Source organism: Perognathus longimembris, chromosome 28 (assembly GCF_023159225.1).
Source record: "Perognathus longimembris pacificus isolate PPM17 chromosome 28, ASM2315922v1, whole genome shotgun sequence".
Taxonomy (NCBI): Eukaryota; Metazoa; Chordata; class Mammalia; order Rodentia; family Heteromyidae; genus Perognathus; species Perognathus longimembris.
The window spans coordinates 9,084,807-9,156,895 of record NC_063188.1 but is presented as its reverse complement, the minus strand read 5'-3'; the positions used below and the strand labels follow the sequence as shown (position 1 = coordinate 9,156,895).

The 72,089-nt window shown below is 37.5% G+C and overlaps 1 protein-coding gene across 1 annotated transcript; it reads left to right on the top strand.

The window, feature by feature from the left end:
* Window positions 1–43,244: 43,244 nt before the first annotated feature.
* Window positions 43,245–44,531, top strand: LOC125344110 (melanoma-associated antigen 9-like). The gene is made up of 2 exons (XM_048336710.1): window positions 43,245–43,454; window positions 43,671–44,531. The coding sequence occupies exons 1-2, from the start codon at window positions 43,245–43,247 to the stop codon at window positions 44,529–44,531; spliced, it is 1,071 nt and encodes a 356-aa protein (XP_048192667.1).
* Window positions 44,532–72,089: the final 27,558 nt, after the last annotated feature.

Sequence of the window (72,089 nt, the reverse complement as noted above, 5' to 3'; positions counted from 1 at the left end):
ATATAAAATGATGTTTACTGAACTCCACAAAATGGAAACCAGAAGTTTTTTATTGTACTTGTTTTTGGTCTCTATTTTACTTTTTTCTGTATTTCTCCCCTTTGTTGCTGTTTTTTGTTTACATTTTGTCTTGTATATGAGTTTATCTGATTTGGGGAGGGGAAGGAGAAGCACCGAAATAGTGAGACAGTGGGATAAAAGATGAACTAATTCAACAGTGATATTCACTAGACAATGTGTCGGAAATGAACTATAGAAATTTAGGGAAGGAGTAAAACGGGGAGAATGAGAGAAGGGGGACACTATTAAAATATATATATACTTATTACCTGACTTGTGTAATGATAACCCCTCTGTACATCACCTATACAATAAAGAAAAAAAAGCTAGAATGGGACAGAGGTGCATTCAACTGAGTTGAACTTTTAATTCATCTTCTTCTTCTTTTTTTTTTTGCCAATCCTGGGCACTGTCCCTGGTTTCTATTTGCTCAAGGCTAGCACTCTACCACTTGAGCCACAGCGCCACTTCTGGCCATTTTCTGTATATGTGTTGCTGAGGAATCGAACCCAGGGCTTCCTGTATACAAGGCAAGCACTCTTGCCACTAGGCCATATTCCCAGCCCCAAACTTTTAATTCTTCTTAAGATATCCAATCATCTGTGTGAGACAGTAATGTGCTACACATCCTAAAATACTGGAAGAAAGGATTTTACTTTTTACCATGAAAAAATGATAAACATAAATATATTAAACAAGATTTAAACATTATATAACATACATATGAATGGAACATTATATAGCATTTCATTAATATCCAGTCCTTTGTATCTCAGTTAAAGTTTAAAAATAAAAGATAATTAATGATCTTCATGTTTGAAAATTATGTGAACCCTTCTCTGTTCTTGTCTCATGCACCAATAATTTCAAGCACTGAAGTCTCTTCCTAAGGTTTTCCTTTTGAGTCACTATATTCTTACAGAAATAAATAATAGTATACTGAATTTTGTACTTGTTTTATGCTAGTTCTAATTCTCCTTACTATAACATCAAATGCAGTATGGCATTCCCTTGGTCAGTGGGTCTGTTTGTGCAATAGGGCCTCACATTTTGCAACAGGACTTTATTTTGATTAGCAGTGTAGTGAGTGTTAGGAAAATGGAGGAGAAAGGAAAAGGAAACAGGTCAGGCTAGATCTTTTATAGGCAAGGACTGTTTATTAAATAACAGCAAGGGGCAGCAACCTTCCCCTGGGATCGGCGGTTATGTGAGGGGGTAGATTTGGGGGTCACACTTATATGGGTCTTAACAAGGAAGCAGGAAAAAAACCCAAAACAAAAAAACAGGCTATGGTCTCTTGGGGGCCAAGAACGACCTTGGCCAGGCCCTGAATGGAATGCTCCACCTGGGGTGAGGGAATTTTAGCTAAGCCAAGGTCAGAATGACTGCACACTTGGTGTTTTGCTTGACTTGGCGGAATAAAGCAAGGATCAACTCTTCAGTGGACCTGCTGTGTGATTCGAGGCTGCTTCACATGCATGTGTGTGTGTGTGTGTGTGTGTGTGTGTGTGTGTGTGTGTGTGTTTTCTGTACTGGGGCTTACACCCAGGGCCCCATGCTCTCAGACTTTTTTGCTCATGGCTATCATGCTACACCTTAAGCAATACTTCCAGTTCCAGCTTTTTGTTGGCTGATTGAAGATAAAAGTCTTGAATTTATCTGCTGATGCTATCTTTGAACTTTGACCCTCAGATCTCAGCCTCCAGAGTAGCTAGGATTATAGGTGTGAGCTACATACAGTTGGCTTGATTTGGGGCTTCTTAAAGTAACCAGACTGTGAGCAAACTTCTTAGAGCTTATCTTTCAGCCATATTAAATAAGAGTGAGAAATGGCTCTTCTCTATTCCTTTTACCTACTGGGAACCTAGATGAGTGGACAATTGAAGCTCCCGCTAGGATCTCATAAGATCGAGAGGAAATCTGGTGTAATTCTTGCACCATTCAATTCTAACTCAAAGTCAATATTTCTTAATCTAAATGGAGTCAATCATGGAACCTATAAAATAAGCTAAATTTCTTTTGCAACACTTGGGAAGCAAGAGAATACTTCATGTGGGGGGGTTGTCTTACTACAAGAATTGTTCTGGATTTTACAATCTGGTTAAAAATGTTATAGTAGCTAATTTCAACAGTTTATTTTCTTTATATTGTCATGGTGAAGAACAGCTTATTTTCTTGGAATATATTGTAAGTGATATGCTTATGGGAACAGGTCTTCCTTTATTTTTACTGGGAATAGAAATTGCATTTTCATTTTTAACATTTTCCACACTCTTGAATTTACAACAATATTTTTCAATTGGTTCCAAGGTTATTTGCCTTCTCACAACCATCCACAATAACATGGTCCCCTTTCATCTTCTCGGGTTTCTTTTGTATTTCCCTCTATCTCCTACTGTTCTCCCTCTTGATCACTTTGCTCCTCCCTAAATTTACCAGATCTCATCCAGTCTGAAGTGTTTGTGCTTCTTAATCCCTGTGCATGTGACTCTTCTTCAAGATAACACATGGCTCAGACTCTTCCTTCTTTAGTCTACATTTGTCACTTCTATGAAACCTTCCTATTTTGTCCTACTATATTAGTCCTTTGCTTATTTTATACATTTTGGTTTTCCTTTTTATGACTTTCTGATTAATTTCTGATTGATTAATAATTGACTAATTGGTAAACACTTCCATATGGTAGTTTTTGCATGGTCCCTATTGTATTGTATTCATTTTAAGTATTTCTGTATACATATAATAATTGTTGTTAATGAGTTTGTACAGTCAGCCAAAGTGAATGGAATATGATAGGTAGAAACCACATTGTGCTATAATTAGTTACTATTTCCTGTTTTCTATGTCTACCCATGCTATGTCAGTCCGCAATAGGCATTTGTTATTTAGCTCATTTGATAGAGAGTAAGTTTTGAACATGCTTTTCTTGGGTTGTGGACACAGTTGTAAAAATATCCTGAGTCTTTGTTCTCATGGGTTTTATAGCTACATAGGTAAAATGAACCGTAAATAGACATGTGTAATGGCTAATTTTATAAGTCAAGTTAGCTTGGCTATGCTGCCCAGGTTTGTTAAACATCAGTCAATTTCATAGGTATAACTAATGTTTAACTTAATAAACGTTTAATAACATGGATTTCCCGTCATCATTTGAAGGCCTTAGAGAGTAGAGCTGATGTTTGTCTAAGGAGACATGCTCAAGATTTCCCCAGATAATCTGCCTTCATTTCCACTCTGTAGGATTCCGACTTAAGTTCTCATCATTAACTCTTACCTGCATTTTCTTCTTGACAGCTGGAAGAAGTCTGAACAATGCACCATGTGTGCAGCTGTTTAGATATAAACTATAAAAAGTGCAACGAACAATATGTGCATAACTGGGTCTAAGCAGGAAACCAATCTAGATTTAGCAGTGAGAGAATAGGTCTTTGCAGAAATAACTTGAAAAAACCTGGTAGATGCACAAAATTTTATACATAATGGGCAGATATATATGCAAAGGTAATCTACAATCTGAACACTCTGCAATGAGGAGTTGGTTCCTTCATAGAGTGCACTGATTAGGTGAGTGAGCATTGTGTGATGAGGTGGAAGAGACAAACCCAGGCAAGCTATGCAAGACCTTGTAAGTGTGACTCCACCATTCTCCTGAAGCTACTTCCTAGCAGTCTAGCCATCGACACAATCTTTCAAAGCCTGCTTGATGGTTTATGATGTTTGTGGGGGTAATAAAACATTCCTGGTATACAAAAATTATGAGACACCTAGTATAGTGCCTTACATAGGCAATGTGTTCATGCATTGAACACTGTTATTCTCCAGTTTCATCTTTAATAGACAGCTCAGTCTCTATATACTCCTTGCAGACATTCAGAACAAGTTTGGAATCCCCTAAACTTTCTTTTCTCTGAAACTCAGTTATGGTAAAAGTCATTTGGAGATTACATTCTTCTTATCTGAAATCTAAGGTAGCTCCTCCAGTTTATTTCTAATATATCCAAGGACATAATTTAAGGATGCTAACTGGTGGTAGTCTATGACTCATCATAATAATTTGCTTAAAAGAATGGAAGTGTTTGCTTCTGATTGCTTTTCTCATTCTGGATTTTCTTTAATAGTCTCAGTGTCTCCGGATACTAGCCTACCTTTCAACAGTGTCATCTGTGTTTAGAGGCAGAGTTAGATGTTAGGAGGCAAGCATCTCCTGATGTCAGAACTGAACATAAAACTTTACTCTGACCAAAAGGTAATATTTGAATGACTCTCAGGGATATAGCACGAGCATTTTGGGGGCATTTGTCATACATTTGTAATTATACCACAAGGTATCACTCAGGTTTACTATTTTTTTTCCTTTTCCCCCCAGACCAGATAAACTTCATTTATCTGATAATGGCTCATTTATCTGAGGTATCTTTTGTGGAGTTGTTTTGTATGAGTATCAAGGAAGTGGTGATCATTCTGATTTGGCATTGTAAATATTTAATTTATTACCTCAGGCCCGATGCCTGTGGCTCGTGCCTATATTCCTAACTAATCTGGATGCAGAGATCAAGAGAATGTCAATTCAAGGCTATCCAGGGCAATAAGTTCATAAGACCTCATGTCAAACAATAGCTGGGTAGAGGGCATACACTTATCCGATGTATATGAGTGACTGACATTGGAAGTTCATAGTTCTAAGCTTACTTAGACAAAAAGCATGTGAGACTCTATTTCAACAGAATAAGATAAGCATGATGGTGTCCATCTACCATAAATAGGAGAATCAATGTCTGAGCAATCTGAGGAAAAGATGAGACCCTATCTTCAAAAGCAACCTGAACAAAAAAGGCTGGAGGTATGGCTTAAGCAATAGAGCTTCTAAAAAGCATGAAGCCCTCTCATGAAGTTAATTTCCTAAATGAGAAGTAAACTTTTAATAGGTTCCATTTTCTGTATTTCAGTGGAGGCAGAGAAAGGCTTTTGTCTTTCAACCTACTTGTCAAGATTATCCCCAGGCCATTACTGAATGCCAAAATCAGCCTGTGGAAATACTGAAGGTTTTTCTGGCTCTGATTTGTCTTATAAGGGTAAGAAAATTTATTTCTTTATTTCATTTACTAGGGGATTTTCTTGTGTTAATCACATTTCCAAATTTATTGACACACTAAAAGCCTTGAAATAATCATTTCTCTTCTGATTGGCGGGGAGCAAAATATTTCATACAAAGTTGAACATGAATAAGTTGGACAAGGAATGTGAAAACCAAAAAAAAAAAAAAGAAGAACAAAACCCCAAATCACATCATAGCACAAATTTAAGATGCACCTAAATTACTTAAAGCAATGATCTGATTAGCAGTTATTGCTAAAGCTACAGTTCTATCTAATATGGCACATGTTCAATAAATCAAGTTCCGGTTTTTAGCACTATTTATTTTCATTGGTTTCTACCTTGAGCAGCTTTGCGTCCTCACAGAAAGAGCCATTAAAAAGTATGCATTGCCTCATAAGTCAACGAATTTCTGTTTTCTTTATTGGCTGAAATGATACCAGATTTTCAAGCCAGAAACGTAATCAATGCTATTGAGCAACTGTTTTTTTTTTGGGGGGGGAAAGAATAAAAAATTGTTTGGTCTGATTGGAATATGGTCAAAAAAGCAATTAAATGAGGCAGAATGCCTGGCTAGAAGAAAAATAGTGCCTCTGTGTATACTATGTATAGAGTGGTAACACAGGGTGGCCTTCATGTTGAACAAATGGAGTATGTTTTAGTGCGAAGAGAGATGAATTGATCAAGAACCACATGAACCTCTCATAGTTAACATTCTGAATTAAGAATCATGGCACCTGAGCTTGGCTCTCAGTTTTACTGGCTTGCTCCCTTGCCAAAACAGATTGATATCACTTCTACTCTTGGAATCTGTTTCTCCTTGGAATGATTATTATTTTGCCTATTAAAACAAGTAGGAGATATGTGAAAAAGACTTGATTCAAATGAATGTAAGAATCTGAAAACACATGGAAGGTTACAATGTTGTATCACAATCAAAACTCTTTTTCCTACAGCTGTTTATTAGCTATGAAGCATTTTGAGATTACTTCCTTTCATCTTTTAAAATTAGCTTATTGCCATATTTTCACATTTTGTCCCTCATGGATTTCTAAAGGAATATGTAAGAAAAAGAATTATTTGGCTGTCATTTAAAACCCCAGGATTTCGTGTTTGTTTGTTTGTACTTGACATAAATATGGACTTTTGTTTGTGGCAATAATGGAGGCATCAACTTAGTCACTAATTTATATGGTTTTTAATTTCCATTTTGTGCCAACTATATCTTTTTAAAAAAACAAAACCAAATCCTCATAGCCGTAGGTTTTATCCGTCTTTAGGGACATTCTGATATTTCCTTTTTAGATCTGAGAGAAGCTCTTGGCCTTTTTATATATCCAGTATCATACTTGCTACCCTCGAGGTATTCAATAACGTGTATATCATCATTTCCATTTTTATTAGTTAAAGTCTTCTGTGTGTCATTAAGTCTTCTCTCAGGTCATGAATAATCTACACTATACATCCTCTCCCTAGAATGACTTTCTTACCTTGTCACAGCACAGATATATTTTATACTTTATCTGGCCTTTCTAAATCCTCACAGGTTTTCTCACACTCATATTACCAGAATTATTTCCACACTAAAATGCTAACACCATGTCCATATCTAATCCATGACAGAATTATATCATTTTTGTGAATGTGCTTGGCAGTTGCAATTTGTGATGTGGTTTGAAAAGTATGAATATTATTTTGCTCCCAGTAACAATCTTAGATCGTCTTCAAGGCACATATCTTCCCTCTCTCTCCATACTAATTATTTAATAAATCGATTTATTTTATCCTAAAGTACTTCACTGAACTACATATCATATCTCCATATAAAGTGCTTACAAAAATAAGATGGAAAAAAAGTGTTTCCAGAGAAGAATAATTATAGGCTTAAGCTTTTCATAGCTATAGTATTAATTTACAAAATCATTTCAATATATTTCAAATTGTTAACATTGCTTTGAAAATGTTGCCAGCTTCTGGATGCAACCTGACATAAAATGTCTTATTCATGTAGCAATTTCACTTCATAAGCTGTTGTTAAAATAGTTTTTTTTTAACCTCAGACTTGGAAGGGGGTTCTCTTTTCATTATTCTTTCTATCTAGGTATTTCTTTTGACTATGTACCTGAAAGTTTACAGCTATATCCTTACAAATGTAATATTTTATATTTATTTACAACAGACTAAATAATTGGCATTTTGAAGAAAAATAATCTAAGATGATTCATATTTTAATACAAAGATCATTAGAAAACATGTTTTCATCTTCTGAGTGACCAACAATTAATCAATTACTTATTGAGCACTCCAGTGTTGAAGAAAACATGCTAGGGAGACCCATTCAACCATCCAACCGTCTCCCCGATATCTTTGTCCTGCGGCTCCTGACACATTATGGGGGGCCGAGGAAGGGATTTCGGCTTAGAGCAGTCCGGTAAGGACAAGCCTTACTCCTTCTGCCGTATGAGGGGTAGGGCGGAGTTTCTTCCATAGAATTGAGGCTCAGGCATTCCCCCGGGAGATGGGGGGCGGGGGGGGGGGGGGGGGGGGGGGAGAAGGGGTCCTCAGAGGCCCCGACAGCCTAGGAGTGATATGGCTGGGTTATAGGGAAGCTCTGTGTTTAGTTCTTTGAGGAATCTCCAGACTGCTTCCCAGAGTGGTTGCACTCGTTTACATTCCAACCAGCAGTGTATTAGGGTTCCTCTTTCTCTGCATCCCCCCCCCCCCCCCAGAATTTGTTTTCTGAGTTCAGAATACAGGCCATTCTGACTGGGGTAAAAAAAAAAAAAAAGAAAACATGCTAGTCACTCAGCTGAGAGGTGCAATAAACAGTGAGACATGAAATGTCAGAGATCCATGATAATTTTTATAGACATCCAAACTGATTCCAAACAAAGGTCTATTTTACAACACTTTAGGGCTCTCTGAACCCCCAAATGACTCAACATTTGGATCATTTTATCTCTGACATCCTCAACTCTGTTCTGTATTTGTGATCATCAAACACTGGCATTTCAGCGCATCATGTTCAAAGGGCCATTATAGAATTTTTACAAAAAGACAGTAGGCTTTAGCAAGATCAATTGTCTCTGTGTGATAGAATAAACTTCAGAGTTGGATCAAACACCCAGTCTAGCAATGGTTTGTAAACTAGTAGTACTTGGCATCCATTTGTCCTTATTCCAGAAAGGTCTAGGAAGCACTCATGTTGTTGGGAAGGTTTTGATGGGAGGAGTTAGGATGAGGATCTTGGACTGAGGGGCAATATGTACCCAAAAGTTGAGAGGTCATATTAAGAGAAAGAGTCTCATTGAAAAGGTTAGCAACGGAACATATTTGTTTTTATCAGGTTGAGACTGAGTCAACTGCTAATTTATTAGCATTATTAAAATTAGAAATCTTATTTTGGTAAACTTATATTTTTCTGTTAGTATTTGAATTAGTACTTTGTGTCAATTTAGTTTTTATATTATCATGGCATATTGTAAAACGTGAGTACATGTCATCCTTCTCATGTCTACCAAATAGATTTTTGTCAAAACTTAAGTGGTTTTAGTGAGGGAATCTGGAATGGTAATAACAAGAGTCAGAGTTAGAGAACTTTACTGGGAGGATTAAAAAAGGTGACAGGAAGTTAGGAACTGACAATGGAGCCAGCCTGTTCTCTTTAAGAGTCTCTGGGGCTTCTTACTCAAAACTGGAATAACTTGGGGCTTTTTTGTTTAAGAAGGTCATCCATTATGTATGCATTTCTGGACTAGGAGTCAAAGTTATCTTGTTTTTCCTTAAGCTTAAGTCTGCACAGGAAAGCCCAAATTAGTTTAGTTTTCCACCTCAGGGTCAGCATAGAATAGTGCTATATATATATATATATATATATATATATATATATATATATATATATATGTATAAAATTTCATTTACTCATCATGAAGCAAATATTGACTAAGTACAAGTATTTTTCATAAGTGCAAGGTATATAAGACATTAAACAGCAGAGTCCCTTCCATCATAAACAATGATGTCATTTCACTTTGAGAGTCATTGGCAAAGAAGCACCAAAAAGGACTGACATTGTTACTAGCATTATTGATTCCCTCTTGGGGAATTCTACAGCGCCCTATATACATTTATCAGATGTTAGCTCTGTGTTACACTCTATACGAGATTATGATTAAAAATGTCCCTTGAGATCTATCAGTGTAGATTCCTATTAAAACTCAATATCATTTCAGATGAAGAGTAGGTTTATTATGAACATTTAGAATGGCAATATAAATCAGTAGATAAGGCTATGGCTGCAACTAGGCCCTAAATCAAAAAAAGAAAACATTTTGGGTCTCTCTCTCTCTCTCTCTCTCTCTCTCTCTCTCTCTCTCTCCCCCCCCCCCCCCCACTCTGTGCACTCATGGACAACAGGAGAGATAGGATAAGAAGCAGGAGAGATGGAATAGTCTGGCAGTACAATCTTTTTTTTTTTTTTTTTGCCAGTCCTGGGCCTTGGACTCAGGGCCTGAGCACTGTCCCTGGCTTCTTTTTGCTCAAGGCTAGCACTCTGCCACTTGAGCCACAGCGCCGCTTCTGGCCGTTTTCTGTATATGTGGTGCTGGGGAATCGAACCTAGGGCCTCGTGTATCCGAGGCAGGCACTCTTGCCACTAGGCTATATCCCCAGCCCGCAGTACAATCTTGAAGCAGGATGAGCTTCACAATTTTCAAGGCTCAGAGCAAAAGGAAAATGTAGCATCTATTTTTTAAAAAAAAACAAACAGAAAAGTGGATATTAAAATTCTAAAACTAAAGCTTACTATTTAAAACATGTTATAAATATAATAGGTGTAATAGGGGATACAAAAGTTATAATTTTATTTCACAAAAGCAAAGAATATTTTGCTGTCATAATCTCATAAATGCTAAATAATAATGATGTTTAATAATGTGATAGCTTGGTTAATTGCCAAATTACTCTGGCTTACTATTTTTGTAGATACATTTATTTCAACATTAAAATATAGAATTTCAGATGCTTTTTTTTTGGTTGGAACTAGGATTTTACTCAAGATATTGACCTTGCTCAACCACTTGAGCCACACTGCCAGACCAGTATTTTGCTGTTTATTTTGGAGATGAAGTCTAGTGAACTTTTCTAACTAGGCTGACTTCCAACTGCAATCTTCCAGACCTCGGCCTTCTGAATAGCTAAAATGACAGGCATGATCTACTGGTGCCCAGAATAGCAATCAATATAATTGAAAACACTCTCAGTCACTTTTGAAAGATTACAAATGACTTCTTGTATTTAAAATTTTTTGAACTAGATTTTTCTGCTTAGGTAACTTATGGTGGTTATTGAAATTATTTTATATGTTATGATAATATTGAGTTAAATTTTAATAAATTATGCAAGAATTTAGCATATCTAGAGCTAAAGATTCTTTTTTTTTTTTTTTTTTTTTTGGCCAGTCCTGGTGCTTGGACTCAGGGCCTGAGCACTGTCCCTGGCTTCCTTTTGCTCAAGGCTAGCACTCTGCCACTTGAGCCACAGCGCCACTGCTGGCCGTTTCCCATATATGTGGTGCTGAGGAATCGAACCTAGGGCTTCAAGTATACGAGGCAAGCGCTCTTGCCACTAGGCCATATTCCCAGCCCCGAGCTAAAGATTCTTATGAAACAATTTCTCTAAAAGTAATTCTACAGCTAAGTCAGATTTATCTAAGTCAGAAATTAATTTTAGGTACAAATGAAAATAATGGTATTTTAGTGTTTTTCTGACAATTCCTATCAGTTGTGGAGCTTGTACTATAAATCAAAATGACTTCATTACTTGTGCACAACTTAAGCTAACTTTTATGAATTCCATTGTTGTATCTTCAAATATAAAAATAGTAATTTTCAAACTGTCTACATGCTTTAATTAATACATATAAATTACAAAAGGTTTGCTTTATTGTAGTACATCTACAAACATGTACAATGTGCCTTTAAAAGATTCACCTCCTCTGTTATACTCAATTATTTCCCCATTTGATCTCCTTTTACAAATATTATGGAGTATCATTATGGTATTTGTGTGCGTGTGCGTGTGTGTGTGTAATGTGCTTCAACCCTGTTCTTCCTCAAGTATTCTCCTTACCTTTGCTGATATTTGCACTACTATGGTAATGTACCATTGCTATTAATATTATTATTGTCATTTTTGGTCTGGATTCTGCATGAACAAAAACATGTGATTCGGTGCTGGGAATATGGCCTAGTGGCAAGAGTGCTTGCCTCATATACTTGAAGCCCTGGGTTCGATTCCTCAGCACCATAAATACAGAAAATGGCCAGAAGTGGCGCTGTGGCTCAAGTGGTAGAGTGCTAGCCTTGAGCAAAAAGAAGCCAGGGATAGTGCTCAGGCCCTGAGTTCAAACTAAGGACTGACAAACAAACCAACAAACAGAAAAACAAACAAACCAATAAAAAACCCATGTGATTCTTCTTTGATGGTATTGGCATTTGAACCCAAGGCCTGTGGTTGCGGTAGACAGGTACTCTACCACTTGAACCATGCCTCCCCACAGTTTTGCTTTCATTATTTTAGAAAATATGATGTCATTTTTTGCCTGGCCTAATCTAAGCTTCTATCCTGTATATCCTTCCCATGTAATTAGGATAGCAAGTGTGCACCCTTGTACCCAGGTTTTATATTGGTTGAGATGGTGCATCTCAAGTGGCTAAGTATGAGCCAATACAAAACCCGATGTGTGTGTGTGTGTGTGTGTGTGTGTGTGTGTGTGTGTGTGTAGCTATAGGGAGAGAGTTAGAGAGAGAGAGAGAGAGAGAGAGAGAGAGAGAGAGAGAGAGAGAGAGAGAGAGAGAGAAAGTGAGGGAGGGAAGATACTGGGGCTTTAAATCAAAGCCTCAATGTTCTCCTTTAGCTTCTTTTTGTCCCTCAGTGTTGTCACTCTATACTTGAGCTATAGCTCTACTTCTGGCTTTTGGTAGTTAAATGGAGATAAGACTACAATTGATTCTAGTTTCAGTGTTCTCCAGGAGGATATCCAATTTTCCTAGCACTATTTGTTGAAGAAACGGGTTTTTGTTGTGCTTTTGTTGTTACTTCAATGTATGTTTATAGTTCCTTTGTCAAAAATCAGATGGACATAGCTGTGTGGGTTTATATTTTGGTCTTCTCTTCTATTCTGTTGGTCTTCATATATGTTTTTGTGCCACTACAATGGTGTTTTTGTTACTAAGACTCTGTAGTATAATTTCACCTCAGGTACAGTGACTTTGAAAGCAGTCATTGTTTTAAAATCAAAATTACTTTTGCTATTAATCTGTATGCCCCCATATGAAATTATGGCTGAATTTTAAAATTTAGCTTCATTGTTATAACAAATCATAGAAAATAAATACCACATGTAGGAAAGAGTGTATCAGTTGGAGAGCACTGTCAGAGAAAAATGGCAAGAAGAATTAAGGAGTCTTAGGGGACATAAGGGAAGACCATGTAAAATACCTTGGTGAGGAAAGGCTTTTCTAGTCTTGTGGTACTGATGTACTGATCTGTGAGTGGAAGGGCCCAAAGAATCTTGGAGAAGAGGGTTCTGAGCAGAGAGCACAGTGAGTACAGAGGGAAGGAGGAGGGAACAAGACAGAGGGAAGCTTGATGGGTAGTGTAGGCTTATAGACTACTGACGAGTAAAATGGGCAGCTAGGGCAAATTTTCAGCAGAGTGTTTTGGATCTTTAGTAGATAACTCTAGCTGTAATGCTATAAAAATTAGGGTTATGAAAGGTGGAAGGAAGGAGGTCAGTGAAGAAATGGTTGTCATAATCTGGGTGGGAGATAATCAGGATACAGAGCCAACAAGATTTTCCGGCAGTCTAGGTTGATATGTGAGAGAGAATGAACATAAAGATATTCCATTATGTTTCCTTAAGCACTATGTAATGAGACATGAATACAACATTTTCAGTATTATCTGACTCCTAATTGGTGCCTGAATAAACAATAACTTAACTATATAAGGCCCAGATCCCCTCAGCCTAAGCATACAAAATGGTAATGCTGATTATCTGTCTCTACTTGAATTAACATTCAAAGCAAGTGACCAAAGATGATTATCAGTGGCTCTGGATACTAGTCAAATTTCACTATTGGCCTATTATGTGACACCCCCCCCCAGGCAAGCCCATAAATTGCTCAACAACTAGAAGTGTTTAATAGCTGCACTCTCTACTTCATTTACTAGTGATGACAAAGCAAAATCAAGCCATCAATCATAACTGATGGCAAAATGTGTCCATAGTAAAAGAGTTATAGAAATGCCAGGTTTGGAAATAAAGAAATGCCAGGTTTGTTAAGAGAGCATGCTCACTATATGGCTTTGTGTAGAGATTTTAATTTCAGATAGAAAAGATTGGGGTTGTGCCTGTTTTATTTTATTTTAGCATAACAAACCTGAAGATACTCTGAGGCTAATTTTTTTTTTGTACTGAGCATTAACTATCTTCCACTCAAGAGTGCCTGGCTTTCTTTGAAGTCATTATTAATTCACTTCTCAGCAATTCTCTCTTCAGGCTTACTAATGGTATTTCAACTACCCTTTTCCTTATAGCAATTTCTCAATCTGTTTTGTGACTAATGCTGAGTGCCAAATAGCTTTCATCCATTTGGTTGATTGAAATGTGTTAGTGCTGGCTTCCTGGAATATTGACTTGAGAAGGTTTCTGAAGCCTTGTCCGGGCTCAGTGGTGAAGAACGTCCTGATTCATAGGAATTTGAGAAAAAGTATGTGCATGCTCTGAATTTGACATCTTTGATCTAAGGCTTAGCTTGATTTTACTCCTAACCAAAGAATTCCAGTAGCATGCTGGCTTAAGTTCACATGGATTTTCTTCTTAGTCTTTTTTATGCAAGTTAACTTTTTTCTGGCAAACATCTTGTATTTTAGCATCTTCACCTCTCTAAACTCATACTTCTTTCTTGGGAATTCTACAGATATGATCACTTTTAGCATTTTTTATATTCCTCCAGAAAATTTCTATGTTTATACAAATATAGTTATGGTTTTTGTTTTGTAGCAATGAGATCATATTATAAATATATGTACTTATATTTTAACTTAATATTAATATCAGTCTCCAGTTGATTGGCTTTTGCAAGTTTTGAATTGTATATTTTTTGTGATGAAATTGTGAAACTGATGTGCAGCTTCAAAGTATTTCTTTTTTTTTTCAGGCAAAGAGTTTATTGGAGGGACACCAAACTGCTGGCCTGCACAAGATGGAGGTGTGCAGAGAGAGAAGAGAGAGAGAAGAAGACAAAGAACTTATGGTTGAGAGAGATTACATAGGGAAAGACAAGAGGTGGGATCACAGCAGATGTAGAAGTGATCTCAGAGCTTGGGGAACCTCTCACTATCCAAAGAAGGCATGACTAGAGTGGTTCTGGAAGTGATCTCAGCAGATGAGGAAGTGACCCATGAGTCTGGCTGGGGTCCTTTGCTGACTCACAGTCAAGTGATTGACAGTCAGGTAACTACTGGTTCTAGACAGATCTTTCACAAAGACAAGGGGAGTGGTGAGTCTCCTCTCCCTGGCAGACCTAACATTCCAACCTTTTGATGTTTATAAAGGTGTACCAACATTTTCTGGCTACTTCCTGCTGGCAAAGGGCATCTGATCCAGGAGAAGGCAGTAGTAATGGTTCCTAGGTCATATGGGGTCTTGTTCGAATTTCATATTTATTAAGATTCTAAATGGTGCCAGATGTTGTTGTATGCTTGAATATAAAACAGTGAGTAAAGTAAGCTACTGTTCTCAAAGCACTTATGCTGAGGTGAGAGTGACAGTTTGAAAATAGATGCCATGGTTTAGATAAATGTCCCTGGAAAGCACATATGCTAAAAGTTTAATTACCACCTTTGTACTGTTGGGAGGTGGATGCATCTTTAAGATGTGAGGCCTACAGGGAGGTCTTATGTCCTTGGGGGTACATCCTCAAAGACAACTGGGAGCTTCTATCTCTTGATTTCTGGCTGCCATGAAGTAGGCAGTTTTCTTCACACACATTCCCCCATGATGTGCTGCTTCACCACATGTCTTGAAGCATCAGGACAAAGTGACTATGGACCAATACCTCCAAAACTGTAGATCAAAATAATAATTTCTTCTTTTTTTGTTAGTTGTGGGGCTTGAACTCTGGGCCTGGGTACTGTCCCTGAGCTTTTCTTGTCAAGGCTAGCATGCTATTTAAGCCACAGTTCCACTTTAGGTTTTCTGGTGATGAATTGGACATAAGTCTCAGGAACTTTCCTGCCTCAGCTGGCTTCAAACTGTGATTCTAACCCTCATGAGTAGCTGGGATTAATAAACTCTTGCCACATTTGCAATTTGTACTACTTGGCTGTTTACTTGATCTGTAGTTGTCTTCTTCACTAGAACACCCTCCAAGATGTTATATGGTTTTTGTTCACAATTATATCCAGATTTCCTAACACAGTGCCTGTTTTTCAGTTTGTATATAGATGAAGGAAGATGGCCATGTGTTTCGCTATCTCATAGCAATGAAGAGAGAAAATGCCTCTCCTCTCTTCTCTAAGAACATATCATCATTATTATCATTCATGGATGCACGTCTGTACCTAGGACAGCTCCTAGGTAACAACAGTGGTTTCAGTAGATTCAATAAACAGTATTCAGAAAATATTAGTTAAGTGAATGAGTTAAGCACTATGTGTATATATCACTATATATACATATATATTGAAAACTATGAATAGGTGTGATCTATCAAATGAGGGTAAGCAGTTTAATTTTCTGCCTGAAAATAATTTAAAACTTTAGAAAGGATTCTAGTAAGTTTCTTGGGTGTCCTTTAAACAATCGAGGCACTATTTCTTGTGACTTTTACTTTCTGACAATTTCCCAGAATTGTATTGTCTGAAAGGGTGCCACATCATAAAACAACTGGAGCTCAAACCATCTTCACTCTATACAAATTGCTGACTTACAATTATTCCCAGGAGACACTGGGTGCCCCAAACATGGACAGTTTCAAAAGAAGTATGCCCAGTTTGAAAGAATTGTGTGCCTATAGGAAACACACAGGCTCTTTATTTAGGAAGAGGAGGTGTAAATTACAATAGCTTGAAGGAAACCCTACCTCCTGCTTTAGCTATCTGTGTAAGCAATGTGCCATTTATCTATGGTGTGTACTGTAGCAAGACATTGCCCAGGGATATACTTAAATGAGGGTAGACCGATTTGCAGTTTATGTGTCATTCAGCCCATCAGCAGGATAAGGCACCCAAACCTTATGCTGGAGCGATTTTATGTGTGAGTTCCAAGAAAACGACTACAGTGTATGAGTTTTGGGGGGTGGGAAGGGGCTATGTAGAAAGTATCATTTTAACCCACCATGTCTTCCCCTAGAGTTTCTATATATAAGTGCATCAGATGGCTTTCTAAAAAAATGTTATCAAGGTGGTATACAGAGGGGTTATAGTTACATATGTAAGGTAGTGAGTACATTCCCTGTCTAACTTGTTACTTCCTCCCTCATTTTTCTTCCACCTTCCCTCCTCGTCCTTACCCCTCCTCCCGAGTTGTACAGTTAGTTTACAACATATTGTCTTGCAAGTACTGCTGTTGCATTGGTTTGCCTTTTACCATTTGTCTCACCATTTTGATGTTGTTCCACTTCCCTTCCTTGATTCGGACAAAAATATATACAATATCCAGGGTGCCAAAATCACATACACTGACAACATTGGCTAAACCATAGAGGAGATAAAAAAGAAATAATTTCACATAGCACATTAAAAATAACAACAACAATGATAAACCGCTTGTTTCCATAACTGGTAGTTCATTTTGCTTACCATCATCTTATGTGATCATATGTACTTTTGATGACTGCTTCAGTATTTAGATTTTGCCATGGGTAGGGAGACCAAGGCTGTCATTAGAACAGTGATCTCAGCTGACCATCTGAAATGACTTCCAGGTGGTAAATAGATTGATTCCAGAATGACAATAATTCAAACATGAAGTTTTTCCTTGAGATATATTATCTAAAAGCAAACTGAATTTTGTCAGTTTATTCATTTTGTCAGTGATTGTTAAAAATGTAACAGAAAAGGAAACAAACACTGAAAAATGTCTTTTCACTAACCAGCACCTACAACGCTACTTTTACCACATCCTACCAACTCGCCCCAGAGGTAATCACTAACATGTGCTTGATATCTTGGTATGTGTCCTCACAAAGCATTCTCTACTTACATATGGCTGTACTAATATACACACAGATTTTCAAGCATGTACATAGTGTCATGCTATGCACAGTTCTTTCATAATGGCATACTTGGGCATAACAGTATGCCTTGAGCATATTTAGAGTTCAGTATTCTTTTGATAGTAGCTTTAATTAATAACCATTTGGTGTATACTCTCCTAGGTCTTTAAACAGACAGGTAGATAAAAGATAAATAGATATATACAGAGATATTTGGTTTATTTGGGTAGGTTTTTATGGTATAAGTGGTATCATACTAAATAGATTAGTCTCTTGTTCTTCCCCTTACTAATATGTCCTAGTTGGCCCCGCCTGTCTTCCGGCCCTGGGGTCACGTGTGGCTATTACTCAGTACCCGGAAGGGCGGTTCTAGCTGGCCCCGCCTCCCAGCCTTGCCACCAGGTGTGGCCAAGATGGCGCCTGGTGGTGAACCCGGAGGCGGTCCTGTGGGCTGTGACATAGAATTAGGCCGCCTCTTAGGATTGGTCCCTCAGCCCTCCACCCTTGATGGACAGCTCAGGCGTCCCTTCACAGTCCCTAGATAGGTGCACGTACACCCCTCCCCTTCCTGCTGATCTTTGACCTGATTGGCTCTTGTGCCTTATTTAATAGAAGGATCTACCTCAATAAAGCAAGACATGTGCAGACATTCTCCCGGACGCATCTGATTGTCCTCCGGTGATGGGGGGCTGGGTGCAGACGGTCCGTTGACCATTCTCCTTTCTTGGCCCGCCCCGGTCGGGGTGAGCTTCCCCATCTCTCCCACAGGTCGGGAGAGTTCTGGGGGCTAAAGACCCCGACAGCAATATACTTGAATGTTTTGACTTTCCATTATGTTCTTTCCTGCCCTACTCTCCTATCCCCAAACAGTTCCAGAGTTAGTCATGTGCAATAGGTGTAGAGATAGATGTTGACCTCTCTTTATCACTCTCCTTCAGATCCTTCAAATTCTTTTTTTTTTTTTGGCCAGTTCTGGGCCTTGAACTCAGAGCCTGAGCATTGTCCCTGGCTTCTTCTTGCTCAAGGCTAGCACTCTACCACTTGAGCCACAGCACCACTTCCAGCTTTTTCTGTTTATGTGGTGCTGAGGAATCGAACCCAGGGCTTCATGCATGCTAGGCAAGCACTCTACTACTAAGCCCATTCCCAGCCCTATTTAAACAATTTCAACCAGTTTCATTGTCATGTTTGCATATAGCCAAATAAACATCTTTGACCATTTTTACCCTCATTCCTTCTTTCACCTTTGTTGAGGATGTATCTAGTCTCAAGTATATATCTTTGGCTCTATCATCATAGATCAGATGGTGATAGCTGTAACAGTTCATTTCTAGGTGTTTTAGTCCGTTTCACTTGTTATATGCCTGTTTATGTGCCAGTGCCATATTACTTTTCTAACTATGGCTCTGTAGACTCATAATATCATACTCTAAGTAATTGTTATTTGGTCAGAATTACTTCTGTAATTTTGTCGGGGATGGCTATACTTTTAAGACCTGGGGTTGCTTGGCTGTTAGCCACTCCTACCCCCTTCCGGGTTCTACTGGAAGAGATAGCAAACCAGCCCTGCCTTCCGCCTTGGCCACGTGTGATATCATAATGGCCCCCAAGAGGCCGGTCCTGGGGGGACTGATCTCCGCCTCTGCGGGAAGTTCTGTGACATCACCGTGATGGACAGTTCATTAGCCAATTGTTAATACCCAGTTAGTCCCTCATCTTCCTGCTGCCATTACTGTTATATAACCCCCCACCCCCCGAATAAAACTTTGGGAAGCTCCTGAAGCTTACTCCTAGATGTCCATGCGTACTTGGCCTCCTTGGCGTGTATGGGGGGGGGTGGAGGGCGTTATGGCGGCCACACCTGGTCCGAGCTTACCCATGGCCCTCGCTCCAGCATTACTTCCTACTAGCCAGAGGCTATACATGAGAGCAAAAGGGGAACACACGGAGGGGGCAAACAGGCCCGGGATCTACACGGAAGGAGGTTTAGAGCTAGCCCGGCATAATTTGAGGTCTTTTATGCTTCTGTATAAATTTGTGGATTGAGTTTTTTATTTCTATTTAATGGGTTTTTTAAATTTCTATTTAATGGGTATTGCATTGAAACTGTGGATAAAATCACCTTTGGTAATACTGTATGGCCATTCTAATGACTTTGTGCCAGTTGAAAAACATGGGAAATCTTTCCATCTCCTGATGTCTTTTTTTTGTTTGTTTGTTTTTGTTTTTGTTTTTGGCCAGTCCTGGGCCTTGGACTCAGAGCCTGAGCACCGTCCCTGGCTTCTTCCCGCTCAAGGCTAGCACTCTGCCACCTGAGCCACAGTGCCCCTTCTGGCCGTTTTCCATATATGTGGTGCTGGGGAATCGAACCGAGAGCTTCATGTATAGGAGGCAAGCACTCTTGCCACTAGGCCATATTGCCAGCCCTCTCCCGACGTCTTATTCAAACACTATTTGGTGTTTTATAGTTTTCATTGTAATGCCTTTAACTTCCTTGGTTAAGTTTTACCTATAGGTATTTTGTTTTCCTCAACACTATTGTGCATACATAAAATTTCTTCATCAAAATATTGCTTTCTTATTAGTGAAAAAAATCTACTTTTTCAATAATGGATAAAAAAAATCCCTTGTGTAGAAGATAGCCTCAATAGAAAAAATACGTCACCTTTGAAGAGGTGTGTCATCTCCTTTCTTATATAAATCTTTCCAACTCAGCTGTCAACTGATTGTGCTCTCTTTAAAAAAAAATTTAAAAAAGCATTTTTTCCTGTTCACAAACCTGGAACATAGTACTGATTTAGGTGCACATTGGACAGAGATTCCCTTGCTCAATAATAATTTTCCATTGTAGACATTCCTCCTCCCCCTATAGAACGTTCTAAGTGTTTCTGGCAGCATGAGAATCTACTTTGTGTGTGGTTTAAATCTTTCAAATCCTTCATTTTTGTCTCAGGGAGAATCCTAAGCATTTTATTAGCTGTACAATCACTTTCCTCTTTACCCAATGCCTCTTCAAATGTCATCAGAGTGCATTATTAGGCAATAACAATGAGAAAAAAAAATCTCCTTTTAAGAAGGAAAGGCTAAATTGTATTTTTCTGCTACTTCTAATTCTGGAGAAAGATTACTGCTAATCTTTTCTTTTAAACTCCCAATAAAGCATCTCAGTGATAATAATGATGATATATAGTCTGAACTGAAGAAGGGGAAAACACTGACTTGGAGTGGGCTAGTCAACAGTAATTGGTATTTTATAAGCTTCATTTATGCCTTAGTAACAGAGAAGGTGAAATCTATTGAAGAGGAAAAAAGCTCAAAGAAATGAAATTGGCATTTGCTTTTTCAGTTGTCTCTTTTGAAGTTTTCTTCTGAATTTTAATAGTACAAACTATGTTGGAATTTAGATACAATCTGCTTACAGTTACCAATGCACTATTTTATTTCTTTGTGCTATAGAATTACTTGTAACGAACTTAATGGTCATTACTCTTATTGGACTCAAGTTACTCTGCTTGGTATTCACAAGTTAATTCTCAGGAAACAAGGCTTAGTGGGGAAAAAATCAGGTTTATTAATTAAAGGGCTATCCTTCTGAAAAAGTGTGAGAATGTCATCACCATCAGAGACCAACTTAGTGAACTCAGTATAAGGGGGGAAAGGGATACACAAGGCAATGAGGAGGAAGACCATATGCTTAGTGAGGTCTTCATGGTCCAGAGTAAGGATCCTCCCATTCTTTCTCTTGCTGGAACGTCAAACTGAACCTTATTTCTGGGGGCTTGTTTCTGTAACTCTTTAGACAAACAAAGAATAAAAATGACAACAGGTGGTTTACTTTTGTAATTCTAGCTGCTCAGATATGCTCAGATCTGGAGGATTGTATCACAGTCAGTCTGGGAAGAGAAGTCTGGAGGCATGGCTCAAATGGGAGAGCTCCAATGGAGCAAACAAGCCTAGCAAGCTCCTGGCCCTAGAGTTCAAGCCCCACTACCATAAATAAACAAGTGAATGACATTTGTTTATAATTTTGAGTGCTGTAACAAAAAGAGGGGAAGCAAAATGAACTTGCAATGAAAACTTGCAAAGGGTAGCCATTGTCAACATTTCATTACTATCCACAAAGTTTCTTTCACAAAACTGAGTTATTTTGTTTTGTCAACTATAAGACAGATAACCTCAGAAATGTATAGATCTTCAATGTTCAGAAATCATGGAAGGTAGTATTAATCATTTGAAAAACCTCACCCTTCCCCCCAAATCATATCTATTCTCTAAATAGTGCACCAGAATGTTTATAAACTACTGCTTGGACCTAGTGGGTAATGGTTTGTATTTTGTGCCCTTTGTAGACAAACAAAACTTTAGATTTCTACACCAAAAGACTAATACTTCAGTGTAAAGAATTAATCTGAACTCACAAGATTTAAGTCTTAATTAAAATTCTGATCCAAGACAGTAGACTCTGTGAACTGCTGTTGCTAAACTGTACTGTGTAAACATTGCATACTGATGGAATTTCCTGTCAACGGAACTTGCATTTCCGTGCAGCAAGCTTGTCTTTCTGACAGTGGAGTGCATCACAGGAAAAGATCAGCATCTCAAAGGAATGTGATCTGCGTGTATAAAGAGAAAGGAAAAATCTTCAAAGAAATGGAGCTTATGTTGTTTATCAGTTGTGCTTAAGGGTTAAAAACAAGTCTTCTAACAATGTGCACTTTGGTCTAAGAATAGTGCTTTTCCTTCCAAGAACTGAAAGATAAACAGTTTAGTTTGAAATCTGAGAGAATGCCTAGCTTTATGTTAAACATGCCATAAAAAGACTTCAGAAAATAAAAGACATTGAAAATGTTTCAGTTCTCTTGTGAAATTCAGTTTTTATATCCACTACCTTGAATAACTTATCTAATTCAAGAAGTAATTAAAACAAGCAAATAAACCAATAAACAGCACTACACTACAGGCAATGTAAAGAACATAGGAGCTAGATTAGACACAAAAGTATTTAAATACTTAACCTGTCACTCTGTCACCTCTCTGTACCACAGTTTCTCATTAATTAATTGACATAATAAAAAATGTCTTATGATATGATGAAGAAATAACATATTCTAGCCTTTAATACTTAGCTAAAAATGTTCAGTGAACAATTTGGGCAATTGATATTCTGGGAAGTTTTACTTCTCAATGACTAAAGCATTGTGATTTCTCTGCCTGTTTGGAGGTTGAATTTCCTTATGAGCTGTGAAAAGCAGGGACTATGTCTTTGTGATTCTTTGCCTGCTATTGACAGGTGGGGTGTGTGTGTGTGTGTGTGTGTGTGTGTGTGTGTGCGCACGCGCGCGCGCGCGCACATGCGTTCTTGCAAGCCAGTTCTGGGACTTGAACTCAGGGCCTGAAAGCTGTCCTTGAGCTGTTTTGGGGGGAGAGGAAGCTTTCTTTTTTGTACTGGTTGTAAATCTTATTGTAAGGGTGATAAACAGGGGGTTTACAGTTACATAATTCAGGTATTGAGTACATTTTTTTGAACAATGTCATCTCTTCCCTTGTTTTCTTCTAGTTTTTCCCTCCTGACACCCCATCTGTAAAAGTTGTATAGTTCATTTTCAGCAAAGTGTCTTGTGAGTATCACTGTTGCATTTGTTCACTCTTTGTCCCATCATTTCTGTGCCTCTTTACATCCTCCAAACAGATACACTTATATAGAAGACAAAGGTACAGAAATCAGAAACAGTGACAAAGGAGAAAAAAAGCAAAATAACAAAAAAACCTCTAGTTTCCAAAGAAATGGAAAGACTTGGAAAAATATATATTAAGTGAAGTAAGCCAAACCCAAAAAAACATAGGTTGCATAGTATCCCTCTTGTGGTAGCTAGAAAGTGCTTATAAATCTAAGGAGTCTGAGATCCATAGGATTGTGATTCAAGGCCAGTTTTGGCAGAAAAGTTGGCTAGACCCCATGTCCAAATTAATCAGTAAAAAGCAGGACAGAGATGAGGCCTAGCTTGAGGCTCTGACTTCAAAACCCATTACCACCAAAATACAAAAAAGTGAAGAATGGGGCTGGGGATATAGCCTAGTGGCAAGAGTGCCTGCCTCGGATACACGAGGCCCTAGGTTCCATTCCCCAGCACCACATATACAGAAAACGGCCAGAAGCGGCGCTGTGGCTCAAGTGGCAGAGTGCTAGCCTTGAGCGGGAAGAAGCCAGGGACAGTGCTCAAGCCCTGAGTCCAAGGCCCAGGACTGGCCAAAAAAAAAGTGAAGAATGGAGCAAAGAGTTATAGTGTACATATATAGATTAGCCCAGGACTGGTTGCTGCTGCTTGTGTGTTAGACATGAGTACACAAAACAGAAAGGACAGAGATTCTTCAACCTTATGTTCTTTATTCAGGCAGACCCTACTTGCCTAAACTTTTAGTCCCACCATAGGTTACCATTGGCTCGAGACCCACATTTTTTTCAGGGAAGATATCATTCCACCATGGAATCTCTAATAAAGACTTAACCTTAAAAATGAAGAGTTCATGGCACTCAAGAAGAGGAGACCTTCTGACTTAGCTGGGGAATGCCCTGGTACTGGCTGTCAACTAGCCTCATATCCCAGAACAGGCTAAAATAGGAGGAGTAAAGATCCCCATTTATGCTATCAAAATATTAGGGAACGATATGACAACTTTTGGCAACAGACATGGGTACAAGAAGTTACCAAGGTAATCAAGTAAGAGAAATAAATTTATTAGGACACTAATAAGAGAATCAGCAGGAAGATGAACACAAGGGAGTATTGCTACTCTGGATGACATTTGGAGTAGTCTTTTATGTTTTGTTTTTTTTGGTGTGTATGGACTTTTCTGATTGTTTTAGAATATTTCGTGGTCTGGCTTTCTTGGAACATTGTGCATAAGCATTCTTGTTACTGTCTTCTGTGACATAGGTCCTCTTTTCTTCATTTTGCTGTATAAGTAGTTTTGCTCACATCATGCCTTATTAGGGGGACTTAACCATACTTCCTAAATATTCAGATAGGCAGAGATGCTCTCTTACCACAATTTGCTATATTCCTCTTTCCCCAAGGAAATAATGCAGAGAGAAAAGTAAAAACAAAACAAAACAACAACAACAAAAAAAACACTTTACTATGCTAGGACCATAATTCACATTGTTGCTGAAAATCTCAGAGGAAAGGATCCCTCTATTTGTGACTGATTTCCAAAATTTCATTTATCATTGTTTGCAAAAACTCAATGAGGCAAAGCTCTATCTCTCGACCCTTCTAGTCCCTACAGTGCAGAGCCACACTCTAGCTATTTCATGACGTAAAGAGGGTCATTACCAGAGACAGTTAAGTAAATTGGTAAAAATTTGGCTGTCAATGTCTAATGACTATTTAGTTCTTTGTAATGTCCTCTGCAACTTCTGTTTCTGGCCTCCTATTGCTCAAGGCAGAGGCAATATTTCGGGATTCTCTGTTGATTGGCGTTTATTAGGAGCCAGAAAGTTTGATCTAGATTAAAAGAGTGCTAGTGAACATGGAGAACATGAAGAAAGGTCAGCAGGTTAGATGAACAAATTGCCACCAAATGGAGTAGGTGACCTCAATTTTTCTGTTAGAAGGGTAGCCCAAGAAGAGTAAAGTTCTTGGGAACACAGCAATTTTTCAAAACGGTAATACAAAAAGGAAATATCTGACAGGTGTTGGAGTTCACAAATCTTTATCAAAATATTCACTGGGTTGTTTGTTAATGGGCTTGGTAAAAGTCCTGTTAAGTCTTTTATTATATTTTAAAGTCTAGGTTTATTCTGTTATATCACATTATTAAATTATGTTCAATATCTTATACTTGATGTGGCATAAACTTAGAATCTAGGGCAATCTAGATAAATGTTATAGATTTGAAGGAAAATATAAACAAATTTTAGCTTAGAGAATTTTGTTGTTAAAGAAAAGAAACACAGAAAATAAATTACTATTAAGAAGCACAATGTAATCATTTATTTTATTCAGATTTGTTTTTAATAGCCAGGTAAGCATCATAATCTAAGGGGTTAGTAAATTTACTCTTTAAATTGGATTGACAAACCAGCTATAGGAACATATTTGGCCTGTGGGTAGGCTGTAGTTTGCTGATACCCTAGACAATAGGGCATGAAAAAAACCTGAGCTGATGAACCTCAATTCTGATAAAAATCTATAAAAATTAGAGTGATGACAAGGTCAGGCATTCAGTCTGGTGAAAGGAGAACTCTTCTTCCCAAACCATTGTCTCCTCTATGTTTTCAACAATTCTTGTGGTGTAAAAGTCTTTGTATTCTTTCTCTTTGATGTTCAGCACTGTGTTACTATGCCACAGAAACCTATGTGAAAAAGGAGTAAAACCGGACTCTGTTGGAGGTTTGAAATATCAAGATGGGCAGATGTGGCATTACTTGTCTTTGGATACTGGTACACATCCTTCAACGTTTTTTTTTTTTTAAATATATAATAAATATCAATTTATCTATCCAAGACAAAAATCACTGCATCATGAGGCATAGAAGACAGATACTAGCAAATACCCTGTTCTGTTGTCTTTCAACTAATGAAAGCAAGTATTTGGCTCCTAAGATCTAACTGTGGTGATTTCTCCCTTCCTTAGGAAAATATTCTCCTCCCGTAATGTCTCTTATTTTAAAGTCGATTTAGTGCCAAGGGCCAGAATTTAGTATTAAATGTCAAGTAGACTCACAAATGTCAACTGCATATATAAATGTCAAGTGAATTGTGTAGTTCTTCACATCTTCTCCAACTAAAATACAGAAGGAAGGCCCATGATTGAAGGATTGCCGTTCTTAATGGAGTTTGTTCTTGTGCTAGAGGCATAGCTATCTTGTTGGCTGCTTTATTCACTCTGAAGCTTCACAAAGAATTTGGAGCAGTTTTTAAAGTTGGAGTCAATGAACCACATACTTGTTTATCAGAAGTTACATACAGAGTACAAGCTCTCTTGGTGAATTCTTTGAAAGAAAATAAAACCAATTGGAAAATAATTTCAGAAGAAATTGTTTGTGTGTCTACCACACACTGTTCAGAAATGACTGTTGTATTATCTACTTATGTGACTTAAGTGCATTTGCTTGTAGTCAGTAAATTCTTCCTGTTTGTGCAAGGTGAAGCTATATACCCAATTTAAAAAAAATTCATAATGTACATTTTTCTGTCAATGGATTTTTTTTATTTTTCAAATTCAATTTTTAGGGTTCTTAATGAATATTCTAGGACTCTATAATATGTTCTGAGATCTCTGCACATGCATGAATTTCTTCTTATACCCAATTAGTAAACATTTATTGAGTGTTTGCACTGTGTTGGGTGCTCGATATATAAAAGATAGTAAACTTGAACAGCTTTCATTCCAGGGGAACAGACAGATCTTAAATAATTAATCACTCAAATAAATAAATAAATATAGACTGCAATGTGCTCTTAGTACTTGCAATAAGGAAGAACAGACCCAATCTTGGATCAAGGAAGACTTCTCTAAGGAAGTAGTAATCTAGGCTTAGACTAGAAAAATGAGTTTATGGTCACTAGACAAAAAGTAGGAGACAAGTGGTGTCAGGTAGGGAAAATAATTTTGGATAATAATAAAATAATTCTTGATTCAAGTGCTGAGGGTTACCATTTGAACACAGAATATCCACTACAGGATTATTTGCGAAATACTTGATCCCCAGTGAGTGACACTATTTTGAGAAGTGGTTAGAACTTTACTTAGTGAAGCCTAGATGAAGGATATAAGTTTTTGGGGTCACATCCTTGGGAGCTAGACCTTTCCTTGGCTTCTTATTGTATTCATCTCTGCTTTCTGGGTGCCCTGAATCAAAAAGCTTTCCCTCTGCCATGCATTTCTGCTATGAAGTTCTGCATCACCATGGCCCAGAAACAATGGAACAACTTGGCCTGTGAGTAGGGTGTAGTCTGTTGACTCCTAGACCATGGGGCAAGAAAAAAGCTCAGCTGATGAAAACTTCTTAGCCCAAATGAGTCTTTTCCTCCTCTAAAATTGTTTCTCTCAGCTGAGGAAAAACAAAAAACAAAACAGTAGGAAATACCTCAGAGAATTAAAAATGGATCTATGTATGCTGACTGAAGGTATGAACAAGAAAGGGATGCAAGACTCCTTCGTATAACTGTTTTGGGAGATGACTGTATACATGGTACTGTTGTAGGTACTCAAGAACTTATTTTCTATTTGACAAGAGAGATTATACATGTATAATCAGATACTAATGTGATTTTGTATAATAAGTGCTGTGGTCAGTAAGCTGTGTGCTCCCCGCCATCCCCCCCCCCAAGAAAAAAAAACAACAACTCAAAAGTCATGTACTAGATTACTCATGACTTATGCATGTGATAGTGTGATTTAAAGTCCGGTCTATCCTTGCTTCTTCTCATTATACAATACTGTTTCATTGTAGGGTTTAAGACATGTCTGCATACACAAGTCATTTGATCATTTTGTTCAAAACTGTTACATCTAAGTGTGGACATAATCCTTAATATTTTTACTGCATAAAACTCCAAGTTGATGCCGATAAAGGTTTTTGGACCTTTTTACTCTAGAGAAGATTTATTTGGAGACTGATACAGGGAGAGCTTTTTCTTCTGTATAGTCTGCAATATGTTTAGAAATAATTGCCTAACGTACAGAAAGTCCCAGACATGAGATGTATAGTATTTCTTTCATTTCATTGATTACTTAAACTTAAGGAAGTTACAGCCTCTATGAGTTCCATTTTTTATCTTTCTTGTATGCCTCTTCAAGTTATGATTATACAATAAAAATGCTATTTCTGCCTTCGAAATATACCCAGATGGAAATAAATCTGTGGTTTAAGTGTTAGAACACTAGCTTTGAACAAAATAAGTTCAGGGACAGCACCCAGGACCTGAGTTCAACCTCCAAGATTAAAAAAAGTACGTCTCTAAGTATTTATATATGGTACATTACAAATATATAAATACATATTTATATTTTTACATATAATACATTAGATATGAATATACTTTTCTTGAATTATATTTTAATTTATATATAATATATAATAGTATTGTATATTATGCTATATATTTTTATATATTAGATACTGTGCAATGTATAACATATAACACATATTATATATTATACAATATATTTTATATCATATATTATACAACATATAACACATATTATTTTATGTATTTATATATTATAATTTATATAATATTATATATGCATATCCCCAAGTACTTCTTACTGTCCTCATTGCTACTTCATTAGTTCAACAACAATAATTTTCTTAGATTATTACAATAGCAGCTCAGTTGTTTTTCCTTGTCCTCCAGTTGCTATACCAACTCGGGAATTCATTTAGAATGGAGAAATCATGGTGATAAAAACAAATCCTATCTTAATGAAACTTATTACTCTTCTCCAAATCTTCCATGTCTCATTAACTGAATTGGAATTGCAAGCAGTCTTAATATTTTGATAAGTACTCCTAGTTTTACCTGACCATATTACCACTCATTTTTTCTGATTCAGCCTTTCCATGTCTTTTATATTCCTCAGTAATACTGGGTAGAATATTCTATCACCTAAGAGATTTTCTTCTTGCTTTTCTTTGCTAGGACCATGTACCTTCTGGGCTGTATAGATAACACTTACATTTCCTTCAAGTTTCTTCTCAAATGAAACCTTCTCAATGAAGCTTCCTGTTTAAAATAGCAATCCCATTTCACAACCTTTTACACTAAGGTAATTTTTCTTTTGTTTCTGTATCACTATTTACTATTGGACATAAAGCATCATTTAATTTATAGTATGATTACACAAATTCTGCATCATCTGGAATGTCTTTAAAAGTGGAAAATTTTTTTTTATTTATTTTTTGGCCAGTCCTGGGGCTTGGACTCAGGGCCTGAGCACTGTCCCTGGCTTCTTTTTGCTCAAGGCTAGCACTCTGCCACTTGAGCCACAGCGCCACCTCTGGCCATTTTCTGTATATGTGGTGCTGGGGAATCGAACCCAGGGCCTCATGTATAGGAGGCAAGCTCTCTTGCCACTAGGCCATATCCCCAGCCCCTAAAAGTGGAAATTTAATAATATATTTTTTTTCCTCTAATGGTGGCCAGAACCTGGAAACCTTCTGTAGAGATGTCAGTCTCCCTTATTTTCTCTGATAACTCCACAGTCCACACTACTGGCACTCCTAACAGGCTGCATCATTTAATTCTAAAAATCACAAATTAATGAAATTTGTTAAATTAGAATAAATGTTTTATTTGTGTAGTCATTCTCAAATATTCTCTAAAACATACCCACATTTTATAATAACAACATATTCTTAAAATCACATATTGTTATTATTACTATGGATTTCATTCAGTTTATTATTGGCATTATGTTACAAACATCACTAAAATTTTAAGGATACTTAGTCCAAAGAGGAGTATGCATCATCTCAGACCAATGTTATTACAAGTGAACTGGAATTGCTTACGTGCCAGAGATTTGAGAATGGCAAGTAGTAACAGAGGTAATAACAATCTAAGCAGATTCTATTTGTGTGCAGAAGCATACTCTGAGGTCTTTTTCAGTCACTATGGTAACAAGAAATTCTAAACTGGTGTTGGGTTTTCATACATTCTAGTTACATTCTTACATCAGTTTACAAACCTAATTATCTAATTTAATAGAAGAAAAATTTCAAACCGCCCCATCCATCAAATTCATAGCTAACTTCCTTGAACTACTTTCTACTAACTGAAATCAAGATTCATCTTGTATTTCCTCTTCTGACCTGCCATAATGGTATCAGATTGGATTCTGAAAAACTCTTATATAATTATGTTATGATCACAACTACTAATGATAATTTCTACTGTGGCATGAGGTCAGCATGCAACTAGAATTTCACTTTATTCCAGAGAGGAAGTTTTGAGTACTGGGATAGATTGTCTTGTATCTTTGGTTACTTGTCCTTTCACTAGAGCCACAGCTCTCAATTTTTAATTCCCATGAATATCTATGGAAATTCTACAGCTGTGGAAGCTGTAAAAGTGTTCATATACCCTCTATTTGCCTCAATCAAATATTTGTAAGCAGGACAATAGTCAAACTCTGCTATACTGGGTTGATATTGCTCTCTCTTTTACCTATTCTAGTTCTGTGAAGAGAGATGAAAGTATTTTGTTGTAAACTATTATTCAACTCTTGTGAGCTCAAATGATTTTACCCATTGAGGGGAAGGAGAAAGGAGACGTGTTTGTCCTAGTTTATGTTTGAATCTTAATGTGCTATAGTAAAACTCATGTCTTTTGAACTTAGAAGTGGGATATTTTGACCCTGTTTCTCTGGGAAAATATTTCATGTACTTTTTTGGGTTAATTTTAGCTTCATATCTCACGGGAGAAAAGGAGGAGTGCATATGAAAAAAAAGTAACTTAAAGAGTCAAATCATGGGCTGGGAATGTCTCTTAGTGGTAGAGAGCTCACCTAGCATGCATGAAGCCTGGGTTTGATTCCTCAGCACCACACAAATAGAAAAAGCCAGAAGTGGTGCTGTGGCTCAAGAGGCAGAGTGTTAGGCTTGAACAAAAACAAAGCCAGGGACAGTGCCCAGGCCTTGAGTCCAAGTACCAGGACTGGCAAAAAACAACAACAACAAAAACCCACTCAAATCATGATTAGACGTATTTCTGTAACTTTGCCTAAGCACGCATTGATTTAATAGGTTTAACAGGTGATAAAGTCTAGTACGAGAGCTACTTACACAATGATTGGCGCCAGGATCAGTGATAGCTCTAACTGTGACTGATTGCTAAACATCCTCTAGTTCCAATTAAATGCCTCCTCCTTGAGGCAGCTTTTCTTGACCACTAAAGCCAGACAATTAGCTTTTCCTATTATATACTCTCAAAATCATTCTGATTTCACTTTTAGCCCATATCTCACTTAATATTTTTGTTAAATATATGCATTAACAATTAGATTGTTATTCCTAGGACGTTGGGACCTTTCCCTTTCCCTTCATAACTAGGTATCTGTTCCACAAATATTAAATGTACACATAGTAGTTTTTAGTTTATTTTGGTAAGTGAAATACGGTATGAATTAATGATAGATTAGGCTCCACTGTGTTGTATCTCTTAAATGTATGAGCTTGGTCTATGGCGTTTCTGTTTATTGAATTAAATTCTTAAATTTGCTGAACAGCTTTAATTTTCACTAATTTCTTTAAAGGGCATGGAATTTAAGTGTAAGGAAAGGACTTGGGAGGAAATGGTATATCCTAGGAGATGTAGAATGTACAATATTGAATTTTTAGGGAAGAGTACATTTTTCCTATTGCCATCAACCAAAACCACAACATTATTGTCAGTGGTTAGCAAACTACATAGAATAGAGTGATTTTACTGATGTGTTCAAACTTGTTGCTCCAGAATGACATTTATAATGGGGAATTAAAAATTGAGATGAATCTAAAGCTTCTTTTCATTTTCTAAACCAGGCAAGATTCATGGGCTTATTTTCTTTCTGACATTCTTGTATATGATCCATTTGAATAGAATAAAGATGAAACAGACTTTTTTCATGTCTTTTGACCCTGAGCCATTTATATGAGAGAAGCTTTTAAAACATGAATATTTTGGTTCTAACAACTGCGCTTTTGAAATGGCATGAAGCATAGTGTTTAGAACTGCAAATATCACTGACATTTCTAAAGTGCAAACAATGTTTAATAGCATAGCAGCAAATTTATTTCCTCTGCATTAATATTGGTATTACTTAGCAATTTATAGACTTCAAGAATTAAATAAATCAAAAGAAAACTCACTATAATTTATGTAAGTAGAGGTAGCCATAATAATTAGGAGGACAATGAAGCTCTTTTAATGCTTCAGTAAATATACCAAATATCTATGGCAGCCTGCTGCTCTCTAAGCCCAGATTGTTGCTGTGTAGGTAGATATCAATCTTCACTACTTGCTATGTTCAACCTTTCTGAATCTGTGATCAGGATCCATCTGTTCAGCTGTATTTATTAATGTATTTTCTTTTGACATAAATATTAAAAAATACTCATCTTCAAATGGTGTCATGATACCCACTAGGTTATATTTGTCAGGCAAAATAATAGCATAATAGACTTTAACTGCAGCAAAGAGAAAATAAAACATACAAAAACAAAAGTTACATAACTTCAGGGCAGCTTTGGGAGGAAACCATTATGCTCCTATCAGATTGATTAGAAGGAATGATAATTATGAAAGATGGCCATAGCTACATCCAGAATAGGGGGGATGTTCAATAACTATTTCTGAAGCATCAATTTTAGTGATAAGCTTGCTTTCCATAAAACCATAGAAAATCAACTGGGAAAGAGAATAATTGCAAGTGGAAGTATGGTAGGAGAAAATATCCAGTGGTCATAATTCTGTTCATAAAGGGAAGAATTTGCTGATTCCTTAAAGGTGGAAAAGTACATTAAAAATGTGGACAGATTTTTACTTGAAAGATATGATAGGATATCTCGTCCAATAGTTTTTCCCTCACTTTTCATTCTGATAGTTCTCTATAGTTTTGATTTTTCCACAGGCTCTTATTTACATTTATGTATATTTTCAGTGAAAAGAATACTGGAAAATAACTTTTTCTATAAAAGTGAGGTAAGTATATTCTTGAGGCTGTTTAGTAAAGATACGGGAGTTTCTGGTAGTTTAAACTCATGTAAGAAGGCATAGAACATTAGACCTAGAAAGAAAAATTCCATCACTTTGCAGTTTAACTTTTTCAGTAAATATTTATTCATTGGGTGTTTAGAAATAAAGTAGATGTCTTTTTCCATTTTTCTACTGGTATAATAAAATGTCAAAGCCTGGGAAAATTATAAAGAAAAGAATTTGTTAGTCTAATAGTTCTGGAGGATGGGCCGTCCAACAGCATGGCACTTACATTTGGAGCAGGCCTTTGTATACTAACATGATGGAAGGGAAAGGCATAACATGATTATAGCATGAGACAAATGGGAAGAGGAAAGCTGGTCAAACTCATCACCATTATAAGAACTTCTTTCACTGGATAGCTAATCCAATTTTAAACTAAGATTCCATTCACGATCAAATCTTTTAAAAAGGTATTACCTCCTAATATTATTGTAGTAGGAGATTTAAACATGTTTTAGAAGACATACTCAAACCAAAATACTAGCAATCAGGAAGGTCAATGACTGACACATTCAGACCATCAAACTCATATTTCTTCCTCTTTATTTTGTACATACTACATAGTCTTTGTTGTTACTATTACCAGACTTTTTATTTTATTTCCACTCTTTTTATCTCATATTTAATAATTATTCATTGTATCTTCTCACATCTCAAATCTTTTTCTGTGATCATTTTTCTTAAACACAGTGTACTTTTTAATTATCACATTTGCAAAGTTGCATATTATGTGCACATATGCACCCATCAAGTTAATACTGTGTCTTTATTCTTTTGTTTGCTTGTTTTTTTTTTTTAGTTCATACAAAAAGGACTAGGGAACCAGGCACTGATGGCTCAAGTCTGTAATCTTAGCTACTCAGGAGGCTTAGATTCGAGGATCATGGTTCGAAGCCAGCCCAGACAGAAAAGCCCCTCAGTAGAAGAATGGATCAGGAAAATGTGGTACATATACACAATGGGATTTTATGCCTCTATCAGAAAGAATGACATTGCCCCATTCTTCAGGAAATGGAAGGACTTGGAAAAAATTATACTAAGTGAAGTGAGCCAGACCCAAAGAAACATGGACTCTATGGTCTCCCTTATTGGGAATAATTAGTACAGGTTTAGGCAAGTCACAGCAGAGGATCACAAGAGCTCAATAGCTATGCCCTTATGAATGCATAAGATAATGCGAAGTGAAATGAACTCCATGTTATGGAAACAACTGTTATATCACTGTTGTAATTACTTTCAGCATGCCATGTGCAACCGTAGCTTCTATTGTTGATGATCCTCTTGTATCCCCTTCCTGTGGTTGTACCCGCACTATCTCTGTATCTTATCTGAGTACATTGGAAACTGTATATACTGGTATTAGAACTAGGGAAGGGAAAGGGAATATCAAAATCTAGAGACAAAGGATAAAAAGACAAGCGACTCCAAAAGCAATTCTTGCAAAACCATTTGGTGTAAACCAACTGAACAACTCATGGGGTGGGGGTGGGGGGGAAGAAAAAGGGGTAGGGAGGAGGGGGGAACGAGGGAGGAGGTAACAAACAGTACAAGAAATGTACCCAAGGCCTAACATATGGAACTGTAACCTCTCTGTGCATCACTTTGACAATAAATAAGAAAATAAATAAATTAAAAAAAAACAATAGGAGAGGAAACAAAAAGCAAAATAACAAAAATCCGCTTGTTTCTATTGTTCATCTTGATAAACATCATTTTATATGATAAAAAAAGAAAAGAAAAGTCTATGAGACTCTTATTTCTAATTAACCACCAGAAAATTAAAAATGGCACAGTGGCTCAAAGAACAGAATACTAAACTTGAGCAAGAACTCAGGGACAGCACCCAAGCCTTGCATTCAAGCCCCATGATGGACCAAGAAATAAAAAGGGACTTGGGACAAGGCTTCAGTCAGAGTACCTACTGACAAATGGAAGACCCTGAGTTTAAATCTCATTATCACTAAAATGCATGCTAATTAGTATGGTGTAATTCAACAAACAGTTGTATGGCATACTTATTCTGTACTGAATGTACATTTACTTGCTAGTGAAACAATTATGAGTGATAATCCATGGTAATTTTCCTCATGGAACATTAGCTCTTATAGAGGACTCTAACAGCTGTTAAAAAAATCATTACCTAAATATCTGAGTTCACATTTACAAAAGAGAATAACAAAAAGGTTAATCTAAATTGAAGAGAATGAAGACTATGGATGGTATAGTTAGGCAAGATCGTTTTGTTCTGAAAAAAAAAGTTTAAATTGCAACTTAAAAATAATATCAGTGATTAGGTAGGAGTTTTCCACACATAGAGAACTCTACCTTTAAAGATGCATTAATATATTTTTCACTGCTGTGCATTGATTTTTGGTATGTGTAGGTTAATGATTGCATTTTCTGTTGAATATTTGCTTTATTCATAAAGAAAGTGACTTTATTAGTCTTTTCTGATGAATTTTGGTATTACATATATCAGATATAAATATATCTTCCTGCCTTGTTTTTTGGGTCCATTTGTTTGGTGGGTATTTATCCATCTTTTTGCTGTAAGCTAGTGTTTATTTTTGTTAGTAAGATGTATTTCTTATAAGCAGTAAGTGGTGTGTGTTGCTTTTTATTCCAATTTGCTCTTCTTTGTCTTTTGAATGGAGAATTGAGATAACATACATAAAAATCTATGTCATAATTCCTACCATTTTGTTGTTTTGGTTGATTTTTATTCTTGCTCTTCATTTGAGTAGCTACTCTTGAATTATGATGTATTTTCTCCTCAATTTTAATGATTATGTTATTTTCCTCTTCTATGTGTAGGATTCTTTTGAAAATCAGCTGCAGTGCTAATTTAGTGGTCATAAAATGTTATGTTTTTCTTTGCGATGGAAAGTTTTTATTTGTCCTTCAGTTATGAATAACAGCATTTTTGGTTAGAGTAAAATAGGTTGACAATTGTTTACTTGCAGTATTTCAAATGCATTATTCCATTTACTCCTTGCTTTTAATGTTTCTGTTAAGAAATCAGTTATTTTTCATTATCAGTAACTTTATATTTTCTTACAGCACTGAATATCTTTTTTCTTACCTTAAGCTGTATTTTATCTCTGATATATCTTCATGTGGTTCCTCTTTGGTATGGTCTTTTGGGTGTCTTAAAAGCCCTTTGTATATCAATGGTTATTTATTTCTGAGATTTGGTAAATTTCCTTCTATTATTTGTTTTCTGTCTGTTAGCTTACATGTTATCTTCCTCTCCTATGCCCATGATTCTTCAGTTTAGTCTCTTAATACTGAACCAGAGGTTGTCATATTCCATTCATGTCTTTTTTATTTTCCTATTTCTTCATTTGAGTTTTTTTTTTTTTTTTTTTGGCCAGTCCTGGGCCTGGGACTCAGGGCCTGAGCTCTGTCCCTGGCTTCCTTTTGCTCAAGGCTAGCACTCTGCCACTTGAGCCACAGTGCCACTTCTGGCTTTTTTCTGTATATGTGGTGCTGGGGAATCGAACCCAGGGCCTCTTGTATACGAGGCAAGCTCTCTTGCCACTAGGCCATATCCCCAGCCCCATTCATTTGAGTTTTATATCACATCAGCTTTCAATAAATTGGATCAACTCTACTAAAATTTCACAGGATTAAAAAATGACTTATAAATTCAGGTTGGTTTTCTTTCCCAAAGTTATAGACTGTTTTTTGTTTGTTTGTTTTCTGGATTTCTGTATCTTTATAGAATTCATTTTTTTAATCTTGAATTGTCTTCCTTATTTGGATGTGTATTTGTATTCTATCTCTCTTTAGCTGCTTATTTCTATATTCTCTGAATTTGCTTTTTAAGTATGTTGTCTTTCATTTTACCCATAATTATTATAACTACACTTTTGAACTTTTTGACTGAGTTTTTTCCTTTTTTACAACTTTTGCTGTTCATTGATGTGAGGTTGGTTGTTGAGTTTGAAGGCATCCAGCTACCTTGCATTTTTAATGACTTTTTGTTAGTATATTTAGATTTTTATCCTGAGATCAATTATTTTCTTGAACATTTTTATCTGTTATAATCTTTTTTGGGGAGAGCTTAGTTTTATTTATGCTTGTTAGAGATGACCTTTAAAACAGCTCTGTAAAACAAGTGGGATATCAGTTATTAGTATAATCATAATGTTTTATATTGGTGACTCTGAACTACTGAGTGACATGCAGAAGATCAGCTGGAATTGGGATCTGGGAATGGGATCAGAAATAAGATTTTCCAATTCTTGGTCCATTGCTATAATCTTATTCTCAGTGTTCTCATAGCATAAGGCTGTAATGCCTGTAAGGTCCACCCCCGGGAGGATTCATGCAGATCCCCTCCCCTTTAGTCTCCCCCCAGTACCTGCATTACCTAGGTAACTAGAACACTTGGAGGCAGCCAGCTCCCCTTACCTGGCCACACCTCTCCCTGGCCCTAGATAATGCATGGCCCAACCCTGGCTCGGTACTTCTCTGGTTATGTTTGATCTTGGCTATAGGCTAGCAGATCAAGAATAAAGTCTTCTCCCCTGCCTGAATACCGGGTGGTGTTCTCAGCTTTCTATTTTAATAACTCGTACAAACATGATGTATCGCACGTGACTCCTACATATTGTAGGTACTGGGTGGAGAATTAAACAGGAGGAGGTGGGGGTGGAGGCATTTGCATGGAGCCCTCTCAGGGGCGGACATTACATGCATTACAGACTTACCACTGTGAGAACACTGACTATAAGATTATAACAATGTAGAATATTTTTACTGGCATAGTAGATAGCATAATTTTCCATGGAATGTTTGATTTGGAAGCCATTTTAAAGCATAAAGAATCTTAAGAGTTATAACAGAACATAGGATATGTCATATAATTTCACACTATTGGTGATGTAAGTGGTAGGAACTCCAGGAAGAGTACTTAGGTTGACAACTTCCTCTAATTTCTAGGGTGGATTAGGATTTTAGGGAGGTGAAGGTCTTATTCTGGCATGTCATCTGAGAAAAGGAGTCCAGTCCCTGCCTCTTGTCAATGTGTGTACCTGTGGGAAGATTTATAAGACTTATCATTCTTGAAGAAAAGAGACAATCTGCTTGTTTTGGGGTTTTGTTGGACATACCAGTTGTATTTTAATGCATATTGAAACAAACAAGACCGTTAAAAATGAACGGTTTGCTGTCTAAAATGACCATTTGCCAATCCTTATTTGTGTTCAGGAAAGACTTGGGGAAACTTTTGACATGAGTGACAGCGAGAGCTATTGGGATTAGCTTTGCTTTCCGTTCACATTTTATCCGTGTTGGGTACTGATGGCAGGCCAGGTCTTACAATCCATGCTCTGCAAGCCTTGCCCTGTAGGCAGTGACCTTTAGGAGAGCAGGGTGGAGGTTGTCCTTCAAACAAGTCATGGTTGTTCTGGAATGTTTGCTTAACTCAAAATCTCATCTACCAGTCTCTGATATGATACAAAATAAGTGAAGGAGCTCCTGTGTCTTGTAATCTTCAGCCAGGAGCCTAGCTGGGGCCTTGGAAAGCTCCATTTTCTACTCTGATGTTCTTCCTGATGCCTTCCCCAAGGGTCAAGTAGTAGGTGAGAAAGTAGAGGGTTTCAAGGTGAACTTGATGTGCACTAACCTGCTGGGAGATTGGAGGCACATAACTTTATACCTCTGATCTTTGAATTGTTACTGTGTAGTAAAGAAGGGATTAAGCGGGTGATTTCAATAGTGTTTCCATCTGTAATAAATAACTGGGCTGAAGAATTTGAGGAATAACATCTTGCTTCTTTCAAATTTTTTCAAGTTCCTTGCTATTCTTCCATCGGTTTTTTTTTTGTTTTTTTTTGGCTTTTGTAAACCATGTTTATTTATTTTTATTGAAAAGGTGATGTACAGACAGAAAAGGTGATGTTACAGTTACGTAAGTAAAGTAATGACTATACTTTTTTTTTCCTTTGCCAGGGCTAGCACTCTGCCACTTGAGCCACAGCGCCCCTTCTGGCCGCTTTCTATATATGTGGTGCTGGGGAATCGAACCCAAGGCTTCATGTATATGAGGCAAGCACTCTACCACTAGGCCATATCCCCAGCCCTGCAAAAGTCTTTTTGAAAAGTGTTATGCCCTCCCTTATTTTCTCTTGCATTATCGCGAGTCACTTGTAAAGTTCATTTCCAAATAGTGTCCAGTTAATAGCATGGCTTCATCGTTTCAGACTTTGCCCCACCGTTTCTCTGATTGACCTCTCCTGCTACAAATCAGATAATCGTATATAAAAGAGAAAGGGAACTAAAATCAGAAACGGTGACAAGAGCTACAATACGCAGTACTATTTAGCGGGCTTCCCGTTGCCCTTTGCAAATGTCCCGAGCTAGAGCGCCACGAGGGTTTAATGCAGCAATTTCCGGTGGCAGATGGCGAAGGTGGAGAACGGAGCGCCCCTCCCCCACAGGCGCAGGGGCAACATTTGAATGTGTGGAGTCTCCAGGGCCCCGGATGTAATGTTCGCACAGAACAATGGCGTGCGTTCTGATGGGCGTGGCTTCCTTTCATTGGACACTGAGCCTCGGCCCCAGCCAATCAGGCAGGAGAGGACGTGAGAGCTCTGGAAAGCCCTGCCCTCCGCAGGCAGGAGCGGCGCCATTGCGGTCACATTCGCGTGTCGTCTGAGCAGCAGCAGTCGATCCGCCGCTGCGGGTGTTGCTGGCCCCCCGTCTCGGCACTCGAGCGAGGTGAGACTTTCTGTGGGCAGGACATGGACGTGGAGTCGGGGGCCACAGGGGGGGCCGAGTCCATGGCCCGAGTAATCACCCCCGGGGCCGGGGGTGGGCAGTGGTTCGGGGTTTGGGGCATCAAGGGCCATGCGGCGGGGGGTGGGGGTGGGGCGGGTTTCTTCCATACACAAGGCTGGTCCCCCCACCCCACCCCTACCCCTGCCCATTACTCTAGGCTGACTAGAGCCAGAGAGGACTCTTCCTATTCTCCATGAGAGCGCAGGGATCGAGATGCAGCATTGAGAGGGGAGCGGCCATGGAGGAGGGGAGGAGACAGACTTGTTGCACTTCGCAGCCACGGGGCACCAAACCCTCAATGTCCTTGTTTTTGCGGCACCATGGCAAGAACCAGTTGCGGGGAGGGACTTGAGATGGCTGAAAGCCGCGTTTCAGCGGCTGCAGCCGCCTCTCCGCAGCCGCATGGGGAGCCTGGTCCCCACGAGGTGCAGCATTTGTCCCTAGCAGGCGCCAGAGGAGTTTTCAGGGTGCTGTTGGTAATATGAGGGAGAAGCTTCCTCTGAGAGGCGCTTCCTCTAAGGAGAGCAGAGAGCATGGCCGAGGCCCTGTGAAGCTTTCAGTTTAAGATCCTGATGGCGGGAAATGGATGCTTTCCAGTGAGAAGCATGCTTTCCCCATTCTGCCTGTTCTAGGGCCCAAGATGCTGCCAAGAGGAACTCTTTTTTTGACTTACAACTTCGGAGATTAAGGGGAAGGCAACTTTTCTTAGTGTGCTTCTCTCCTGCTAGAAATTCAGATGAGAACCTTGGTCAAAACACGTTTTACTCATATATTGAAATGTGGAATTGAAACCTTTTTCTAAAAGTGCTGAATATTCAAAAAAGTACACGGCTTTTATCCCTTCAGTATAAATATCCATCCATATATGTGCATATATTTCTATGGACATATGTGCACATACATGTCAATATACACAGACATACATGTGTGTATATAGACATATACTTGTTTATATACATATACAGATACTCGATCCTTCATTGCTCTTTCCTTCTGTTGGAAAGGAGGAATCCTAGGGTTTCTTGCTGTCCCCTGTGTTCAGTTGTAGGAGGAAACACAACAGAGTGGCCAAATGGAAGGAAACCTCACTTGCACCATAGACTCTTCTGGGTGGCTAATGTTACACATTTGTGTTGGGCAGGAAAAGTTCTGATCAGTAGAGATTGCCACAAGGCATGCTAACAGTTAAGATGTCCATCCTGATTTGAAGTTGAGGGTATCCCCTATCCATAGGCAGGAATGATCTCATTTTGTGCTTTTATTTCTCTTTAGATTATCTCAGCAATTTGAAAGAAAGCCTTCTTCTTGCTTTGTAACATCATCAGAGAGAGGATTTTCAGACCAGTGTCAAGGTAAAGGGAAGGAGTGAGAGACACAATCCTAACACCAGTCACCCAACCTAGTATGGGTCCCAGAAACACACCAGCTTGTTCCTGAACTCCGGTTGGAGAGGGTCTGGGTGAGAATGTCCCGAGGTAATATTTATACTTCCTATTGAAGTTAGTGCTGGTGTGTCTGGGAGGTGACCTCTTAGTTGGAAGGGGAATAAAGCAGAGCCTAGGGCAGACTGCCTCTGTCTTTAGTAAAGGAAACTATATTCAGAGGTGACTGAGGGTGTCTTCTAAGGTGACCTGATGGGCCCTAGCACCAGGTAAGGTGGATATGCCGTATCAATTCAATATTTTTCTTGTAATACATCTCAGGAATATTACAGCCTTGGTCTGAGTCTATGGAAACAGTAAAGTAAGGAGTTCTCAGCTTCATAAAGTGTCAAAGTAAGGTTTCTTAGGAGTACCAAAGTGCCCCTCACCCTAGAAAGATCTCAAAGTCAGTTTTTTTCCTGTGCTCAACCATAAGAGGACCCAGGCTTGGTAGAGCAATTTGTTGCATTTAAATTTTCTCTAGGCGGTCTTGTTATGGCTCAGAGGGGTGGAGTTTTTCTTTCATAGCAGATTATCATGTCACCAACTCCTTACATGGGCTGTGAGAGTCTAAAGATGAATACAAGAATGAGAATTCAGGGAATGCCTACTACAGTGCAATAAGACACCAGCCTTTGTTCCTGACTTTGGAAGGACAAGAGCCACTTAATCACCTATTGTGTCACCTCAAATATACATGTCTTCCTAGGGAAGTGGACCTCCATCTGAGGAATATCCAGTGTGAGGAAGACCAAACCAGTTCACCAGAGGAAAAGTGCTCGACTGTGGAAGGAGTTACAGTAAGGAACATGAGGGAGGGCTAAGAACACAGTCACTATTTCTAGGATTGATTGCATATCCAGTTCTACCTTGCCCATGCTTCCTGCTCTTGTAGCTCCTGGTTTATAACATGTCGAGATATGTTACATATAATCATTCAGTTGTTGTAATCTCAACAGTAGTGAGGACTGGTTTTCAGGAGGCACACCAAGACCAACACAGAGAGAAGGCTTTATTTCTTAATGTGCCAGTGTGAAAAAGAAATTGACATCTTATCTAGAAAAAGTGAGCTGCCTATAGTATTTTCCAAGGTCTTAACTTCTCCCCAGGAAATCTTTGTCTGATGCTGTGAAGATATTGGTCCCTTACTGCCTTGATTCTCCATTCTAGCTGAGGAGTAGTCTCCAGACCTTGCTAAGACAAGAGGCAGAGCACACTATTTGCCCAAGGCCTCACAGTCTAACTGCATCTGTTACTTTACAGGTCCGAGGGTTTTTCATGTATTTTTAGTTTAGGAGGCGCCTCTTAGGTCTTACTGGGAATGCGAAATAAAGCCCTTATGTCTCAATGTATTCTGCTGTGGGCTCAAAACCTCATACTGTACCCTTAGGTGCTTTCCCATGTGCTTTTGTAGTTTCCTGGAGGACAGACCAACCAGAAGTTCAGGAAATTTGTCAGGCTTTAGAACATCCCCTAAAGGTCTGTAAGTGTGTTTTTGTCAGAGTTGTTATGGGTGAGTTCTGCAACTGAGGACACTTATTCTCCCTCCCCTAGGTCTGTGGAATCCCCTCATAATAATCTTGCTGACGCCACTGCCTGTCACCTCCAGTAAGCCTCATCATGTTTCGGCCTCCATATTCCATACTGGCACTTGAGGAAGACTCTGAAAATCTAATCTTGATTGTGGAAGATGAGAAGGAAGAGGAAAAGATAGAGGCAGAGGAAATGGAGGTACAGGAGGGAGGAAATGAGAGCATTGTTATCTCCCTTGTCCCTTTCAGTGTGTGTCAATGATCCTCTTCTTACCCCTCTTGCTTTGCTTTCTCCTTTTTTCTTTGATCGATGACACCATGCAGAAGAAGGTGGAAGAGGTGGAAAAGCAGAAGGAAGTGGAAGCGGAAGAGAAGGAGGAGGAGGACAAGGAAGATCTGAAAAAGGTGGAGGAGCAGGAGGAGGTTGAAGAGGTGGAGGAACAGGAGGAAGTAAAGGAGGCAGAGGAACAGGAGTTGGAGGGAGAGGCAGAGGAGCAGGAGGAGATGGAAGAGGTGGAGGAGAAGCAGGAGGAGGTGGAAGAGGTAGAGGAGAAGCAGGAGGTGGAGGGAGAAACAGAGGAGCAGGTGGAGATGGAAGAGACAGAGGAGCAGGAGAAGGTGGAAGGGGTAGAGGAACAAGAGGTGGAGAAAGAGGATGAGGATGAAGAGGTAGAGAGGGTGGTGGAGGAGGAGAAGTTGGAGGGGCCAGCTTTTAGTATTCTTCATTGGTCCAACAATGCTCAGTGCAATAGCATGTCTTGCACCTTGTGGAGCAACATATATGGATCTAATGTCCCAGAAGATGAGAACCCGCTCATCTTTCCACCTCCAGTAGAGAGTGAAGACCTGGCCCCTGAACCATTTGGGGATCAGGTTACTGAATTGGTGCACACCTTGATCTTTAAGCATGGAGTTAGGGAGCCCATCACTAAAGAGGAAATGGTTGAGGTAATCACCAAGGAGTATGAAGAGCTTCTCCCTACCATCTTGGAGAAAGCATCTACATGCTTGGAGGTGATTTTTGGCATTGATGTAAAGGAAATGGATAGCAACACTTATGTCCTTGTTAACTCACTGGGCCTTACCTTTGAAGATAAATTGAATGATGACCAGGTGATGCCTAGAAATGGACTCCTGATCATGCTTCTTGGTGTGATATTCTTAGAAGAAAACTGTGCTCCTGAAGAGAAAGTATGGGCGTTTCTGAATATGGTTGGGGTGTATGCTGGGCAGGAGCACTTTATCTATGGGGAGCCTAAAAAGTTCATCACCATTGACTTGGTGCAGGAAAACTATGTAGAGTATCGCCAGGTGCTCTACAGTGATCCTCCACGCTTTGAATTCCTGTGGGGGCCTAGAGCCCTGGCTGAAACCACCAAGATGAAGGTTCTAGAATTTTTGGCCAAGGTCAAAGGGACTGATGTAATTTCTTTCTCTGATTGGTATGAAGAGGCCTTAAGAGATGATAGTGGCAGTCTTGATAGTGATCATGCAGATGATAATGGTCTTCTTTTTATCACGGAATATTTCGGATCCATAGATCTTGATTCATATGATGAAGCTGACTTGGGATTTCCTCAATTTGATTTTGAAGCGGGTAGTTAAAATTTTCAGTAAGAGTCCAAGTCATGCTAGAATGCACACAGCATAAGACAACTCTGTGCTTCTCTGGTACATTGTGATTACATCTCTTTCCACTTGAAATGCTAAACTTTCATATAAAAATATTAGTTTTATCATCTGTGTTCATGCCAGACATTCATGCGTTTCTTGAAGTTTATCAAGTTTTAAGAAAATACAGAAGCATCATACTCAATGTTTAATTTTTGCATTCTTGTAGCACTTTTATTGTATTCTGCACAATTAATATGTTGGAGTTTAATCTTGGCTTATTCAACTCCTGGTATAGATTTGGATGTGTTTGTTCATCATGGCCCATTTGTGTCTTTGTCATTGTTCTCCCTTTGTAACTTTAAATTGATTGCGTATGTCTTAATGTCATGAATTCGGGTTTGAATTTGTTTACCATTATTTTCAAAAGATTGCCAAACTAGTGACATTTTATAAATTCTTGAAGAGTTTGTGTTTTCAACAATTGATACAAATAAAATACAAGTTAAAACCTTCCTACTGGCTGTACAAATTTCTGACTCTCCCATGTCTCTGATATCCTATTCTTTGGTTTAATGATAATATCTTTAAATTTTATGCTCTAACTTAATTCTCAGTGTAACAGTTGTTTACTTTTGAACATAATTCATGAGATCTCTGTCTTTGTGAACAAATTTACCACCCTTATAAATGGGATTCAGTTGAATGTGAAGGGAGCATTTCTTTTTTTTTTTCTTTCTGTGTTCCTTCAGTCATGCCCCCGTTTCTCCCATTCCTCTTAGAGAGAAGGTAGTTGTTGGTGTTTTTTTTTGTTTGTTCGTTTTTGTAAATAAAGAATTAAGCTCAATCTCAACAGAGATCATTACTACTATTTCCTTATTCAGAGATTTTCTCAGCTACAGAAAGGAAATGTGTGAAACTTTTGGTACTCGAAATTGCTCAATGTTTTGTATTTCCTTGTAGCAGAATAAATTATGATATTCCTTCTGGTATCAATCCAGAACTTCAATTTGAACAGTGTTTTTGGATCTCATTGGTTTACATGGAAAATACCCAAAATATACTGGATCCTAATCCTAATGTGTACTACCTGTGAATGTAGCCTACTTTCAACACAGTTGAAAACAACTTTTTGGGGGTCAGTTGTGGCAATTAAACTGAGGGCCTTTTTCTTTTTATGTAGTTGTTGTTCTTCTTGAGCCATGCTCTCAGATTTTTTGCTTTTCATTTGTTTTCGCAAATAGTGTTTTGGGCTCCTTTTACTTTTACTTTGGACAGTCTTGGATGACATCTGCCTCTGCTTCCTATCTAGGTGGATTAAAGATTTGTATTACATTGTTAGGTTCCAGAAATCAGTGTTTTACATATAGTTGTTGTAAAAAAAATTGATATGAAACCAAGTTGCTTATGTCTATAATCCTAGCTTCCATGGAATTGAAGATCAGAAAGTTTGAGGAACAAAAGGTTATCTGATTCTGTTTGAATCAGTAGAAAGGTGGCCACAGTGTGACATGCTTTCTTCCCATGCATGAATACAATATGCATGTCTAGACTTCCCTGGGCATAAATGAGAGACCTTATCTGAAAAATAAAATTAGAAGGGCCAAGGGTCTGGATCAGGTGGTAGAGTTTCCATTTGTGAAGTGCAAGGCTTCGAGTTCAGTATTCCCATGCCACCAAAATTCTTGAAAAATAATCATGTTGCCTTTAGTTTGGGCCCTAAATTCAATGCCTGGTTCTTTTTTTTTTTCAAATTTTTTATTATTTTCTGTTGTTTTTTATATATTGTCAATAGGAAATGGTAGGCAGTGTCATTGACATAACTAAACTGATTCACTACTTGTCTATTCTTAATGCACTTAGAAAATCAGAAAATCATACAAGTTTAATATATAGAATTAAAATACTATAGAAAGCAGAGTTGTTTCTTGCCAAGTTTTTCAATTTTGGATATAGCAATATTTGTTAGGAAGCTTTGGCTGCATTTGCATGATGATTTTTTTTCTTTATGAAACAAAGCCAGTGTCTTTAGTAAAATAGTATGAGCATACATATGTTTTAGACAAGAAAGCGGTGAACAGAAAATTATATAATTCTAATAAATGGTTTTATTCTTGATGGGGTATGATATTTCCTCACACATGATTTTCCGGCTTGATATGCATGTGGCTGATGTTCTGATATCTCTTTGAATTTTTTAAAATTGTTTTAAGTAATAAAATGGATATTTCATGTAAGTAGATGTTAGTGGGTATTATCTTAATTATTTGTGAGCAACATAATAATTTAGATGGATAAATCAAGGAATGACTTGTAAATAAAGCAGTTGTTCTTTGATTTACATATACTGAAGTTTGAACTCAGGACTTTGCACTTGCACTTTCACTCTCTCAAAGCATGAAACTCTAGAGTCTTGTGTTTTTTTCCAGGCCTGGATCACATACGGTCCTACCTATCCCTTTCATACAGCTGAGAAGACAGGCACATATTACTATGTCCAGCTTTTGTATTGAGATGTGGCTTCTTTAACATGTTGTTCAGGCTGGTTTTGAATTCTAATGTGCTCTATCTCTGCCTCCTGAATAATTGTCATTATAGATATGAGCCACCATGTCGGGACTAAATTATGTATTTTCTCATTTGTAATTTAATTCTTTCTCCCAAAGGAAAGAAGAGGTAGGATTTTTAAGTTACAGCTTACCATTTCAGAAACGTCTCTGGTGTAGGTTCAAAGTTAGAATTCTAGTCAATTCTGCTGAGACAGTTATCAGAGTGTTTTACCAACCAAAAAACCAATGAGAAAGAGGCAGCTGTGTGTTAGTGTAGATAGAAATAATTTTCCATCCACTTAATGACAGCTACTCAGCCATTGCTTTAGTTTTATTTTGCTTTGTTAGAGTGAAGAAAGTTTGGCCAAATGAATTCTTTTCATGTTGAAAAACATTGCTTGGCTTATTGCTACACAACAGAAAAGAAAAATAATTTGGGGCTGAGGAATTATTATTCCATGACAAAAGATTTCCATTTACATTGCATAGGAAATATGCGATTATATGTGTGGACATCATTTTCAAAAGTTGCCTAAGCTCAAGAAAAAACAACAACATTAGATATCTTAATAAAATAGAACAAAATAGAATAAAATAGATTTTATTGCAACAAATGACATGGCAGCTGTTGTATAAAATGTGTTACAGCAAATTCCTCTTCTATGCAGTAATATAAAAGGATAACTAAATGTGAAAATTATTAGTGCTGACACAAAATCAGTCTATTTTAGGTGGCAAATTCTTAATTATTTATACTTTCATTTAGTGGCAGTGAGATTTGAACTCAGGACTTTGCGTTTGTTATGAAAGTTCTCTACCACTTGATCCTTACTCCTAGTACTTTTTACTGTATTTAATTTTCAGATAATGTCTTGTGCTTTTGTCTAGGCCAATCACAAATAACAATTCTCTTACTTATGCCTCCCAAGTAGTGATAATTTCAGACATGCCCCACTGTGATCAGAGTATTTCCTGAGAATTTGTCTTAGTAACTGTTTGCTCCTACTAGACTTGAACAACTTTCATTTTGGTTTTTACCTCCAGGATTATGAGTATGAACCACTCTGAGTTAAGTATTTTTTAAAGAAATAATTGTATTAGTTTGAAAAGTTGATTTTTTTCAAGATTTGCAAATTGTTGAGTACCATTGATAATATATGTAAGTTTTCAGTTTAATTACCTGCATAGGTCTTGGAATTGAATGCATCAGAGCAATTTGTCAAAACTCTCCATTACACAGAATATTCACCAACACTTTTTAAGAATAGGTTGTAGCCCAGATCACTGAAGTGTAATCTTGATGATATTTGCTTCAAAGTTCAATATTGCACTATAAAAATGCCTGCTAACCAAGTGTCAGCAGCTGATATCTGTAGTACTAGGTGTTAGGTCAGGCCCGGGTGGGCTCCATGTAGATGCCCCCCACCTGGTTAAGTTTCCACCCAGTTACCTGGGTAACCAGCAGACCTGAGGCAGTGACCTCCTCCCTCCCTGAGGTCACACCTTAATCCACCTGGCCACACCCCCCTGCCCCTGCCCTAGATAAGGCAGGGCCGGCGGGGGTCACCCTTCTCTCCAGCCATGCATCAACTCCATCACAGGCCAGCAGTTTGGTAATAAACTTTCTTTCCTGCCTGAATACCGTGTGGCATTCTCCTTTCTGGGCTACCTACTTTAATAAACCTAACACTAGGTATTCTGGAGATTGAGAACTAAAGATCACAGCACACACACACACACACACACACACACACACACACACACACACACACACTTGTGCTTTATGTATTGATTAGGATTTGATTAGACAAAGATGAGACTGGTACCTCAATTTAAAAACATGCTATTTTGTCTAGTTCTTGATCTGAGACAGGTTTCAGATCTATAATCAAGTGACAAAAGAGATGGCTGTGTTCCTGACAAGTAACCCATGCTACTATTGGCCTTGGTTCTTCCCAGAGGGAGTACTCATCATTTATTCTGGAGCCTATTCACTGGGAAGGGGAATAATGACACACTGTAATGAATATCTGTCATAAGTTCTGATTTGACATCAATACACAGAGACCACCAAACCTCACCATATTAGAAGGGAGATCTATGGAGCCAGGTAATAAATGGAGATCTCATCAAGGGTTGCTTACAGTGTTTCCAATGGACTCACATATTCACTTGATGGATACAGTACTAAACAGCCCACAAAGATGTAATTGATACTGATGTTCTTCCAATTTTTGACTGACCTCTGTATTGAGTCATTGGTATATGGAGTACAAACTTTTATATTATCCAAAATGCAAGCTTTTGAAACTATCCCTCTCCCATTTAACTTTGGATTGTTAGACCACTTCAGTATCTATTAACTAATCTGTATAACATCTCTCCTCTCTCTCTCTTTCTCTCTCTCTCTCGCTCTGTGTGTGTGTGTGTGTGTGTGTGTGTGTATGTGTGTGTATTCACAGGTGCATGTGCTTCCACAGAAATCCTTTTTTTCTGTGTAATTAATATGACATAAACTTCTGAGTGTTTCCTTATGAGTTAGTTCTGATGTAGTTTACACCACAAGTTATAGCCAATGTATATACCATTTAGAGATTCAAGGACATTTCTGTACTTACCCTCCAGGGGCCACTCCACAATAAAAAGGGTATTGTAAGCCCTCTTGCACTTTGCAGTTATGGTAGCTTTGGCTTTTCTTTGATCCCTGATGTAGAGTGCTTGGGTAGTTTACTTGTATCATCTTAGTTTTGTGACAAGGATTCAATACTCAGATGAATTATTTTCTTCAAAGTCAAGTTGCTGAGCTTGTTTTCAAGTTGTTGGTCCAAAATATGACCCATGGACACTTGTCTAAGAAGAATCACCTGAGTTTCTCATTAAAATGTACATTCCAGGGCTAGGAATATGGTTGGGTGGTAAAGTGCTTGCCTTGCATGAATGAAGCCCTGGGTTCAATTCCTCCGTGCCACATAAACAGAAAAGGCTAGATGTGGCACTGTGGTTCAAGTGGTAGAATGTGAGCCTTGAGCAAAAGAAGCTCACAGATGGTGCCCAGGCCCTGAGTTCAAGCCCCAGGACTGGGGAAAAAAAGCATTCCTTTTGAGTTGAAAATGTAGCTTAGTGGTAGAGTGCTTGCCTAGCATGCATTGAAGCACCAGATAAAAAGAAAAAGCCAGAAGTGGCGCTGTGGCTCAAGTGGTAGAGTGCTAGCCTTGAGCAAAAAGAAACCAGGGACAGTGTTCAAGCTCTGAGTCCCAAGCCTCAGGATTGGTTAAAAAAAAGTGCATTCCTAGGACTTTTCAACTGTATGCCAGCTATTGATGAGTGTATAATCAAAAACTGCAAAAGTAAAAAAAATTGCTATTTGGAACACGTAGGTTCTGATAGGTCTGAATTAATGTTAAGAGGAAGGAGGGGAAATTGGGAGAATGTTTAGTGTCCTGAATGTTGAGAAGGCACAGGATATGTGACTTTTAAAACATGAAATATATAAATGGAATGAATAAATAAGAATCTATAACCACTTGTTATGCATTTGAGATTAGGCACAATGTAATTCTTCAGTAGTTAAAGTGCATCCAAAATTCGAGTAGACTGCTGAAAATGGAAGAGTTGTGGATGATGGGATATAGTTTGGGAAGCATGCTTTGGAAAGCTATCCCTTATTCCTTCTTGTCACATTTTCTGCTTCTTGTAGGTCATGAGATAAGGTGCTTTGTCTATGATGTTCAGTCTCTGAAACCACGAACCCAAAGAAATCTTTCCTCCTCTGAAATTGCAAAAGCTCCATGATGCATGGAAATGTTGAGGGACAGTACTTCTATATAGATCAAAAGTTTTAGATATCATCTTGGAAGGTATTAGAAATGCAGTATCTCAGACCCCACTGCAGATACAGATTGACATTTTAATAAGATCTCAAGGTCCTCTTATGCAAACTGAAGTTCCAAAGTTGTTGCTCTGCTTTATTGGTTTTTCAATTTCAGTGTGCATCAAAATCCTCTATGGATTCTTAAAGTTTGTTGCCCTCAGGCTCTATTTGCTGCATCAAGGTGTCCCTAGTGAGGCTAAAGTATTTTCTTTCCCATTTTTTTTGATGCTGGTCCTGGGCTTGAACTCAGGGCCTGAGCACTGTCCTTGAGCTGTTTGGAACAAGGCTAGCTCTCTACCACTTGAGCCACAGCTCTACATCTGGCTCTTTGGTGATTAATTAGAGATAAGTCTCATGGAATTTCTTGCTTGGGCTAGCTTTGAACCATGATCCTCAGATCTCAGCCTCTGGAGTGGGTAGCATTACAGGAATGAACCAGCAATGCCCTGCAGTATTTTCATTTTTAACAAGTTTGCTGGTGATGCTGATGGAGTTGTCTAGGTCAGAAATTTTCCAAGTCTAAGTGTTTCCTTCCTTCCTTCCTTCCTTCCTTCCTTCCTTCCTTCCTTCCTTCCTTCCTTCCTTCCTTCCTTCCTCCCTTCCTCCCATCCTCTTTTCCTCCCTTCCTCCCTCCCTCCCTCCCTCTTTCCCTCCCTCCCTTCTTCTTTCTTCCTTCATCTTCATTCTTTTTTATACTTGCTATATATCCTTCACTGTCTTCAAACTCATGATCCTATTTGCCACTACATTCTGAATGATGAGATCACAGGTATGCCCTCCAACCCAGACCCAGAGAGTTTTAACAATTACCTAGGTGCCAAGGCTCCACTCATTGAAACAGAAAAGCTGGTGCTGAGTCCCAGGATGTAGATTTTTTAAAACATCGGAAGTGATTCTAATATGCAACAGGGCTGCACACCTCTGCTTTGTGGGTACCAGTACATTCTAAAGCCTTGTGCATTCCATGTCATGTAGCTTATCTGGAAGAACTAATTTGTGACCTCCTCATCTCAACATGAAAAACATTAACTCCATTCACCACTAAGTGAGAACAGAATTTCTCTGTGTAGACTTTCCCTGCTACTGACTGAAATCTAGACAAAAGTCTATCTTTGTATTAGATTTCTTTGTTTTCTCTTTTGTTTCATTGTTTGAGAACAGAACTTACCATCTATTTACTAGTTGAATGAAGTCAAATACATGCTTCTCCTTACTTTTTGTTCTCAGTTTTTCCGACTTTGTCTTTTGACTTGTGTTTCAGTCCCTCTAGTATTTTGTTTAAATAAAAGAGTATTGGTGTGTATTTAATAAAATGGAAGGTTTTTTCTTTTTTTAATTTAATTTTATTGTCAAGATGATGTACAGAGGGGTTAAAGTTACATACGTAAGGCAGTGAGTACATTGCTTGTCAAACTTGTTACCTCCTCCCTCATTTTTCTCCCACCTTCACTTCTCCCCCACACCCCTCAAGTTGTACAGTTAGGTTACAACAGATTGTCTTGGAGGTGTCACTGTTGCATTGATTCACACTTTGTCTTTTGTCTCACCATTTTGGTGTTCCCCTTTCCTTCCCTAATTCAGATAAACATATATTCAATACCCAGGGTACAAAAATAAAATATTGTGAAAACAGTTGCTAAACCATAGGGAAGAAAATCACACAAAAAAAGAAATAAGTTCACATAGTACAAAAGAAGTACCTTGGTTGTCCTCTTGTTAGATTTGTTCATTGTCTATACCAAAGGGTATGGAGACAACCATTTGATTTACCAAAGCTCCTAATGACAGAGGGTTTGATTTTGGAGCAGTCTTTTGTACTGCAACTTGTAGCACATAACCATTATTATTTTTATATATACTATTACATCTAGGATGTATGGCTGACCCACTATTGGTGGAATCATCTAACAATTTCCAAAACTGTTCCATGGAGATAAAAGTGAAATAAACTGTGCTTCACTGTGGAAAATAAAATAAAATGGAAGTCCCATCCTCTCATGCTCCATATTCAGCTTTAGTATTCACTGTAAATTTAAATTCTTATTTCAAAGGCATTGATTCCAAAATCATCTTCATAAATTTGATGAATCTGTCAATGTATATACCAGACACTTAGAGGCTGGTTTTGCGTAAAGCCCTGGCTCTTCATTTGGGCCTACAAATACTGAAAGAGGATAGACCTTGACATCTCTGCCTTTATCTTGAATATGTTTCCTTTGTTACTTTAAAACTTAGGGACAGATTCTGTCTCAATTCCACACATGGGCATGCTAATCATTTAAAGAATGTTTATCTAAGCTTCGTAATGATCTTGTTTCAAGGTTGAAGATACTGGAATAAGGAGAATATTTTCAGCAGATTGCCAACTACTAGCTTCTATAATATCCTATTCCATGCCTCTGGAGTGGCACCAAAATGTCTTTAGTCATTGCCATATATCTTCCAGGCAGATAACCCCATCATGAGCCATCCCCCTTAAATAAGAACTATCATCTTGTAGGAACTGAATTATATATACCTCTTTTCAAGATCTCAGGTCTCATAAACATTTACAAGGCAACTGGTGATTCCAACCATTCCTCAGAAAGAGCAATTTCTTGACACTACTGATAAAACTCTTGTGTCAACAAAACTGTGATAATGACTAATCAGACTAGTTTGACCAGGACTGTTTGACTACATATATTTTGTTTTATATCAGTATCCTCAAAGACAAAGCCAATATCCTTTCCTGCATTTCACCATTACTTTTCCATTTGCTTTTCAGTCCAGTGGCTGGCTGGGTGGACCTAGTTTATTGGGATTTCATTACCTGAAGTCCAATGTGATTGAGGAGTTGTGCAGCAAGTACACATTGTCTCATTATTTTGATCCACGAAAGTATGTATCTACAATATCTTCGTAATATTTTGTATGTTATTCTAGGATTATAAAATAATGTTATAGGAAGGAATGATTTTCCCAGATTTCTAAGATCACTGGAGAGGATGAATGTGTGCAGGGGTACGAAAGCAGAGGAAGGGAACATGAGGGAGTGTGTATTAGTTACAGGAGGCTATGAATGACAATAGGAGAGAAAATTGACCTCAGTTCCAGGAAGAGAGAAAAAGGGAGGTTGCTGCTACAATTGCTCACCACCAACTAGGGATTCTTTTTCATTCTTTTGTCACTGGTGGGGCTTGAATTCAGAGCCTGGGCATGGTCCCTAATCCTCTTTGTGCACAAGGCTAGCACTGTACCATTTGAGCCATATCACCACTTTAGCTTTTTGAAGTGTTTATTTGGTAATAAAGCTTTCATGGGGATTTTTCTACCTAGGCTAGCTTTGAACTTCCATCCTTAGCTTCCTGAATAGCTAGAATGACATGTGTATGTCACCAGTGCTTAGGGAGTTTTGAAAATCCAAATGACGGCATGATGTTTAGGACACTGTGGCAGCCACTGCCTTGGAGAGCTACCTATAACTCTTTCTGATGTATTAGCATCCCATAATTTGGGGACCCTGACTTCTCGGTAGCAATTTTTGTGACTTTGCTTATGATGTGTATCAGGAGTAATGTAACTTCTAAGTATGACTGAGAAGCTAGACATCTGTATGTGTGTGAAGCTAGAGAATTAACTTTCTTTCGTTGAGACTTGGCAAGAAATGGAACAGATTATCACGAGACTCTTCCGGAGCATAGCGAGTACTGTGGTAGAGCTGCTCAGCTTTGATTTTCATTAAGATAGAAGAACTATGTCAAGTATCCCCTTTTTCTAGTTTCAAGGACTTTGAAGAACTACAACCTTACTGTCATTGAATCACATATACCACTATCTTTATGAGCTTTGTTTTAAAAGGTGACAGATTGATTTCTGAGATACTACTTAATGCTAACATGTCTTATATTAGGGTGAGTATGAGAGAGAGAGAGAGAGAGAACAGGATCAGATTCCTTTTTTCACTTTCTGTTCTTTGTTTCTATGACTCGATTACTGATATCCACTGTGGCCTATTTGGATTAAAAAGTATTGAATTAAAATGAAAATCTTTGTACAGAAATAAACCCTTTGCATTATGCTATTCAATTTCAGGAGCATAATTACAAATATGATCATCCAGTAGTTGGTTCCTGATTTCAATATGGGCTACAAGAAAGGCAGATGTTTATGCTTGGTGAAGAGATTTCAGGAGACATTTATTGTGGCAGCTCAACTGTTTACAGCTTGCACTGTGCACTTGTGTAGATTTTCTTTGGAGAGAATTGACTCAGTGCATTTGAACAAGTTTTATGTTTGTGATTGTTTAAGTAGGAGAGATTTCAAGCTTGATTAGGATAAGAATGGTGCTTTTGGAATTACTTCCCTATTCTGTTATTCAAGTACAACTTTCTTGCAATCCTCTGTGTCCTTTCACTTACCTCTCTAAACATTTTTTTACTAATAAATACCTGAAGGCTTTAGGGAAATAACAGATTTTTGTTAAGCTGTGCTCATAATTTTTCATTTTATACTTTCTTCAGCTGTAATATGAGATTGATGAGGATGCGCATATATGAATGTGGCTGATAAATACTCTGTAAATAGAGGGAATAGCCAATGCAAAGTCAGTCTAGATGCAATAATCCTTAGAAACTAAAATGTAGTTTCTATATCTTTCTCCTACAGTACCAATTTCCATTTTGGAGGATAGGCTCAATGTATTCTGCATCTTTGATAACCATAATTGTAAAAGTTGAAACAATTTGTATGAAAATTCTCTAGATAAACAAATGAATGTGAACCGGTACTAAATTAATCTGTTTTCAAACAATTATCAGGGTGTCCTGGTAGATCTCAGTAGCTTCAGAAGAGAGGCATCATGGGAGGTGTATATCTCCTTCTTGTAAGGTATGGTATGTAAGGTGTGGTATGCTATAAAGAAAATAAGTGTCAGACTACATTCCAGCATATGAGCCAACATTTACTAACAAGCAGTCATGCATATTAGTAGATATTCGTGTAGATGATTATATTCCCTTCCCAGGCATGTAGACAAAGCATTTCATGTGAATGATTTTCTGTGATGCAATGACCTAATATCATGAGGGCAGATTAGTTATCATTATAATGGTAAGCATGTGACAGAATTCCTCATTAAACATCCACATATAAGTTAAGTTCTATAAATAGGGTGCTACTCTGAATGTGCAAAGTTGAAAGTTTTTCCAGATTGCCCATTCACTTTTAGGAAAACCATAGGGAAACTTTTCACACAACCACGTGTTCTAATGCTGCCTAGGTTAACCTCTAGTGAAGATTTAGACAGCTGCATTTCAAGGGTTATGGTAGTTCCTTTTGTACTGAAGACTCTAAAATGAGATATTTCCAATGCTAGATAAAGAATTCTGGAATATTCATTCCTGATAAGGCCAATACCAATAGTAACCCTGAGATCCTAGGCTATCGGAGAAAAGTTAGCTTATACATTGGTTCTAAAATTTTTCATATTTAATCATAAATAATATTAGAATATTTATCTTATGTTTTTTTCCCAAATATCCCTTGAGATGATATTGTTTTTAAAATAGTGTTTCTGATATGGATTATTCTGATGTGGTGGCGTAGAATGAGTGACCTTTACTTCCTTCCTGTCTTGGTGTGATTTCGGTTTCTGAATCTTCTTTAATGGTTTCTTTTGGAAGAATCAGTTATGTTCTTCAGCCACAGCATACCTAAAGCAAACTTCCTCCCTGATGCAGAACCACAAGACCAAAATATTTGACAGAAAGAAAAGATATCATTATGGACAAGCTTCATGATGGGTCATTAACATCACACATCCCTATCCAAGTTCTTAAGTGGTCTGAGAGTTATAGATCAGAGGTCTGCACACTATAACTTGTAGAATGAAATTTATACAATATATGCATTGTCTACTTAATTTGTAAAGTAATGACTGGTAAATGGTCATGTCCATTTCTATGCATTTTCTACTTTTGTTTTCTCAGTACAATGGTAGTGTTGAAATGTGACAAAAACTCTGAGGCACACAATGTCAAATGTATTGACTATTTGATTTTACAGAAAAATATTCCAACTCCTGATGCAGATTATAGTGGAATTGTAAAAATCATGCATTTCTTCCTCCAATTCTTTATTTTTAAGTGGGGCTAGTGTTATCTATATCTTAAAGTACTGTGATAATTTAAATAATTGATTATATAAAGGCACAAGAGTAGTAAATTTTCTTTACATGTTAGCTGTCATATGAAAGTAGTTGAAAAAAAAGTTGGTTACTTTTTGTGAGAAGTTATCTCAGAGTCCTCTTTATGGATATTATTGTTATTGTTATTATTATTATTATCATCCTTAAGCAGTTGTCCAAATTGGTTTCAATTCAACATGTCTGTTTATGAGTACAATGCACCTTGATCAATATCACCACTTCCACCATTCTCCCCATCTCTCCCAACCCCACCCATCACCTCAAATTTCTTAGTTCTATTTTCACATATGTGCATTGAATATTATGCCTGCATTCTCCCACCTTTCATCTGTCCAGTCACCTGCTGCCTTTACTTGACCTCATCACTCCTGAACAACACATGTTCCAGCTTCCTGGTATTCATTTTATTAAACTGCAAGTTAGTGTTCAAAGGAGTAACACCACTAGAATCCTTCCATACACATACCATGATTTTGCTAATATGTTTTTGTATACATTCCTTGAGTATGATTTTAGTCTAGAGTATTAGGCCACAGGCCTAAGTCTCTTAGCTGGATAAAAGGTATCATGGGCAGTGGGCAGCAAAGCCATGGAATATGGTTATGTGGAGCACTGGGGCCCAGTACCTACTCTGGAAAGAAAGAAAGTGGTCAAGGAAGATTATTTTCAAACCCTATGTTTTATTGTTTGCCCTTTGAGTTTGGGGGCTGCATCAGGACCTCTGTCACCTTATTTTTATTCACCTCTCTTTGGGGTAAGGATATCTACCTTTTTTGTGTCCTGCCATTGTTTGGAAGTGCATAGCTTGTTTTGTTTTATACTTTCACAGCTAAAGATTTGTTATAATTTGAATATTAAGCATCTCCCAAATAAACTCATGTGTTGGAAATTTGGCCCTTAGCTTGTGAATCCACTTACTGAGAGGTCAGGAAAGTGGAGCAATTATTAATGGAACTTGTGCCTTTATGAGAGGGCTCTAGGGAATCTGTTAGCCTTTCCCTCCATATGAGGACACAGAGAAGTGCTATCTTCTATGAGGAGCACATCCTAGCCAGACATCACATCTGCTACTCCTGCACTTCCCAGCCTTCTTCCCAGTCCCATTAAACAACTTTATACTGTTTATAAATGAACCAGTCTAAAGTATTTTTGTTATAGTACCTTAAATTCACTAAGATATCATTCATGGTGTTTATTCCTCTCTCTGACAAAATTTTTCATTGCAAAATATGCCTTTATATCTATTGCCTTCTTCTCTTACTTTTTGACTTACTCATTTGTGATTATATCTTACTTAATACTCACTTTATCACCTAATTAATGTATTGAAATAATGGGTTATCAGCAATCCCACTCCAGGGCATTTATTTATCTAATAGAACACAAACAAGGCCATACTAAAGCTACCAACACAACTATGTCCTTTGCAGTGTTGTTTAACATAGACAAGATGGCCCAGATGGCCTTTAGTGGACAAATGGATCAAGAAAATGTTGTATATATGTGGAAATCTACTCATCCATCAGAAAGGATATTGTACCATTCATAAGGAAATGGGAAGACTTGGAGAAAATAATGTTCAGTAATCCAGAAGTAAGCCAGACCCAAAGAAACAAAGGAAATATGATTTCCCTCATTTGTAGTAACTGGAAGGTGCCTATAAATCTACAAATAAACACACTGGATGGAAAAAGAAAAGAATGCACTGTGGCATGATAAATTGTACAAATCTCTGGGCATTAGCATAGAGTGAAACTAAAGGAGAATATTCTTAGGAGAGGATCACATAGGCACAATAACTATGTGCACGATTATATAAAATTATATTTATCAAAATGTACTCCAGGAAATGGAAACAAGATGTTTTTTCTCTTTGTAATTGATCTTTTTACCTTTTGTCTTTTTGGTTTATTTATTTGTCTTTGGGATGGTGAGGAAGGCACTGAAATGTGGAGACAAGGGGTAAATAAATGCAGTGGTACTCATTAGATACAATGTTGAAAATGAGCTATACAACATGTGGATGTGGATGGGAGGAAAAATATCTGGGAGAGAGAGAGGGAAGGAATGACATTGTTCAAAAAGAAATGTAATCATTTCCTGACTTATGTAACTATAACTCCTCTGTATATCTCCTTTATAATAATAATAAATAATGGGTCACTAATATAACTATAGCTTCTCCCTGGAGAGGAGCTAAAATGTAATAAGAAGTTGTTTTGTTTTGTTTTTTTTTGCCAGTCCTGGGGCTTGGATTCAGGGCCTGAGCACTGTCCCTGGCTTCTTTTTGCTCAAGGCTAGCACTCTACCACTTGAGCCACAGCGCCACTTCTGGCCATTTTCTGTATATGTGGTGCTGGGGAATCGAACCCAGGGCCTCATGTATATGAGGCAGGCACTCTTGCCACTAGGCCATATCCCCAGCCCTGTAATAAGAAGTTTTGATATTTATATCAGTTTTCTGAGGGAGGTTATATACTGTACATACATGCAGAAGGGGAGGGGTTGAGAATGAAGTCCAATATACCTAGTCAGAAGTTGGGAAATTTCTCTTGATAGGAAATTCCATATTGTGGATGAAGTAGATCTGTTTCTGGACCTTGGACAAGAGAAAGGTATAAAAAGAGAAATGATGAGAGGCTTTCTTGGAAGATAATGACTTATATGGGTAAAAAGCCAGTGAATGCACAAGGAGATACTGCTAGCCTGCCTTACTCTCCACACTAATAAGTTTTTTGGAGATTCACTTAATTCCTTCCAAGTTATCTCAACTTGTTGTAGTCTAGACCAGTGTCTGTAGCTCAACAGGAAGTTTGAGTTTTTTTTAAAAGCAATCTTGATTCCCTTGTTTCAGCAGGTACATGAAAAGTATTTGTAGTTCCGGGAAATATGAGCAGTTTTATGAAGAATTAGAGGTTCTGTATAGCAGCTTTGAAAAGGAAGTGGCTTGTCAGGGAAAGGCAGACACTGAGATGTAAGAGCAGCTGAAGGATGCCACCTGAGTTATTTCTGTAGGAAATGCAAGTTTTTGTAGACCAGTCACATTGCACCACATTGATAGATTTTATTTAAATCACATAGATTTTGCTGACCTCTGAGTTCTCATGTTTCCTATTTTCCTGTGTTAGAACAGCTAAAGGCCTGCTGAGTTGGGGAGAATGGGGAAAAAAGCGACCTATTTATCCCCTTCACATTGTCCCTTCCCCCATGTCCTTATCAAAACAGAATTTCATTCTAAAGATAATTGCCCTGTTCTCTACTCCTAGTGAAAAATCACTGGCCTCTGGGTCTCAGCTTTTTAATTCTTTTTAGATGCACTTATCCCCATTGAGGCCAGGGGAATTATGCTAAGAATAGTAATATTCTGAAAAGAAAGGACCATTAAAGCCCTTTTCAGGTATAACCCATGGGTAGCATCTGGTCAAGAATAGATTCAGCAAAATTCCAGCTTATGCTGCATTTATCATCATTTTATAGAAAGTTAGCCATAAAATCAAGAGTACTAATTTTAGATACTTAATCACTTTGGAGGATCCATTTATTTAAAAGCTACATACAAACAGCAACGTCGGTGTACTTTAAGAAGGAGTCTTACTTATTTCATTATGTATTCCACACACCTTAGCTTGAAATTCTGATTTCAGTTTCCTGAGACTTGAAGGCAGATGTTTTTCTCTTGGCTGCACAGAATGCTCCTCTTTAGATGCACACTTAAGCCTCTTTTGGCAGTTTCACTTCCTCAGTACAGTTTTGTCCCTGCTTTAGGAATGCTTTCCTTTGCCTTTTTCTTCTTACTTCACCACTTAATAGTTTGTTGGTGAGAAAACCCATGGCAATACTGGTTAATTAGCCACAACTATGCATGAGCTAACACATTTTATATCATTAAAGCAACATAACATTAAAACATATTGGAAAAGAAAATAACCTTCTACTCCCAACCCTGTCACCTGAAACCACATTTTTGCATATTTTCTTCCCACACCATGTCCTTTTACACAGTAGTAATCATTACATGCATGCAGCCATATGCTCTGGTTCTTGTGGTACCTATTACAATGTCAACATTTTGACATATTGCTACTTGTCATAAATATATTTTACAATTATAAATATGCCATGTAATGGATGGAATACAATATATTTTCGTTTCCTTTTTATTACTAAAGTGTTTTGTCAAAAACTTCTACTCTTCTATCCTCTCATGTCTTCACTTCTTCCTCATTTCTGTTCTTTCTTGCCATTATAAAGAATATTTTGAATATAAGAAATGCTATAATGGAATATTATTTGTGAATTTTTTGAATTATTGAGAATCTTTTTAATATGGCCCATTTTTAAGTGGAACAACACAACTGATACAATATTGATCCTTCTTAAAGCATCGTTTATCAATAGTATTATGAAGTGTTTATAATACCTAAAGTACTCTATAAGGAATAAATATTATAAAGATGTATGAACAAAATATTGAACAATGTGTTGAAAAATGAGTCTAAAGCTAACTGGAAAAATAAACTCAACACATTTTATTTTACATGTTCTAAACACAAAACCAAGTTTGAGAATGTAAAACCATATTTACAGAAGTTCTTACATATTTCAGTTGACTATTCCACCTTTTGAGTTTGAAATCTTCATTGTCAATGCTTCTAATGCTTTGCAGCTTTTGGAAATCTCCGACAAAATATGTGGCACAGGGGGCTGGGAATATGACCTAGTGGCAAGAGTGCTTGCCTTGTATACATGAAGCCCTGGGTTCAATTCCTTAGCACCATATATACAGAAAAGGCTTCTATTGTTGATAATCCTCTTGAATCCCCTTCCTGTGGTTGTACCTACACTATCTCTGTATCTCACCTGAGTACCCTGGATACTCTATATGCTGGTATTAGAACTAGGGAAGGGAAAGGGAATATCAAAATCGAGAGACAGGGGATAAAAAGACAAACAACTCCAAAAGCAATTCTTGTAAAACTATTTGGTGTAAACCAACTGAACAACTCATGGGGGGAGAGAGAAAGGGGAAGCGGGGAGGGGGGAATGAGGGAGGAAGTAAGAAACAGTATAAGAAATGTACCCAAGGCCTAACATATGAAACTGTAACCTCTCTGTACATCACTTTGACAATAAATAAGAAAAAAAAGAAATACAGATCAACCAAAAAAAAAAAAAAAAAGGAAACCAGGGAGAGTGCTCAGGCCCTGTGTTCAAGGCCCAGACTGGCCAATAATAATAATAATTATAATTATATATATGTGTGTGTGTGTGTGTGTGTGTGTGTGTGTGTGTGTGTGTGGCACGGCATGAGCAACAGCTTCTGTAACATTATAGGGGAAATTAGAATAAAGCAAGTGTTTCTACTGCAATTGTCTAGAAACCTCCAATAAGCTTCATAAGGATTACCTTCTTTTCCTCTGATAAGTTTCTTATTTTTTTTTCCAAAACTGACTCATAGAGCTCATAATGAGTTACATCTTCATGACTAATAATCTCTAAAACTCTTTGTCATTAATCTCAGAGGTGTTTCTTTCACAGTTGTCATGCATGCACTCATTTGGGCATGACTGTTTCGAATTGACTTACTCTGGACACACTCTCTACTCAAATCGTTCAATAATCACAAAAATGTTGTAACTGTTTATAGTTTAGTAATAGTTTCAATATGTTTAGGAACTCCAGAAAAAGAAACGTGTTTGGGGGGCTGGGGATATGGATACGAGTGCTTGCCTTGTGTACAGCACCACATATATAGAAAATGGCCAGAAGTGGCGCTGTGGCTCAAGTGGCAGAGTGCTAGCCTTGAGCAAAAAGAGGCCAGGGACAGGCCCTGAGTCCAAGCCCCAGAACTGGCAAAAAAACAAAACAAAACAACAACAAAAAAAAAACAAAAAAAAAAAACAGAAGAACTGGAAAAAAAAAAAGAAAAGAAATGTGTTTGGCTGTTTTTTTCCCAACGAACTTAATGCCTTTCGCTGACTCTTAAAGAAGCAAGGATTTTAAAAATATACTTAGGCTGAAGGTTATTGGGAAATGTATTGCTAGTAGCTCAAACACCTGACTCATTATTATTGTTCTCATTTTGGCAGCAGTATCCTTACAGTGACACAAAACATTTGTGAATCATTCAACTGATCACTTCCTTGACCATCTAATGGTTCAGGGTTTGGAATATTTATGGGAAAATAGTTCTCTATTAAAGAGCACTAGTATACAACATCCACAGCTTGATGAATTTCATTTTAAAATTGCATCTTCTACATTGGCAGAGATAGTTCAGGGTTGCTACTTGGGTTAATGAAATATACTTCCTTATCTCTAGTTCTTCAGGCTGAACCAAGTCTTATCAGGAACCAAGCTATCCTTGAATTTCTATTCTCTGGAAATCTCATTTTAAAAACACTTTCAGGTTTCCTTTTTGAATGATATTTAAGAGCAATAGACTGTATTCCTCTAAAGTCGAACTAACTGAATGATTATTTTATGAAAACATTAACAGATCATCATTCTTTACATGTGAACTCTATGATTTCAAAATTTGTTGCCACTGAAAAAATCATTAGTATTTTTAATATGGTTTTTATTGAGTCTCATTGGTCACTGGAGATATTTGTTGTGCTCACGTAAAATAAGGGTTGTATTGATATGGCCACACTGATCCGATATTTGTGCCAATTGGCATCACACTCCTGGAAGGATGTTTAGCGAACAATGTCTTGGAGTGACTGTGTAAGTGCATTGCAACTGTTTTCTTTCCACATTCAGTTACTTTTTCTTGGCAACTGGCCTTGCTGCTCCAGGTGCAGTCTTGCTATATATTTTTTCTGTGTATAGCAGTGAAGAACATGTGGGCAGACCTTAGTGAGGCAAGGCACTAAAGAAAGGTATGAGAATTTATGTCCAGAGTGCCTGGATGTAAGCCAACATAGAAAGGATAACTGCAGCCATGGTGACAACTGATGTTCATTTCCCATTTTTCTTTTAACCACTTACTGCTTGGCTAAACATTTCACTACAGACTAGACATGTTGGCTGCATAGTATCATTAGGCCTGAGAGAGAATGTCTGAGGAGCCAAATGAGCAGGGCTTCTCATTATGACCTTCGTCTTCAGTGTTCTGTCCTGCAAGGTTTCCCACATAGGTAGTTTTAGCATTTACATGGATCAAGTTAACTGTCTTTGATGCAATAGTACTAAGCATAAATGTCTGGTGCTCATAGAAGCCTTTCCTAGCCAATGAAAGGGAGAAAACCCACTGTTGTGACAGTGTAACTGTTTTCTAACTCAGTGTACCATAGAAGCTGGCACTCTGCATTCAAATGGCCTCAATTTGATTCACAATTGCTCTACATAAAAGCTGTTTTGGGCTAGCTGCTTAATATAAATGTGCTTTATTATTCCCCTATAATATGGTTAAGTCTATCCTTCCCAATTGTTCCTACTGGGATGCTTCAATGAGCAAACCTACTCGGCAAACCCTGTTGATACACTAATCTGTAATCTGTTGATAGACTAATCTGCAGTCTGTAATTACACATGAATGGGGTATTTATCAGCTCATTGTTTTATCCTTCCACCACACAGCAGGAATAATATGCTTGTTATCTATCACTATCTACCTAACATGCAACAAAGTACCTGGGACATAGGCACTCAATAAGCATTTTATCAATGTATTTTGAAACTGAATAAATTTATTTTCATTTCAACTTTACAAAAATTCTATGTAATTATTTACTATTGTTTTTCTTATTCAATTATTTTAGCTGCAACAGCATATTTTTAAACATTATTCTATAAATGTACAGAAACTTATTTGTCTATGCATACCCATATGCATGTGTCTGTATTTATGTATACACTGAAATGCACATTGTACATTATATACATGCATATGCATATACAGACATAAACATTCATACATTTATGTATACATAGACACAGGCTTTTGACCATGTAGTTGACCATGTAGCTTTCCATATAGTTTAAAATTTGTGACGTATATGGCATATATACAAGTTTTCCATGAGAAAAAATTGTACCTTCCAATGATATAGACTTCATTGCACTTGAAAATTATTAGGAAAGTGCTTGAAACTTGTCAAACTTTTTTGAAATAATCAAGTTGTACACTTTTGGTATAAGTTGATGTTGAAGTTTGTAAAAACTAGACTGTGTATGAAGTATTTAAAAAACATTTATATATATGGAAAAACGCAACTTTACAAAGTATGTTTTTCATTACCAAAATAAATTTTTTGCCAGCCCTGGGGCTTGGACTCAGGGTCTGAGCACTGTCCCTGGCTTCTTTTTCTCAAGGCTAGCACTCTGCCACTCTAGCACTCTACTCATGAGCCACAGTGCCATTCTGACTTTTTCTATGAATGTGGTGCTGAGGAATCGAACCAAGGGCTTCAAGCATACTAGGCAAGCACTCTACTGCTAAGCCACATTCTCAGCCAAAAGAAATGTTTTAGGTGAAAATAATACAACTCTCATGAATAAATTCTGTATTTATGGCTTTGTCTTTTGTCTGTTCAAAACAGCCAAAAAGCAAAGTCTACAGCCCTGATCTTCTGTTCATTCCACATTACTGGAATTTCATATTCAGTTTTGATTGTTGGATGTCTGTGCTATGGTAGAGATAGAAAGCCAGCACTTACTCAAGCCACCTTACTCAGCCTTTGGGCAGAACAAACTGGTAGATTGACTGTGCTTGTCTCTTTGTCATTTTGTGGTCTGAGATTTTCTGGGCCTGTGTGTTGGCAAGTGAAATAGTAGTAGTATCTATATTGGAGGTAGCTATGAATCTTGGGTGTCTCCTCTTTGACTTTCCTCATCGGATTCATTGCAGTTATTTTTAGGCTTCTTTGGTGAGCAAAGAGGACCCATGTGGAATTTTACTCTATATCCCTGGTATAAATTCTCTCTTACTGAACTAACTTGTTCTTCTGCACCCTGGCTGTCAGCTTATCTCACCACTTCTTCTTGCACAGGAGGATTGAGATTTCATGGTCCACATTCAGTATGACTCCATACATAGGTATATGGGAACCTTTGTCTCTTAAAGGACTGATGTTGGGCCTGACTTGGAGATATATTCCCCAATACCTCTCCTTGTCCTCTCAGTAAGTATATTAATTCTGTTGGTGATGCTTAGCAGACCCCTAAGAGGTGAATAGCATCTATAAGGTACACTGTCTACTGCATTTTTGTCCTCTTAAATTGGAAATCCACAGAGGTCTGTTTCATTTATTGTATGTACACTTTTTCCATCAGCTACATCAAACTTCACAGTGTCTCATATGTGCTACAAAAGTATTTTTGTGGCCAAACTTCTTTTATAGAAATATAGTATAAATATATTTTTATGTCATATTTGCTAATGAAACCCTATCTGTTGCTTAAACTTTACCATTCCCAACACTTACATCATGTTGATATTGTCTTTGTCCACAAAGTATACTACTATTAGGCCATCAAGGATACTACCTCCTGTGACATTGTCTCTGGTGCTGAATTTTCAATCTAGGAGAAAAGTGTGTGTGTGTGTGTTTCTGAGCATACTATTCATGCTTGTTGTGGTATATGTGTATGTGACTGGATAGATTGTGATTGTAACCAATTCATCTGAGAGCCATTAAAGGCTGTCTGGTGTTAGTTTTCTGTATTTGCTCCTGATAAAATTTGCATATAAATTTTGACTATCCACAAGATAAAATATGCAATGGCTTGATATTGGCCAAAAGTTTTCCCGATAATATCAACAGATAACGCATAATTTTTATGTCAATACATATGTTGCATATCTACTATTCAAATAAAAATTCATGGGACACAGTAAAATACATTTTTATGGTAACACAGTTTTCTAGAGAGAAGAATTGCTCACATGGAGACAAGGAGTAACACAAGACATTTTAAGCAGAAAATTACAACCCTTTAAATTCATATCAATATCAGTAACACATGGTTATACATTTATTACAGTAGTACAGTATGTTCATTTCATATAGTTGAGATTTAATCACCTGTCTTTACATTTGTTTACAATTCTTAAATGGTAGCATGTAAGGTATGTGTGACTGATTCACACATACTGTAGGTAGCAAGTGATTAAAGAAATGATTTGTGTTTTATGCATTAACAATGTACTTAGTTTTTGTCCATTTGTTTTACTGTTTTTAGGATATACAATTCAATTCAGTTTTTGTTCAAATTGTCACAGATCTCCAAAAATATGCAAATTCACATATAAGTGTACATGTTCAGTTCAAACCTGTGTCATTGAAGGACCAAATTTACATAGGAAAACTGAACAATGACCGTAGAAATACATTTCTATAGTAACTACATCTCATAATAATCAATTATGTATTTTATGAGGATCCAACTTCAAAGGCTTCAAACATAAGTGAAAAGTAAGAGGAGGGAAATTCTAATTATTCCTATTTAATCAGTATTACAGGGCTGGGGATATGGCCTAGTGGCAAGAGTGCTTGCCTTGTATACACGAGGCCCTGGGTTCGATTCCCCAGCACCACATATACAGAAAACGGCCAGAAGTGGCGCTGTGGCTCAAGTGGCAGAGTGCTAGCCTTGAGCAAGAAAAAGCCAGGGACAGTGCTCAGGCCCTGAGTCCAAGGCCCAGGACTGGCCAATAAATAAATAAATAAATAAATAAATAAATAAATAAATAAATAAATAAATCAGTATTACTATATATACCTATATATACTATAATATATACTATATATACTATATATATGAATTTATATATACTATATTATATATATATCTGTCAAAATATCAGCATGAACCCTAACAATACATATACTTTTTACAGGTTAACAAAAATCTTAAGTTGAATAATAAATTTCATTTCAGTTTTTAGGAGTTGCCTTTTGAAGATTCAACGTTTTAAAATTGCTAATGTCTAGAAATCAATGAATATTAAAATATAGTTTATATTGGTGGAATTTCCATCTCATTCCTTTCCTAAATAGAGAAACACTTTGTTTTCTCTTTTTTCCTTTTCCAATTGTAAAGGTGATGTACACAGGGGTTGAAGTTGCATAAGTATAATGAGTACATTTCTTTTTTAGCAGTGCTACCCTGTCCTTAGTTTTCTCCCACTTTCTTTCCCCCCTTGACTCCCCTTCAGCCATGTTCTAAAGTTAATTTCCAACATAATGTCTTGTGAGTATCACTGTTGCATTGGTTCACCCTTTGTCTTTTGTCTCACCATTTCTGTAACTCCGCTTTTTGTTGTTGTTGTTGTTGTTGTCTGGTTGGTTTTGGTTTACATAGTCTTTTAAAAAACGTAAACCAGGAACTGCCCGGGGATTGTGCCTGGGGGCCAGCCTGTAGGACATGCCAAGCGGACTGCCTGGGGGCATACCTGGGGACAACCCTGGGGGCGTAATTAAGGGCATCTCTGGGGGCTTGCCTGGTGGCGAACCTGAGGGGCATGGCTGGAGGACTGCCTGGGGGCGTGCCTTAGGGCATCCTTGGGGGCGTGCCTGGGGGCGTACCTTAGGGCATCCCTGGGGCCTTCCATTTCATGGCATTGGATACAAATGGCACAACTGGTTTTGTGGTTCAAACACAGGAATTATTTTAAGATACATAAATGCTTTCAAGGAAATATTAAGAAATATGGTTGCTCAGTTAGGCCCACCATTTAGACAGGTAAATGGTTAGGGCTAAGTAATTGAATCTAATGAATGGGCAGTGCAATGGCATTCAACAGTTATACAAATGAGCCACACACATTCTGCTTGAGGAAAATCAATTTAATTCCAAACATAATTTGCATTGAAAGGAACTGTCACTTGTACATTGTCCATATTGGCATAAATTAAACTCATCAATTAAAATTTAAAAAACAACGTAAACCAGTATATCTGAATAAGTATCCTAGAATCTTCCAAGGCTAAACAATACTATGCCTAAAATGCCACTAGGAATGCAGTTGGAGTATATGATATTTGAACCAATTGAAATGATCTTATTAATCCCTCATCTGACCTGTCTTTGCTCAGCAGAAACCTCTTAAAATTAGTGTGTGAGTATACCTGAAATATAAGCTCAGTGTCTTTGACAGTTACCTTAGTTTCTGGTATGACAAAATACGCCATCCCATTTCTTAGATGAATAGTCACATTTTATACACACTTGACTCACTTTTTATGGATGTAGTATAATTTATTCAAACAGTACCTTATTTATGAATGTTTGCATTCTACTCAACTTTTTGCTGCTATAAATAATGCTGTATGAATGACTTTGTAGAAATATTTCCTGTATTTTGCCAATGTGTCTTTTATAGAAGTATGGGTTCATGGCCGAACTGTCCATTAATACACAACTTTAGGCACAATCTTTTTTAAAAAGAGCTTATAGTAAATTGTAAGCCATTTCTTATCTGGCTGGTCATAGTGTTAAAATAGATGTTCTTATGATAAATGAATAGTTCTACTCCTGGTCCTAGTGCAAATAGGGTAAAAACAGGTTAATAGATCTTTCCTGACAGTTGATTTGACTGATGTTTTATAGAAGATATACTCACTGGCTTTGTTTATTAAAACTCTATCGAATCAACCTAATAAAATTGACCTTGACAGTGAAGTTTTCTTTTAATTATCCTGGAGGATTTGGGAAAAAAAGACTTTTAGTATATTGCCTATCATATAGTCTATAAGCATGAATAGTGTGTGCTTTTTAAGATTCCATATTCAGTGTATTCATGCAAGTATTCTTCTAGTAACAAATTAGCAAATCTGTATAAGAGTTTTAGCATTCGTGAAACATTTTTGTACACCTACCATATTTTAGCCCATTCATTTTATTTCATAGCACTCTAAAGCACAAAAGTTGAAGAGACTGAAGCCAGATTATTTGAATATATTGTCCATGTTGACCTGATAAACAGCAAAAGCAGAATAAGAATCTGTGAGTTTGAGGATATTCAAGTTCTGCCTTTCCAGGTGAAAAAAATTCCCAAATCCTTCCCTCCTTTTTCTGGGACCCTGGTTTAAAATGCTTTCTATAGAAACCTTAACGATAAAAACTTACCAAGTGCAGAAAGTAAAAAGAATGATATTTTGATACTTTTCACATTAATTATACTGATATGCAACTGATTATACATGTAAGGTCATTCATGACATGTTATTCACTTTCATGTCATGTGGCTATATACTCTGTGGACTGAATTTCAAGTAACTATTATAATTACTAAAATTTTTTTCGAAGAAATATATGTGAATGATACGTTTAGGACTTTTACTATGAGAATTGAGTCTAACAATCACACACATAAGAAAGCTACTATTATCCTATATTTAACCACTGAAGTTAAGGAAATAGAGATAATTTGCAGAGAATTCAGTGGGTATTTTCTATTGATGGGGGAAGAATAAGTCCCATAAGCAATTTCTGTGCAAATTAAAAAGTAGAACTTCCTACGCACTTAACAAGTGAACCTTCCTAATCTCTCCCTTTATTTCCCTGCCTCTGTTCTTCCATTACCTTGATCATTCTACTTTATTTGTCAAATACATATTCACCGAATTAATTTCTGCATTAGCAACTTATTTTCTCTGCATTCATGGAACTTTTTGCAGAAAAATGTAAGGTTTTATTAATAATATTTGTCAAAGTTCAGAATGGCTATCATTAAAGGGCACCAAAAAACCCATGCTGACAAGGGTTTTGGGGAGTCCTTATCTACAGTTGGTGAGAATGGAAACAGGTGCAACCACTTATGGAATCCAATATAGAAATTTCTCAAAAACGAAAATTAAATCTATCTTATGGCCTTACCATACCACTCTTGGGCACACATACACACATATTATGTGTACACACACACATACACACATATATATGTATATACATATAAATGGATTAGTACTATCAAAATCCATTGTGCCTGAAAAGACTATGGCCTAAGAAAACTCATTGAAAGCCATTGAATACTATTTGAATTAGAGCGGATGGAGAAAGAGAGCAATAGAGAGGCTTAATCTAATTCTATTCTAATATATGTATGTGTCAAATACCACAGTGAAATCACTTTCTGCAATTCATATACACTAAAAATGAATAAAAAGAATGTAAAATAGGTCTTATTTGGAAGTTGCTACCAGTGAGAAGGGGAGAGGAAGCTCCACATAGATGGTGAAAGGGGTGAATATAGTCAAAGTTATTTATTTCCATGTACAAAAATAGAACAATTATTCCTATTTTCAGAAGCCAAGGAGATGAGGGAAGATGGAGAGTGGATAAGTTTAATATCGAGACATTATACACATGCGTGACATCACAATGAACCTCACTTGCACAACTAATATGTACTTATGAAGATGTAAAACAATGACCAGTTTAGATAAAAATACACCTGGATTGCTAAGGAAACTCCTTTGTCCCTTCCCAACATTGGCAGCAAAATACAGAGTAATTACATTTTTGCTAAGGAAATGGCTTCGCTGTAATCGGAACATTCTGTATACTAATTTTGTTATATGCTAATCCTTCGCTTAGATTTTTACTGCATTCCAACAAAATGTTTGGAGATCATTTGCATAGCAAAAGCAACATCCTTCTGGATTAAGGTTCAAGGTAAAAAGAAGATATGTTTCCACAGTGACACTTTCTATTAAGTACCGAAGACATTCTATGCCACATGTCATTTGCAGTCTGAAAAGATCCTACTCAGTCATGTCTACATTTTTTTCATAAATACTTCACTTTCATTTGCTAATTGTGTTACTGGAGATCAAGTAACACAGTTTGAGGATTAGGGACCCTGCTGTCCTTAGACCTACCTGGGCTCTTTGACATTGTATTTGGCCCATGAAAACATTTACTTTGTCACTAAAAATTTGACCACTGCATTTTGAGTTCAACTTCATGGAGACAAAAATACAAGTTTCTCACAG

Excerpts from the sequence above, each read along its gene's own strand:
- LOC125344110 (XM_048336710.1), top strand. The coding sequence starts at position 43,245 with ATGCAGAAGAAGGTGGAAGAGGTGGAAAAGCAGAAGGAAGTGGAAGCG. Across the intron at positions 43,455-43,670 it reads AAGAGGTGGAGGAGAAGCAG|TGCAATAGCATGTCTTGCAC; the intron begins GAGGAGGTGGAA and ends AACAATGCTCAG.